The following is a 72,089-nucleotide window of genomic DNA, read 5'->3' as shown; positions in this document are numbered from 1 at the left end:
TTTTTTCCCGTCAGCGGGGGCCACGGGCAGGAGGAAGGTCTCCTCATCCCCCCAGTCGGATGTTGCTGGCGCACATCGGCCTGAGCTCCACCTGCTGCTGCAGCCCGCGCTCGCATCCCGCATTCGTCCCACGTGTGACACCGGAAAAATGAGGTATGAAACAGCGTCGTCACGCCGAACAGAATTTTAATTACTGAGCCCCCCCCAAAAGGGAGAGTGAACAGAGAGGAGGCCTGGGGGGGGACCAATATCAGTGTGACACCATCACAGTGGCGAGCAACACAAACACACGCCGAGCATTTTTGGGGGGGGGGGGGCTTGTTTCATACCTTTGACAGCCGAAGCGCCGACGGCAGCTTGAGGCCTGTCGGTCCGTTCGAGGAATCCCGGCCCTCCGCCGCCGTTGCTGACATGCGGAGCGAAGTGAAAGAGCGATGTTGAGTTAAATAAACTCGCCTTATTAACCCTCCTCTTCCTCCTCCTCCTCTTCCTCCTCCTCCTCCCTGACTCCTCCTCCTCCCTGACTCCTCTCCCTCTGATCCCTCCACGCCGCGGTGGCGGCGAGCTCTGACAGCTCGGGGAGCCTCGCTAACTCATCTCAGCCCCCGGAGCGCCGACGCCCTGCTTGTTTTATCTCTCATCCTCTAAATTAAGTCGTAAAGACCTGTGAAAATAACGACAGCATCGGACCGAGCGCTGTTCTTCCTCTTCTCTCCACTCTCCTCCCATCCTTTGCTCATCCCAGGAGTCCCAGGTGCCCCCCCCCCCCCCTTTTTTCCCAACCATTTAGACGCCGTGACGCGTCAGCAGCAGCGGGAATGGCGGCGGATCCATTCGCCTTGGTGTGGAGCTGCTGACACGCGTGGAGGGCGGGATTACATGTTATCCCGCAGGGCCACAGAAGGATACAGGAAGCCGACCCCCGGACCTCCGGACCCCCAGACCTGCGCACCTCCGAACCTCCAAACCTCCGGACCCGCGGACCCCCAGACCTCCGGACCCCCAGACCTGCGCACCTCTGAACCTCCGAACCTCCGGACCTCCAGACCCCGGACCTCCAAACCTCCGGACCCCCAGACCTGCGCACCTCCGGACCCCGGACCTCCAAACCTCCGGACCCCCAGACCTGCGCACCTCCGGACCCCGGACCTCCAAACCTCTGGACCCCCAGACCTGCGCACCTCTGAACCTCCAAACCTCCGGACCTCCAGACCCCGGACCTCCAAACCTCCGGACCCCCAGACCTGCGCACCTCCGGACCCCGGACCTCCAAACCTCCGGACCCCCAGACCTGGGCCTCCATGGGAGCAGAGATCAGGGGGTTCACCTGAGAACACGCTGCAGCACCAATCCGTCATCTTCTCATCCTCCTGTTTACTCATTAACCCCCCCAGCATTGATCGGTGCTCTTGTGACTGTTAACCTGCACTGAACAAAGGCAGTAAAATGGGGGGGGGGGGGGGGGGTAAATCCAGGCAGCGCAGATACAATTCATTAGGTGCAATTTGGTGAGTGCCGACCTCGTAAATCACCTGCCGCTGCGCCGTCGTCCACAGGCGAGACCGTCTGTGGAGTCCCGACGCTGTTCAGGATACAGGGGGGCCACGGAGGAGGACTTAGTTCTGCAATGTTGCCATAAATAATGTGTGCATTAAGGAAACGGAGGGGGCGTTTCCCACCCCCTCGGCGAAGATTCTCCCTCTCTAAAAGGAACTTATGGGTTCCGGAAGGCGCCCCCCGAGGCGGCCCCTCTGCCGGCTGATGGCTTTCTCTTGTCGGGGCTCCAGCCTCTCTCTTGGGATTCCGCCATCACTTGTGCGTGCACACGCGTGAACCCACCGCCGCGCTGCTGGGGGGGTGGGGGGGACTCTATAACCTTCAGGACTCATCCAAGTGTGAGGGAGGGACGCGCTCAGCCTGGTGAGAGCTTCACGTGCCAGCCCGGTTCTGCCGTCACTCATCTGCACCGAGCAAAATGGACAAGTGACAAGTTGTTTTCTGGGGAGGGCTGAGGTGACCTCCCCCAGCAGCCACCCCACACCCCCTACCCCCATACACCCCCATCCCACCCCCCAGCCATGTTCCTGACAACAAACTCGCCTTTTTAGTACTTTGGTTCCAAGCGGACGTGAAAATCCAGATGGAGTTTTTAAACCAGTCCGCCGTTGCCCAGGTCTGGATTCATTCACGTGGTTCACACACACACACACACACACACACACACACACACACACACACACACACTGAGCATGTGCGCACGCGGGACCAACTGTACCCACCTCTGTCAGCCGTGCTGTTCCGGGTTAACGGACTTTAGTGAGCCTCGAGTCCAAGAGCCGCCTCAGAATCTGTTAAATCTGGGGCGATTTAGGCCAACCCGGGTTTCTGAGGGCCTGTCTGATAACCTGGAAACTCATTTCCTCGTGTCAGATTTGCTTGCTAGCTTGGCCACACAGGTTCTCTACACCCCAGACGAGGGATCGTTCCCAGAACCAAGAGGAATTTCCATCCGTTATCGCTGATAGCTGGACGATAGCTAGCCGCTGAAGCATCGTGTCGGCGGGAAGAACAAATGGTTTATAATCGATGCTGTCGCGATGAAATTTGAGTGTAATAAACGGCTGTTCCGATGAGTTCCGGCCCCCTCTTGCTGCCAACAAACAAACAAATGAACGGGCGAGCAAAGTTTTTCCTGGGAAGACCGTAAAATCCAGTCTGAAAAAGAAGTGTGAAATGCTGTTCACTTGTGGAATTGTTGCCAGTCTTGCACCCGATTTGCGTCACACACGTGCGTATCCGGTGTCAGAGGCCCATACCGCTGATTTCCTCCCCTCGTTTGCCCTTGGGGTCGTCGGCTCAGTAGCAAAATCAAAAGCCGGTGTTTATTTAAGCCAAGCTGCTTCCAGCTACGCGTTAAAGTGCACTGAGGTGGTGATTGTGATCAAAGGGAGCGGCTAAAGACACGGCGGCCTACAGTGACCTGCGGCGCATTTGAAGACGGGCCGCCGCACCGCCGTAACATCAGCCGGCTCCAGGATGGGTTCCTTTCCCTCCCGGGTCTCAGGGCAGACACACTCCAACCGGCCTTGAGTGAGTCTGAAGCTTCAAAATAAGAAGAGGAAGAGGAAACCTCACAGTCCAATCAGGTGTTAGCTAATGGCGGCGTTTTGCTCCGCCTCTTTGGACGAGCACAACGCGGAGGCGCGGAGACGGTCTGCGGCAGAACGTCGAGTATCGTCCGGCAGTCAAGGAACGCGATCAAAAAGAACACGTAACATTTGCGGCGCTTCAAAAATCTTTGATTTAATCTACGAGAAGTTCTTTTTACCCTGTGTTGCCATGGTAACGGGCGAAGTTGGGCTGGGGGGGCTGATAAGGGGAGGAAGTGAGTGTGGTGGAGGCAGAGGACTGATGAAGGAGGAGCGGTTTCATTTAGAAATGGAAGAGACAGATGAAGGGATGAGGATTAGCTGTCACAATGAAGAAAAGGTGTCCGTCCCTAAGCTTGCTCTCTCTCTAACCCCCCCCTTCACTTCCACGTCCTTGACAAGCCTGCTCACAAAGGTATTTATCAGCCTCCGTTCCATTAATTACCATCCAATTAGCAAGTCCCGCAGAACCGCTGCGCCGCTGCTGCAGCACAGTGTCAAGTCAGTCCACTTAGCTCACGCTGACACCTTCAAGTTAGCCCGTTTCTTCAAACTCACTCTAATGGAGTTTCCAAAAAAAGGAAAACCAGTCCGGACAAAGGATCCCACAGCGTGCTAATGCCTTCCTTAGAACTGCATTCATCTCTTTACTCCTGCATTGACATGGTTTAATTTGGAGGGTTGTAAGTTTTGGCACTAAATAGCTATTTTAGCTAATTGGCAAGGCAGCTTAGCTGTGTGTATTTGATGTGTCTTACAAGATGTCTTTCATGTCAGCGATGCAGGCTTAATAATGTGTAGCTCCTCACAGACCTTCATTCAAAAGCCTTGAAGGGGCGAGAGAGAGAAAAAAAACTTTAGCGGGCAGTGGTTGTCAGACGCCTAGCGAGCCGGGCTAATTGGTTTGCTCTGAGACTGGCCCGCTGGGCGGTGGGCAAGGACAAGCATGTGGCATTACTGACTTTTAGCATGGAATTAGCCTCAGAGCGTGAATACAGCAACCGCCTCTAGCCGCTAGCCGCGAGTGCATTACACTTGAAGAGAGCTCTCCTCTTTGACAAGTACAAAGTAAACAGCCGTGCACTCGCACAAATGCTGATGCACCCGGGTGCGTCTCGCACAAATTATTCAGTGTGCACATGCAAACTCATTAAGCCTATAGCAAGAGACTAAATACCAGGAGAGCCTTTTTTTCTGTGTGCTTTGCATTCATTACCAATCAAATTTTCGCTTCTCATAACAAGCTCGCGGAACACAACCCCCCCCCCCCCCCTTTTCAGAAACACCCGTCCTCGTGGGGAATGGGCGCATTTGCTGGATGAAAGCAGACAGTAAGTTAATGTGTGTACAGTCTGGCTTTTTTGTGTGTACCATGAGCCGAAAAGTCTGCAGCGCATCATCCCACACACCGAGCGCAGCGCCTGGGGTTGTTGATGAGTTCTTGAGCCTTGTTGTGTGGACCCCCCCCACCGTCCCAACACACACACACACACACACACACACACACAGATTGAGAGGATGCTGACAGAGCAACTGCAAAGATTCTCTCTCTCTCCCACATGCACACATCTGTTTTACTCTTTGATCAGACAGGAAATGGTACGCTAGTTCAGGAAAGATAAGATATTAATGTTTAAGGTGATTATGACTTGGTTTATTGTGTGTGTGTGTGTGTGTGCAGGCTGTCTGCTTTCTTTGAAGAACTAGGTCACTGCAACTGAGTGTGTCAGTTATATTGTACCTCTAATCAGTGTATTAGACTGATTAGATCCAGCCCTGTAGCAGAAAAACAGTTGTTAGCTGTTGGGAAACAGCTAATTTAATTAGTCATCAGTTACAGGAGCTGGTTCTCACCCAATGTTGTTTAATCATACGTGATGTTTGGACATGTATGTGACGGGAATAACAGCTTCCCTTGGTGAGACAATCCTGGTTCATGAGGCTAACCTAACGCTAACCTAACGCTAACCTAATGCTAACCTAACCCGAGCAATAACCCTTCATGAAGGGGACACAGTCCCAGCGAAGTGGTCAGAAATCATCTGAAAAAAGATGTTGTGCGTCACAACCTGGTAAAGAAGAGCCTTGACCCAAGCGCTTATTAGCCACTGACCTTTTTGGAGCTAACGTACAGGGAATTGAACCCTTTACCCCAAAAACTACCTTTCTTTGGTATAAAGAGGTCATCTCCTTCCCATTGCACCTGGAGGCAATGCCATTTGCTAATGCCATAAAAATGGAGGGTTTGATACCCAACAAAACCGAAGCTATGAGACTCAAGGTCAGGATGTAGATATGGTGGCATTCTTTACATTCTTGCCCCTCCTGCTGAAGGGAGGGGGGGGGGGGGGGGGGTCAAATACATTTTTGCACTCCCACAATTGCACTTTAAATCAGATGATTCACCATCATGACGCCTTTGTAGCAAAGTGCTGCTCTGTTGCATTTTTGGTTTTTTGTTGTGACTGAGCATTTGGATGAGTGTGTTGTCAGATGCCATCGTTCTTTTGATAATCTTCAGCATTGCTGAGAAGTCCAGAACTCTCGTTTTCACTTACCTCCTGCTCAGAAGGGGCTTCAGTGCTTCAGGAACCCACCAGAGCTAAAAAGTTAGCTGGGAATTGTGTGAAAAGTCTGTTTTTCTTACGAAAAACTCCTCATTTCGGCCCGACTCACCGGTCCTTTTCCAGCCGTCTCATCGCAACAAGTTGCTGACGTCGTGACGTTGATAGCTCTGTCATTTTATCAGAGCAGAACAGTATAAATGCTACAGTTAACCTTGAACTTCCATTAAAATAAAGCGAATAACACGGAGCATGGGAGCTAATGGGGGACCGGATGAAAAGGGCGCCTGGCTGTTATGCACTGACTCTATCTAACGTCCCATCACTTAAATTTAATTTGGATAAGCTGCAGCCGACTCGAGTCATTTCAACTTTAACACCAGTGTCTGCATCTAAATCTAGCTTCCTATAATTCCGCAGGCTTTGATTTCCGCTCTTCGGAATTTTATCCTCTCGAATTTTCAGAGCGGCAAAGGACGGTCAGCGAACAGCCAAAGCTGGAAAGTCAAGAGGCAGAGGGAACTAAGGTGGATGCTCTCAAATGACTGATTACAGCCGTGACCTTTTATCTGATGGCTCTCTAATTGAATCATGTAGTAAACAGATGATGATGACGGCGGCAGCGGCGGCGATGACGCTGATAATGAGGAAAATCACGTTTTTAACGGAGCAGCATAGAGATGATAATGGTAGTAATTACTGTAAGGGGTAAAAGCACCAAGCTGGCATGAATAATGCAAGAAGTAGCAACAGGAAACTGCACAACTATTACAAAAGAGAGTGAAAATGGTGATTCTGAGGAGCAGATTAAGTCATTTAGAAAGCGACCGGAGCCAAAGGTGTCAGGGCTGCAGGGGGAGGGAACAGCCAGCGGCTCCGGTTGCTGTTCCTCGGTGCCACATGGAGCCGAGAGTGATGTGATTGACACAATCAGAATCCTAATAATTGCCATGGAAATAACGCTGCCAATCAGGCAATCACGCTAGCGTGCAGCCTATGCTAATTAGCATCCACACTGACTGACAGTATCAGTGTGAGCTGTCCGCACCAGCGCCGGCGACGCGGTGTTGATTCACGCGAGGAAGAGAGAGAGGCAGCTGTCTATTATGGGATAGAGGGAAGGTAGCGGCTATTATGTGGTTTCTCAGTAGAAGTATGGGCCAAAGCTAAAGAGAGCTAGCTTAGCATTGTCCCAACACTCACCAAAGCCAATTCAGCCAAGGTGCTGTGGACAAATGCTGGACATGTTGGTTGATGAAACATATCTAAATGTATTGATATTATACATTGTTCATGTTATCATTGTATTAATATCATGTTATTATTATATATGTTTTGCACTGTGCAAAAATGAAAATAATGTTAGCAAAGTTGCATCTTGTGCTTGTGACACTAGTTTGTCCCCAGCAATTTACTGGATTGGATTTAAAACACACACACACACACACACACACACACACACCTGTATTTCTGTTGTTGTGAGGACTTTAACACATTACGAACTGTCTTACTGTACTGTAAATCTAACCATCAGAGAACCCCCCCACGCACACACACACACAGACACACACACAAACACATACACTTTTATTCTCACCTTAGCTTGAACATAATTCTAACTTGACCCTTAAAAACAAAGTCTAAACCATGAAGCAGATGTGAAGACCAGCCAAAATGTCCTCACTGTCCAAAAATGTCCTCACTTTGCTAATGAAATCATATTCTGCTTCTGAAACACATGATGCACCAAATTTTGGGGCAAATCTGACTTTTAATAGCTGCTAATTTCAGGCTGTTGAGTCTGTGTCATCAGACTGGAAGTCATCCTTTTGCTTAAAAGGCTTTATACATATAAAAACACTAAATTAGCATTTCATGAATGGATTGTTTGATACGAGTGCAAAGAACAACATTACTCTGTCTTCTAAATCAATTATGGATTCTGTTTCCTTAATGAAATCACATGAAATATCTCCCCGCCGTCATGTTGCGTTTCCTGCCCTGCAACCCAAAAGCCCCCCCACTGAAAATTGCATCTTTACGACAGCCGATTGTGGCCTCAGGTTGACTCAACCTTAAGTTCACCCCTCTTACACACCCCAATTTCCTCGCCTGGCTAATCTCCTGGGCGCATTTTGCTGCACACAGCTCGCTGTTTGTCTCATGCTTCAACTTGCAACCCCGGGGCAGGTAGCGGTAATGGGCTATACAGGAAGCAACAGCGAAGCCGGGTCCTGTAGCATAGATCCTAATGAGAACAGGAACAAACACACGCTCGCACCCACCCAGGCCACTGGAGAATCCGATTATTAAATAGGGTTCTTCAGTGACAGACCGCTCGCCGGATCCTTGAAGTTACGATGAAAAGTGGAGCCGTCAGTCCACCTGGAAGGGCGTCTAAATATAAATTTGAGAAGGTTCTTCTGCAACGTTAAAGACGTCAACAACCACAAAACACCAACCACAAACCTGATTACTGTAGTGTTGAAGGGATGCTGCGTTCAGGTGAGTCAGGATTGTGGGATTGGATCAAATTCTGGGGATTATGATTCCCATTTGTCTCCTCCTCACCTGTTTCTCTCACTGAGAGGCGGCGCTCCGTGTTAGGAGAACGGCGAGAACGACCTGACAGGAGTCGGAATCTGAGGAGACCAAGACAGAACAAAACAGCTGCAGACACGTTCAAAACGGGCCCTGTGTTCCACACAGGTAGCTACAACATTTAAGTGGCTCCATCTGCTGTGACAGACTTCACTGAGGGTGTGTGTGTGTGTGTGTTGGGGGGGGTGATGGAGTTTGTTCACTAGACTCTGTCATCACATGGTTTCATGGATTTCTGATGTCTGAAGGAACCCTCATTTTACAGCTCTCTCTCTCTCTCTCTCGTGCACACACACACACACACACACACACACACACACACACATGCAGGAGAATTGAAAAGAGAGCAGAATGTTCAGTTCACATTTTCATGTGTTCTTCCGTAAATTTTTGACTCATCAGGAATCGAAAGTATTTAATGTTCACTTCATCAATATTGAAACTCAAAGTGTTCGACGAGTGAACGCAGCAAAAGCGCTAAATGAGAAGCGCCAAATGAGGACGCCATTTACACTTGTGAAGGCTAATCTTGCGTCCCGCTGACGCAGCGTTAATGTGGGTTATCGTGGGTCCCTTCCCCTTCAGGGTAAACGTGGGGGGGGGACAAAAACGCTCCAGGTTCATACTGACCAGCCGAAAAGGAGACAAAAAGGAGGAGAATCAGCGGAAAAGAGCAATTCCTCATCAAAGAAGCACATCTGGAGAGTGCGAGTCCACGATGGTGGAGGGAGGAGCCGACGGAGGAACAAGTGACGGAGGAGAGCCTGATTCTCCGGGACAGGTGACAGAAGAGCCACAGGCAAGAGAAGAGGGAATCGGGAAGGAGGGAAAAAGAGAAGTCCGAGAGATGAAAACGACCAAGCGAAAGGCTGACGGGAAAATGACAGAAGAGAGAAGATCAAAAAAAAGATAAAAGAGGATTAAAAGAAACAAAAGACAAGCTAAAGAGGGACAGACAAGAAGGAATACCATCTTTCCATTATCCAACCATCGATCATCCTTCCTCCCATCATCCCTAAATCCATCATCCCTCCATCCAGCCGGTCCCAGCTGAGGAAGAATGGGTGATTTAAAAATCCTTTAAAGATCAAAGCACTGAAAATGAAGATGTTCCCTTTTAAAGGAACATCAAGTTGAACCTGCAGCTGACAGGCTGAGAGAATGAAGGACACAGAGAGGATGGAGAACTTTGCCTAAAGAGAAAGTCGTGAAAGTCCTTTTCACATTTCTCTGCTCCCCGGTTGCCATGGCGATCAGTCAACCGGCGCAGCTTCGTGCAGCTTCTTCTGTTTCGGCGGGCCGTAAACAGGACGGTGGCATGCGTTTGCGTTGCGTGGACTCCGTCTCTGCTCTCGCCGGTCCCGTCTTCTTCGGGGTGATTCACGTCCGCCGTGGTTGAGGCGACGTCCATTACGGCTCCGCGTCCCGGGATTAAGCAAAACCACAACATCATTTGGTGTTTAATCTGTCACACTTAACGTTGTTTACACTTCTGGGGCAGCGATGTCGCTCCGTCCTATAAACTGTGCAAAGATTCATTAGCTAGAAGAGTTTTTTCATTCCCAACGCTAACGGAATATTAACGACGACTCTGTTTAGGGGTTAATATTTCTGAACAGATCATTTAGAAGGAGTAAAAACGACCGACTTTCTCGGTGATCAGTGGCTTAAATTAAATTCATGGGAATAATTAGAGATAATCAGCTTTAATTATACGCTAATATGAATAATAACAGAATTTAATGACGGCAGCCTTGACAAATAACAGTTGACCAAATTTGCCTGGTTTATTTACTCAGGGAAATCTGCTTTTGTGTTATAACAGTAGAGTTGAGCCTTGGGAAAAAGGGGCTGGTGTGTTTCAGGTGGGCAATAACACACTTTGGTGTTAGTATCATAAATATTGATGGTGTAATATAAGCTGGACCAAAGGCTGATACCTTTCAGGGTCTACAAAGGTCAGGGCGCTGATCAAATTCACCGTGAAAACGATCATCGCGCTCCACATCCAACACAATATAATGTGTAAAATCACCCAGATACCACAGGCCGGTGACATTTCCATCCCCAGTGCTTTGTTTCACCAGTGGTCACATTGCAATGAACCCTGATTGGCTGGAATATAGAATGTGACCTTTATTGCTAAAGAGGGCCGATACTGTTAGCTAAAGGTCAAACCAGACGACGCGTTTGGCATTAGCCACAGGTCTGCCGACAGTGACATGTAAACCACACAGGACCACGACCCTCAAAGGGGATCGCTGGTGCGGTTCAATTCCACGGGAGGGACTGACAATGATGGACGGTGCCCTCGCTAAAGGCCTCCCGATGCTTGAGCACAGCCTGTGGGCAACGTGCTCAACGTATTTCCTATGCAGACGGGGTTCATTTAGAATTTGGCTGGTTCACAACTTCTGGAATTAAGATCTGAATGAGTGATTTGGATTTGGTTAGAAAGTATTTGGTTAGCAAACATCACAAGCCTCGAGGCATCGCTTGTCTAAGGAATAGTGAGAAAATTAGCTAGCAATAGGAAAACCAGATCAGATATTCCGGACAAATCACCTGGGCCACAGTAATAAAAGTTCCGATAAAATATGCAGTTGGGATAGAGACAAGCATAAATGATCTAGTTTGGCGAACCAATCATGGCTCCGAGGCACCAGAACCGCACGAACAAAGGACCGCATTCCTGACAAACTCCCACCGTCTCTTCAATACATTTTGGAACGTTGCTCAGCAATAGTGGCCAAGTAGGAAAACCGGCTCGTTGGGGATGCGGACGTGTCAGATTGTGGATGGTCGGGTCGTCTTAGTCCTGATGTCTCTGGGGCGGCCTTCTCACCGTGTAACGATTGTTCCCTCGGGAACAACTGGAGCAAACAAGGAGTTATTGTGCTACCACGTTTCTGCAATGGGGGGCAGGTTCAGTGGTGCCAATGTTGCTTCTGCAGTTTTCTCCTGTTGATAAAAAGTGTGTTACCGCAGCCTAAATCATCATCAAGTATATTGCCGTAATTTGCCGGTTGGCACAGCCCCCAGCGTGCACCTCAGACACAAGACGCACGGCTGCTTTCAACGGGAGTTCCGGAGGCCATAACTTTCCCAGTCTTTGGCTGTAGCTTTGGATCCTTCACTCACTTTGTGCTCTCCCCTGATGATGCAGAAACTGGTTTGTGTGGAGGATTTATTTTAACCCAAACTGTGAAACAACTTCTTTAACTTCAAGTAGAAAAGACCTCATCGAATACCTCAAACACGCTTTACGCCTGGTGGGAGAGAGTCCAATACGCACTGAGCAAAGCAAAGTGCACGTTGAACACAGATCACGAACGAGACCTGAAATAGACTTGGCATCAAAATATCCCCACCAGACAGAAAATGAGTCTCAGGACTGGGGACGCTGGGAGAGAAAAAGGGGTGTCGGTGCAAAATGAACTGCGACTCTTCCAACTTTTCTTTGAATCCAGTTGATTTCAGCTTAAGTTTCAATCATGTTTGTTGGTAAGGTTTATGAAATCCACATTTTCACTGTTTATAAGACTCATTCCAGCCACACTGGGTCCAGGACAGATGACAAGCGGCTCCTCTGCAGCCTCTACAGTGATCCTCTCTGTCTGTGTGGTATTTGACCTGAAGGCCCCGTTAACACCCGCGGCATCGGCATGCCCAGACTGGTGGGGATAATAGAGCGAAGGCCCGACCTTTATGATGAATTAATAATTGATAGAGTAATTGGGTTGGCCTCTTACTGGGCCGAAGGAGTCCGAGGTTCTGCCTCAGCAGCTCAAAGAAAGCCATTATTTTGCAGTGTGTGGCCAACAAAGGGCAAACAGCAGATCAAATATTCACCACGGAGAACACACATGCAATTATCTCCGACTTAATGGGGCAGACTTCCCCCATAAAGAAGAGGGAATAAAAGGGGAATTGGGGCTGACCACTGGCGGTCACCTTGGAGGTACTGGTCAACATTGTTGCTGGTAGAACTATAGCGCAGGCGAAATGACGTCCAGCCTGCAATCGGACTGGAGCTCTTTTTGTGGAGGAGCTTGAAGGGGAGAAGATCTTATAGGGGGGCGGGGCTGTTTACATCCCAGCATGTCACTCCTCCATCTGTCCCCTCTCGCAGTTTCCCTTTGACGGGGAGATAAATGAGCCTCTGCCGTCCGCCCACTAAATGCTGCCGTCGCTTGCATATCAATTTTTTGACAATGGGGCTTCATCGTCCATTAGGGCGCAATTACGTTAAGGATCCTCCATCCTGGCTGAAAACGCGAGTGAGGTCAAGCTCTAATCGAAAGTCTGGCGTACGGCGACTGAATTGTTGAATGTCGGTTTTTGTAATTGGCCGTTTTCAGCACCGATGACACGTCCTAGCTGATGAGCTCTTCTTTTTAAGATCTTTTAACCGCTGTTGAGGCCAGCGATACCGTATATATTGTTGTTTCATGGTGAGAATAGTTAGTTGAAATTAGTTCTGTGCTTGTGTAGATGTGGGGGGGGGGGGGGGGGGGGGGGGTGGTTCTCTGAGGCGCCAAAGGTGAGTTGCTCTGCCAGATTTAGGGAAAACACTCCATATTAACCAACTTGCACTCTTTTGCTTGCTAACACATACTCCAGGAATAGAGGAAGTTTAATGAATAATTCCTAGTTGTGTTGGCTCCCCCTGCTCCCCCTCTGCTGGCCCCTCATGCATTATTTGTTGTATTGTTTTCGCATCCAGACAGAAATGAATTTTGGCTGCGTCTTGACTTTACTCGTTGCCGTATTTATTTTTACATCTTGTGTCACTGTTCTGGTAAAATAAGTCCCCCTTCCGACAAACAAAACCTGGAGAAATGGCTAAAAATGGATTTGCTTTGAACAAAAGTGTGACCAAAGAGCCTCGCAGCTCTTTGAAGTCTTCTTCCTGCCGCTCAAAGCTGCGGAGCTGCTCAGCCGCTCACCTTGTGCATATTTTTGTTGACAACGTGACAATAGAGGAGCAGAGATGAGTGCAGACAAGTCCAACGCAAATAGAAGAAAGCAATGGGAAAAAAAAGCATTTTGTCATCCCAGTCCTCCCCCAAACGCCACCAGCGCCCTCCTCCCTGAGCGGGATATCGTCTGAAAAGCATGCAGTGTGCTGCTCACAGCAGGTGTCTGCAGACGCCAATAAAACTTGTAAAACAACCCAAAATGCTCCTCTCTCTCTTCTGTCTGCTGACAAAGGATCAAAAGTAAGAAAGCTGACAGGTTAAAAAAGAGGGAAAAAAAATCGGACTCTGGATGGTAGGATCAAGTGGAATTTTTACTGTACTGGTTTGGCGGGTCCCATGTTGGATGTGCTGCCTAATTACTAATTCCAAACCATCGTTGAGATGGCGCTCGGGGCAGGTGGGCGGTAAGGAGCCGTCTGGACCCCTGCTGTGATGAAAGGACTCTGCTGGTCCCAAAAATATGATTGGATGCTGTTTAATTGCTGGGCTCCGGTTGGCTGGGTGGATGGTTACGTGTGACCAATAGCTGCCTGCAAACACCAGCAAAGACAACATTTGCACGAGGTATTGTGTTTTATTTGAAAGCAGCAATTTTAATATTTAATATTTACAAGACAGACCTGAAGCTACCATTATGCAAATCAACCCGAGGGCGGGAGCAGGATTTCATGATTTTGAGAGTTTTGTTGCACGTGGGAAACAGCTTTAACCGAGTTGACAGAATCATACAAAGGGTTCCAGCCTAATCTGGTGCAAACCTGGGATCTGGTTCTTATTGACTTACTGTCAGTGTAATCCATATCATAACCATCTGCTCCATGGCTGAGAAGCAGCAAGGGCACGTTAGCTGCATGCCTTCTGTGAGGGTTTCAGCTGACAGTAGCCTGAAGGGTTCCATAGAGTGGTATGGAGGAGTACCTGTAAGCACGCTTCATGAATCTTAATCCTTCTATTGTGTCTCTCCGCTGAGAGCTCGCTGTTTGTCTTCCTGTGGCTAACACAGGTCTCTCTACAGTTGACACAGCAGGGGGGGGAAAGGGACCGCCTGCAGATTGACATGGAGCAAAGACTTGGGGGAGTGATGTTCCTCTTTGTAAGACACAAATTATCATCCGGTTGGAGTTTGCGCTGGAAATTTGGCAACATTCATGACGTGTTTTCAATTGCAGCTGATCGGGGTGGTTTTCTGTCATTCACCTCCAATAACCCCTCTAACCATCCTTTCCCAGAATCCATCAGCTTCTCCGCTGAATGACTAAATGTGCAGTCGACCTGCCAATCCTGGGGTTTTAATGAAACCTGCTGAGTTCCCCATTCCACTACGACACAAGCTGACATCATGTCTGTTGTGCCGCGTTTGCAGGCCTGTTCTACCTGCCTCCTCCTTTTTCTGGTTGGGACTTTCGACTTGAAACCCGCAGTGATTCAATGTTCACCCAATGGGTGTCGCTTTTATCATCCGGAAGACAGAGTTCTGCTGTGCGACTGCACGAGGGGGAGGCAGCGGCAAAAGGTAGGCAACCTTAATCTTGTCTTTGTCACTAAATATCAAGTCGACTCCCCAGATAACAGAGTCTGACAATGCAGGATAAAGCGCTCCTGAGGGGTGTTCATTCCATGTCTGTTGCTGTTGCTCTGCCTCTCTCCCTCCCCTACTGTTCCTCTTGTTCCTTCCTCCCTTTTGGAAAAGTTATGCTATCCAGTATCTGATATCCTGTTCTCAGTTTTAATATCTTCTCTGTGGCAGGTGAGGCTCAGAAAATGAAACACAACAAGCAGACCAAGGATGCTGGAGCCTAAAGTATCCAACTGATGAGTCAATACGCCGAGTGGTCCATGGCTTTTAGCAGAAAACCAATATGGTGCCTTATCGACTCCTCTAAAGATAAAACAATGCTGTAGTTTGGTGGCTTAAGCATCTGAAAAGCTGTGAAAAGGGTCATGACCGGGGAGAGGGCGGAAGGAAGAAGAGAATTAGGGTGTAAAGGGAGGAGGTGGGTGCATTTGTTGGCACATTTGGGCCAAGGATTTCCGATGATTTACAGACTTGCACAAGGCCTGAATTGAGTGTGGCGGCACCGTAAGGATGTCGCATACGCTCCCGCTAATGATTGGGCTCATCCTATTTGTTTGTTTACTACACCAGGTAGCTAATCTTTCGCAAAGCCCAATATTAGAACTCAGCAGGCAGGAGAACTGTCAACCGTCCCTTAATCAAATGTAGATTCCCCACCTTTAAGTTGACATAGAGCCGTTGCTCATTTACAGGCGTACATGTACCCAGTGTTTCAGGGCTTAGACCACAGTGGGGAATTCACTTATTTTGTTTGTTAGCGCAGCCAAGAGAGAATCGCGGGGTTAAAGAGAGATGATCGCCAAGCTGTCCAAAAGCAGATGGAGAAAGACCGTGGGGGACACCAGGGATGGTGATGAAGCCGTTTCTGCATGAAGTAGACACATGAACAACACCTCTGGTGAGTGCTGCCAAGTTAAGAGGGCTCCTCGTTGTGCGTCGTTTTAGTCTGGCTCCCTAAACAATCAACGTCAGCCTGGAACCCAACCCCCGCCATCAGCCTCCCTACCTCCCCATAAATGCCAGGAGCTGATAATTAATGATAGATCGGTGCTTAATGAAAGATTTATGCTGCAAAAGGGGTGCTCGGCACTCGGTTGGCACGTTGAAGGCTTTAGGGCTTTGACAGTCTCGGCGCATCAATTGTGCCCGGGAGAAATGAGTGTGCTCAACGGCCTCGCCGTCACGGCAACGACAGCTGTAGGTGAGGCTGACGACTAAAATAAAAACAGAAACAGCACGTCGACAGCGTTTTTGACACGCAGCAGAAGGCGGCGGTCAGCTGAGAGCATCTCCGTGACGACCTGGACAGCCGTTTAACCTCTGGCCCCCATCAGGCACATAAGGGAGTGGAGAGGACAGCGCACACCCAAACACCCCTGCAAAATATTTAATTCCGACTTAAAAGGTTGTTTCACAATAACAGGCACCCCCCCCCCCCCCTCGCTCTTTTTTCCCCCCTCCACTTCCCCCTCACAGCATTCAATTTATTGCCTTCAGATGCATGCTTCACCGAGTGCCGGAGTTGACTCCCTCTCTCACTACAACTGCTGGCTTATTAAGTCTCCATGGCAACTTGCCGCATCCACTTGCATTTTATTCCAGTCTGCTGGGACCCCACAGGGTAAGGCTTTAAGCCAGAACACCAGGAAGTGATGGGTTTAGATGGGGAAGAACAACCTGCAGCTCTGAGAAGAGGAATTGTTGGAGAATTGCTCATCGGTCTTTGCTCCATTTAACCCACTATGACGCAGTGGAGCTGAAGAGAGTTCTGTAATGTCACAGTCTTGCCGCGAATCAGACCGAGCTGGAAAATACGGCGACAGAATCTCTGCCAGTGGGAGGCAGGATTGCTTGGTTTTTAGAATACAGTGTTTGCCAAAATCATTGCTATCTCGCGTACAATCTGGAATATTAAACCTCTGCCGTCCCGCCATAATCGTCAAGTTTTTTTTTTTTTTAGAGTCTTCTTTTTCCTCGCCAAATGCTACAGAAATAGGAACATCGCACACGTTTCGCCTGCTTAGCATCGTGTTAGCATACAGGTGTATGAATGCGAAAACCGGCGGAGTTCAAACCAGCTTTGTGATGAGCTCAATAGAGCTCATCACAAAGGGACTTCATGCCAATAAATTACCATTGTGTCTCATTTCTACAGGGCTTTTTCCAGAGGTTCGAGCCCCCTCCTCATTGCCACCTCTAACCTTAGAATGCCTGCTGCCGAGCTAATACGCAATGCCATTGATTGAATCATAAATTTTCATTTCATTACTTAATTATCAATTCAGCTCTCCGGGACCCTCTGAAAGGGACGAGATGTAATCTACCGCACTAAAGCTAATAATGCTAATTTGATTTTACAATTCCAAATTTCATATGCATACTAAGTAGCCTTGTTAAGATATTTCCACCAAAAAGATAATTAATTATTTCATGTAGCAAATGGGAAACTGTCTTATCTGTAAATTGCTTTTTAAGGTACTACACTAGATCTAGAGTTTCAGCGCTAATTTGAGGCAGTCCTTTTCAAGACATTTTTGGCCACATTATAGTCTTTTCAGTGGAAGACACGGACGCAGGCTTTACACAATCAAGGCCCCTTTGAAAATTAGTCCTCTTATAATGTATGCCCAAGGCACAGGGAGGGGATCTCTTCAAACACGGCACACGTTTTGAGTCATTTCACTGACAAATTACCATCAAATGTACTTTGACCGCGCTGGAGCACAATCAGCAGCTTGTCAGTGGTCTCAGTCAGGTCAGGTTCAATGGAAAAAGGCTGTAAAAGCTGATTAGATGAGACACTGGTGACATAATATTGATAAATCCTACCATTGTTTGAAAGGAAAATAGTTAAAGCTCCATGTGGGCTTTTCCCCTGTTACACCACGGTGACATGAATAAGCAGTCGCGGAATGTTTCAATATGATAGAAGCTTTTATTAGGACCAGGCAGCTCAGTTTAAAGACATGAGAATTCTAAACATGCAACACTAGAGCAGTGCAAGACCGGCCAAGGTTAGAGCTCAACGGTGAGCTCTAAACGCAGGGGAGGACAACCGATCCACGTTTTACGGCCATGCCGCGGAGCTCAGGAAGTCACGATCAAACAAAATAAGTATTTTCTACAAAAAGTTAGTTTGTTTTGAAGGGTTTGATCGGTCACATTGTTGGGAACTGTGGACAGATGTGACGCAAGAATAGACAGATGTGGGTTTAACCTGTGAAAGCATTTAAACCTTGATTTAATGTGTCTGGTGAGGATCATTTGAGACTGTAAATATGCCTTCTCCGGATTGTTTATTCCTGGGCCAGCATGAGAGCATAAACACAGACAAATCAGGGCCATCATTTTCATTTCTTTATGACAGGGACATTAAATATGACCTCATCGCTTTGAGAAAGTTCCTTGCCAGAATCGGCGTGTCCGAATCGAGTGGGCGGGGAAAGCAGACGGAAATGCTTTTACAAGAGTATTTTTCCCCTCTTTCCTCACATCCAGAAATGGATTGGAGTGTAACAACACAAGCATGCAGGGAGCTGAGCTCTGCAAGCTGCTCTGATTTAGGAGTGAAGGCCATTGGGGCGAGATAGTAGATCATGAATGGTTCCTCTGTGTCTCAACCTCCAGCTAGAGAGCTGAACTTCATGCTCTCTCACACACACACTGGCATGCACAGCACAGTCCATTGGTCCAATCTTTTCATTGCCACGGTGTCACTATGGAAACCCCCTCCTCCTCTCCTCCCAACATGCACCACCAGCACATCACTCCCACTACTGTCCTCTGCTCAGTGATCCTCTGGGCTATAGGGAAACGATATGGAAGCATGACTGAGAGGAATGGATTGATGGAAAACAGAATTGGTTAAGAGGAGCGGGACGAGTGAGTCGTTCTGGCAGTTATCCCTTCCTCTACCTGGACCGAGGTGTCCGTCCGTGTGGCGGGATATGCAGAATCATCAAGTGTGAGCAGAAACCAGGCAGCCACAGAGGCAGCTTGTTTTTGTTTCGGTACCTGCGCACACACCTCCGGCGAAATAGCTGTGATTAGCGGCGGCTGAAAATGTAAATACGCACGTATTGTGTTCCCCGGCCGCCAGCGTGCTCGGACACAAAGGGATCATTCTGTCAGCACTGTGATCTCATCGCTGAGCCATCTCTGGCTCTCTGTACGGCCTTGGTAGTATATCAACCTCTAAAAACAGAAGACAGTCCCCCCTCTTTATGTGCTGGATCTACACTGTGAAATGTTCTTCTCAAAAGGTTTAGCCGACTTACTTGGATTTTACCTACAAAAAAAGGCTAATCAATTAATTTCTTGTTGGTTTTTTGGGTGTATTCACTCATGTGGATTTGTTCCTCACGTTGTATTTTTCATAGTTTTCATTTATGGAGTTTCCTCCTCAGGTTTTTATGGCTGTGGGACGGGGGGGTTCTGATGCTACAGATATGATAATGGAACATCGGGACGGGGGAGGGCGTAATGGAGGGTAAAAGAATTAAAGAGTGGAAGCGGAAGTCAAGGATGTTAGCCAGAGATCACGGGTGGGGGGGAAAACAATGAAAAGGGAGGGAAGGACGAAGCGGGGCAGAGGAAGGTGGGTGGTGGAGAAGGAGGGGTGAAAGATAAAGAGGGGAGGTAACAAGTCCCTGTACCAATCTGGTGTTTTTGAGCAGGAGTAGTAGCAGAGCACACATTCCATTAGGCAGTAAATATTGACTCAGCAGTGAACAACTGGTTTCTATTGCATAGCAAACAAAGCTATTGTGTGTCTGGCAGCCCTGAAAGGCCTCTGTTTGCACATCACGCTCACGGCCGATAAGTAGGCAGCCGCCTTGACTTCGGGGGTCTTATCCATTTCCGTTTTTTCTCTCTCATTCTGCTCTTTCCTCCAAATTTCTGTATGGGTCTCCCAGTCTTGGCCCAAGGCCTCCGGGACACCAACCTCGACTGTGATCCCCCATCCGTGCGTCTGATTGGCTGAATGTCTGACCGAATTAATTGAGGGTGTAGCCTTTGCAAACAAAAAATCCAGACATGACGTGGGGCATATACTGATGGCGCAACAGTCGTAGAGCAGCCAGCCAACTTTCAGGAAAATTCAGAGGAAGTCGGACAGACTACGAGCCGTCTATCATGTTTATCGCTGTGACTGTACCAAGGGCTCGGCTGTTTGACTCAAGATTACGAGATTACGCCTGTACATGTTGACCTGTGAACCCAGGCAGCCCTGTGACAAATTTGGACCTGGGTTAATCATTTACCTGGAACTGTAAACTTGCATCCACACCCTCTTCCAGTTTGCGGAGTGATGCATTGCCTGTCCTCCGGTGTTGCTCCATGTGGGCTGACTCAGATTACCAGGGCCCTGGGTTGGGTCACACCAGCCAAGCAGCTTATTTTGTTTTTTTAAACACACAGAGCCTCAATTGCATGTTTTCCTTCCCATCTTCCATGTTCCATTCATGCACAGCTTCAGGAGCCATTTGGAGGTTCGGTGTCTTGCTCAAGGACACGCTGTCAGCTAGAACGCAACATTGAACCAAACGACCTTCGTGCCAACCTCTTGTTTTCCTCAGCGCTTTCAGCGTTTTACAGAAGGTAATCATCTACTTAATGATTTAAGAACACCAAAGCTTCAACTACCCTCGAAGTGGGTAAAGCACTGATTACCCATAATCCAACAGGTACAGACATGAGTTGAGGTCAGATTTCATCAACAGCCTCTAAGTCTTAGACCCTGATGTTGAGGTAACAAATCGCATGCTTGAGTAAAGGCTGAGCAGGTTCTTACAGCTCCAGAGGAAAGAGGAGCAACTCGAATGCATCATGTTATTTTCACACACACACACACACACACACACACACACACACACACACACACACACACACTCACACACACTAAAAAATCCTCCATTCCTTGACTCCTTATCTTGGAGATCCTTATCTTCTAAAGTCCCACGTCGATGTTTGAGACACAATGAAAGGCAGAGATTATTCATTTTAGTGTGACCGTGCTGATTTAAGATAGTAAAATAAACCCAGGATGGACAATCACACGTTTTTCCCCAAAGCCTCGCTCGCGTTGAGTTCTATTGTGTCACAACTTCCTGTGCGTGTGTGCCAACATGATTCAGCCATCCTGAATGTGGAGGACTGTGTTGTAAAACCAGAATTGCAGCCATTTTGGATTTTTAAGATGCTGTATACACAAACACCCACCCACCCACTCACACACACACACACACACACACACACACTCGACCAGTCCGATTGTTCCCCTGCCAAAGTGACACGCAATTTATAAGAGCCGGTGAGGTCCCGTGTGGTGTGTTGGTGTGTTGGTACGTTATAATTACATGGCTTTTGTCGCCGTGTGATGTTCCAACAGATGTTCAGAGAGGAAGTGCCCAGGAAGGCGCGCTGCTGTTTATCACATTCTGCCGTGAGTCCTGTAATATCAGCTAAAGATTGAAGACTTTAATACCGCTCCTCTACAGCAAAGAAAAACGGCCATAAAAATGAAAGCCAACCCATCAAAGCACAATATGTCCGGGTGACAGCTTCGCGGAACATTCCCCCCCAACCCCCCACCCACACACTCCCAGCCCCCTCTCCTTCCGTTCACCCGTGTCTCACTATCATGTCTCTTTTCTCCACATATTTCAGCCCTTCTTTCGTCGCTGTCGTTACACAGGATTTCTTTTTTATTCATCACCATAATGTTTTTAATAATATGAAGGTATGTTCAGGAAGTTGGCAACATGTGTGAGTTCAAAAGGGAAAAAAATGCTGATTTTAGGCTTTTATATTCATTAGAAGTGAATATTTGGGGGAATTTGGCCCACCTTCAGTAATCAGTAATATGTTTTCTGGACGTATAAGGCTGCAATAAAATGTGGAAAAAAGTGGAATTAAAGCAGCTTATATCTCATATTCAGTGGAGTTTTAAGGTTTGTCCTCCGGCACCGGCTCTGTGCACAGTTAACGGGAGACGAAACGCGGGGGGTGGGAACGGCGCATGTAAAAAGGATGTCGTCAGCATAAATTAGCACAAACTGAGTTCAGTGATTTCTGCTTCTGCTCCACAGTTACCAACGTTTCAACACCCAACAAAATCCAACGAAATCCTACGTTTTGTAGGACGGTTTGACATGTTGTATGTGGGACCGACCTCACGGAGCGACCCGAGTGCTTGATTTTAGGTCAGGAAGAGCGAGATGGGAAGTGTCTTTGGGGCCCAGGTGGACAATCACAACCGTTACAAGGCTGAAGCGGTTCACTTTGACCTTTCGGCTCCCTGAGTGGTAGACGTCCACCTCAACTAGCTGGTCAATAAACACAGGGACCCCTGCGTCGAGCATCGTTGGGAACATACAGAATAACGAGCGTCTCAGCGCTTCAACACCAGCTGGAAGGAGGAGAAACAAGCAGACCGGCGTCATCGGAACAATACTTCTGTCCTGCTCTTGCTACTTTTCCCAGTACTACTTCGCTCTCCCCTCAGTTTATCCTCAAGCGCTCTTTGGAAGAATCTGCTGTGATGTGCTGCAACACACATGCTTTACACGCACCATCCGCACTTGGCGCACCACGCGCATGCATACGAGATGACTGCGGCGCCTGGCGGATAGAGGCACAGCAGAAATTTGACTGTGTTGGATTTCAAAGTGAACATTGATTGAATTCCCCACTGTTTCCTCCTGTGATACAGTGTGTCCTAATGTAGCGCGTTGGAAATGAAAAGGGGATGGTCATGCATGGGAAACATTATTTCAAAGGCCACTGCTGCTGTTTTGGCTGAATATCAATGTTTCTCTCAGATTGGGAGTCCTACTGTATGGGTTTGATATCAGAACAAAGGTTATAGCCTCGGGCTAGATTTGATACTCTGGTGCAGGCGGGGGGACGACTACAAGATGTTTCTGTGAGGTTTTTTTTTTTAAATTTAATTTAATTTAATTATTTGGTTCTACATAGAAAAAATATACCATGCATATTAACCAAAGGAACGTTGGTGGTTATACTGCTTTTCTAAAGCCATGTATTTTATTTAAAAAGATTTGAACTGACAGCTTTATAGTGGTGCAAGATGCTTAAGAAATCATCTCCACCATCAGGAAACACGAAAAGATGTGCACATTTACACCGTCAAATCATGGAGACATTTGAAAGGAAAGAGCTCGTACATGAATTAGAATATGGGGGAGGAGAGGAGGGGAGGGAAGGAGGGGATAGGTGAGGAGAGAAAAGGAAAGGGAAGGAAAGGAAAGGAAAGGAAAGGAAAGGAAAGGAAAGGAAAGGAAAGGAGGGGAGAGGAGAAGGGGAGGGAAGGAGGAGAGAGGAGAGATTAGGAGAGGAGGGGGGGAAGGAGAGGAGAGGAGGAGGGGAGGGAAGGGAAGGGAAGGAGAAGAGAGGAGGGGAGGGAAGGGAAGGAGGGGATAGGTGAGGTGAGGAGAGGAGAGGAGAGGAGAGGAGAGGAGGGGAGGGAAGGGAAGGAGGGGAAGGGATAGGTGAGGAGAGGAGAGGAGAGGAGAGGAGAGGAGGAGGGGAGGGGGAGACAGTTTGAAAGTGAATTATGGGGAATGTTAAAGAAAACCTTTTGTGAGGAGGGAGGTTTGGCCCGTGTGTTTAGCATGTTTCTGTTCATCCTCTGTCACCACACACTCACCTTCACTCTGTCAGCACGTGAACAAAATCTACTAATGCAACATTGTTTCCTCGTGTTTCAACATGTATTTGTTTTTAGGGGGGAGTACAGCCCGGAGAAGTCACACCACACGTCACAGGACCCACATAGCCGTCACCCACGCAGGCATTCAACGCCACGGAGAAAGAAAGACCGAAGAAAATGTAAGAAATGGGGAGGGGGGGGGGGTCGCAAAACCTGACCGGCCCCAACCCCCCCAACCCCCATTCTCTATCGGTAGCAGCATTTGCTTTGGGATCTGTGCCCAGCAAAAATGCTAACGAGGTTATTGAATGGATGGATGGATGGATGGATGGATGGATGGATGGATGGATGGATGGATGGATGGATGGATAGATGGATGGATGGATGGATGGATGGATGGATGGATGGATGGATGGATGGATGGATGGATGGATGGATGGATGAAGAAGCTCAGCAATAACATGAACACAGCTTACAGACATGTGTCGCTGGCTTGGAAAAAACAGAAAAAGTAGCATTTCAATACAAAATGTAACCGCTCCGGGATCTTTTCCTCATGTTTCTTTACTCCCAGTTGTTTTTCTATGAATATTCCCAATACGTCATCGCACACATGATGTCAGGATACGTGCGCAGATGGTGTACGTTTATTGTTCTTCTGTTTGACTGGTGTGGATGTTAAAGCACCTTCTGTATCATATCAGGTGAAGAGAGGGAAGCTGGGGGGGGGGTATGTGTCAGCCAGAAAACCAAAGGCTGAGAACATTATGGGGATAACGCCTGGTTAGAGGGAAAGGTCATAAAAGTTTCCAGGTGTGGAGTGAAATGATCCGAGGAGACACGAGAGGATTTAAGTGTCAGTTAGAGGAAAATACCAGCAGCGGATGTTTCTTTCTTACCTCATCCCCTTCAACACACTCCCGGAGTTTTATTTTCCCATTCCACGGCTGAGCGATGGGACGAGGCACCGTTAAAGCCATGATTGCTCGTCGTTAGTCACATTATTCCAGATTACTTTAAAGCATAAATGGATTTCACTGATCACAATTTAGCAGACTTTCAAATTTGGAGAAAATGTTTTCGGAACGTTGTCGGCGTCCGGATATAATCCGACTTCCCAGTGAGAATCAAAAGGGACATTTGTGCCCGAGAAATATGTAGCTACAAGAAAATAAGGCTGAGAACAGGTGTGAGGTCAAAGGGCATTCAGGGTTCAGGCTCACGGGTGTTTCCTCTCATAACGATGAGCAGCTTCTACCCAAATCCTGCTAAATCAGCTTCCTCTTCTGAGGACGTAACTGAGCCTCCGACGGGTTTAGAACAGAAGGTTAGACTTTAATTAGCAGGAAAAAGCCGCATGTAGCTGCACGTAGCATCCGACTGTTCAGATTGGAAGATGACGCCTCTGGTCAATGTTTCATCCTCTGGAAAAGGTGAAATCAACTCGTTGTGTTAACCGGCGGCGTGCAAAGGAGGCTAAAGTGATTACTATTCAAAGCCTTTAAATGAATTTAAAAGCAGTTACTTCAGTGCATTTGCAATTCAATCGCCGTGTCTCGGATTAATGCAGAAAATGCCATTTGCATTCCTACTCGGAGCGGCGCTGCGTGCACTAATGCACACCAGGATCAGAGTGGCGGCTAATTTATGCAACATTCTGCTGCATTATTATCATTCATGATCACCTGTACAGCTCATTATTGCCTGATGTTTGAATCCAAACCTGCAGTGCAACATATGTACGCGCTCGCACAGCAGTGGGAGGAAGGCTCAGTCCCCCCCCCCATCCCCGCGCCCTCCGCCGCCGTTCCAACACTTCCCTGCTAGGCTTTAGCGTGTTTTCATGATGCAACGTGCTTGGCAGCTAGCCGAGTGGCAACTCCGAGCGACTCCAAGTGAAAGATGCAGCCTAAACCCCGATGCTTTGTGACTAGAATGTTGAACTCTTCCTTTCACACTTGTTTTCTCACTTCTCGCTGCCCATCATTCCTGTGTGTGTGTGTGTGTGCCAGTTTCTCATCCTCCTGAGCTGCGCTTGCTGCAGGACTTCTTTGATATGGATTCTTTCTAAATCACCCATCCCCCCGCCCGTTCGGTTGGTTTTCCTTGAAAGGTCATACTCTCATTAAAACCAATCAATGTTGGAAGTTTTTAAAACCACTTTTGCCCTTTTGAAGGGGATGATTTCTGCTGGAATCCCTTCAAATAAAAATCTACACAACTTAAGCTTATTTTATTCATTAAAGTAGTCCAGGGGTCACCAATAAGGCAAAGTAGGAAGACTTTTGGGAAGGTTTACATCCTCTGACCTGGAAGGCACCAACGGTGCACATGTGCACATAGTTAATGCACGTTTTAGTGCGGTATGATACGAGCGTGAGCGTTTGGTTGCTCGGAGTGCACGAGAGTTTAAACCGCATCTCTACTAGAGCTGTCAAACAATTACATTTTAAAATCAGATTAATTACAGGGCTGCTGCGGATTAATTTCAATTAATCACGATTAAATATCATTCAGTTTTAATCCACATTAATCACGTTTCATTTTGCATGAGCAAACAGACTCAAGAGAAGAGGGAGGGCCGTGTGTCGCGAGCTGGCGACACGTTAGCCAAAGTGCTAGCAGAGTCCCTGACGAACATATGCTTCAGCTGGAAGGTGAGAGGAAATTCCTTCCTGTAGGGGGCGCCTATTGCATATTTCTGCATGTTTAACGTTAACTCTACCTGGACAAACTGTCTGAAATGTGTTACAACAGACGTTCAGAAACATTCTAAATCATTCTAAATATTCAGGTTAATCATGATGACGGATTAATCCACCTTAACATGCTCATTGTGAGAGCCCTTTTTTGCTGAATGCGCCTACCGTGAACCTGAAATTGACGCTGTTTTGCTTCAACAATGTAGATTTCTCAAAAAGTGTTAATGAAAACTAAAACTCCAAAATGTTTTGATAAATGTTTCGTGTTGGCCAGATATCGCTGCAGCGTGATTATTGAGATATATAACGATATTTACAGAAAACCCCACTAACTTAATAATATGGTTGCACTGTATCAGGCTGCTGTTACATGTTTACAGTATCAGTGCTGATGGGATGTTTAATGAGTAACAAACCTCCGTCAATCATTAAAGATCAATTTTCTTTATCTATTAAGTATCTGCACCATAATTGATTGTGTTCAGTAATAATCCAATAAAACCAAGACACCATGGTTGAATAATTAATCGTTTTAAGACACAGAGACTGTCAACAACTGCATCAATAAATAAAAGTGTCACAGCTTCACCACCCACAATCAAGCTTTAAAGTCGGAGGTTTTTTTGGTACAGCTCAAAAAATGCCTGATTTCTTCTATAAAACAGGACTGTGCTGTTTTTTTTTTCTTCTTGTTGTGTTATTAAACTCCATTAAAGAATTAGAGTGCTGACAATATGCATGCATTTGGCATCATAAATAAGGCAGTGGTGCACGGGAGAGGTTATTAGGTGTTATCTAATCAGAAAAGACATTAATGTGTCGAAATGCTGTGCTGAAGTCAGACGGCTAATCTGTCCTGCCTCTTTTCGCCGATATCAGCGCTGCTGTTGCATGCGTACGAGACAAATACTCCCACGAGCAGCTGAGCTGATCTCTGAGCTGATCTCGGAGCTGAGCTCGGCGTGACGGCCAAACCGTCTGAGGCTCGTCCCTGACGTCAACAACAAGCAGGGTTCAAGTCCTGGACAGTGAAAAGCAAAAGCGGGATTTTCCAATTCCCTTGAGCAAGGTTCCAAAGAGGTTCCCTGAACGCTCGCGCCGTCTGTCGAGGGCAGCTGGCTCACGCTGACTCCTCTGCCTTAACGATGATATGCGCGTGTGTTCATTGTATGTTCACATATGTTGTGTGTAACAGCCGTATAGTGATTACTGAGAGTTTGATGAAGAGTGTTCTGCATGGAAAATGATGGAGAAAGAAGCTCTTCCTGGAGGAGAGGTGCGGGAGGAAGCAGAGGGAGATTGGGTTAAGAATGTCGGTGCTCTTCACACTTGCTGCTTAACCTCACAAATGACTGTGGAAGAAGGAAACATGATCCCATATTCCATCTCAAAAAGAGCCTAAAATGTGTTTCTTTGTTGACGTTTGTCCAGCGGACTAAGATGACTCCATGGAAAATAGGGTGTGCGAGGAATTCGGGCCATTCGGGCCGCCGTCCAGGACGCCGCTCTGACACGTTAAAACATTGTTGTGTTGGAATCTGCCGCAGAGCCGGGGATTGGCTCGAACAGCAAACACAATAGCGGGGAACTGAACGGCTATCGCAGCCGGGAATGGGAGGGAACATTTCCATGCTGCAGGCTGGGCTGGCCTGACAGTGGGGTTATACTGGGTGAGCTGGTGTCCTCGGGGAGGTGAGGTGGGATCCAGCAAAAAGGCTTCACAAGCTCAGAGAGCCAGCAATGCTGCAGCGTCAAAATAAGAATAAAGGTAAACCATAAAATGTGGAATTGATTCATACCTTTAATGATGTCATATTTGACAGGAGGGCTCACTGCTTTTTGTTATTATACACCATTTTCTTCTTTGGTTTTCAATGTAAAGGCTGCGCTAATGTTAAATATTTTTAAATAATCGAGCAAAACCTTTATATTGCAAATACAGGTAAGATTACATCATTTGACTAGATTTAGTTCAATGTTCTCATGTGACTGTGGGTAGCCAAAATCCAATAAAAAGCAGTTGTTCACTGCAGCAGTTAAGGCGTTATAAAGTGTTACATTTTTGTTTCATGAGAATAAAGACTTTCCTGCAAACACCGCCAGTCCTACATTTACATTTCTCCATCCGCGAGTCTCCCAACGTGCAGGAGCTTCCCGCATGCTAATGCATTTTGCATGGCAACATCAGAGGGTTTACTCGCTTGGCAACGTGAAGGTGTAAATGCACGGAAGAACATGTGCACTCTTTATAAAAAGATCTATCTTCCCCTCCTCCTCTTCCCAGTGCTCCCTCCAGAGATAAGCCTGTCCTTTATGTGCTGCCTCTTAGCGAAGCATCCACATGACATGGCCATGGAGAATTCTCCGCTCCTTCCACCGCGTCTCTCGGCCATAAACTAGGAGGACGGAGAGCGGAGGAACAGTCCTCCTTTGTGCTCCTTTGTAATCTTGTGCGAGCTGTGTATCATTACGATCCCAAAGTCCCTCCGCTGGCGTCGATGTCCTCTCTGCTGCAGCAGATGCACCATGGAGATGAAGTGTTGCCTCTCCTCCTTTTTTTGGGTCCCCTTCACCCTCCCCTCCATCACGCACCACATTCTTGCCATGATTGGACCCAGGATTTGGTTTAAAAACATTCTTTGTGTTGAAAAAGATCTGAGAAAGGGTCCATCTTTAACCTAGAGAGGCTGGTTTATGTGAGTTTGTGTCTGGGCCTGTTCCTGGTGACCCTGTGCAGACCTAATTCAATCCTCACCTGAACTGGCGCCTCTGCTGGATCTTGGTTCCACTCTGTAAACCTGAGCAGCTTCCTCCTGCCGACGCCTGTGCTTCTGCTCCTTCTGCTTTAGTTTGGCAGAGGACTGACCTAAGTCCTGACCAAGGCTGGTGCCCATCGCCCTGATTGTGTCTCAGCCTCACAAGCTAAATCTGCTAAAGGAAACATGTCTGCAACTGATGTTTGGAGGATGTACAAAGTCCTAGTTTATGCCATATATTTTTCCATTTTCTACCACTCATTTACATTGCCTTTCTTACCTACAAGCGCAGAAGAACTAGTAATTATTGCTGGATAAATTAATTACATGTATGATATTGTGATGTGATGTTAGTTAATGTATATAACAGTGGTCCTACTTTCCACTTATGGTCCAGATGGACACCAGAGGACCAGATGTCCTCTGTCCCCCTGGTTTCTGTCTGCTCTCTGGGATCAGAGCAGGTTCACAGTCTTCAGTCTGTGATCGGCCCATGTGAATTTGTACACATGTAATGTGGTCGCAGTTATTAACAGTTATTGAGATCCATTATATCATGTCCTTTATGTCCCTATGCACCCAGAAATGTGCACACTCACTATTGGAATCGCTACTTTTGATCTGGGGAAAGGGTGGGTGGTGACACCATTTTACATTATACAGGAAACAGGGAAAATACCACTTGTGGCAACTTCTGAAGCGCCATGCTGGGTGTGTAGGTGTTTGGGGGGATGAACGCAGGATCAACAAGCATCCACACCAGCTCACCTGTCCCTCAAATATCTGGACTGTGGGAGGAAGGACACACTCTTACGGGGAACATAGAAACACCACACAGAAAAGCCCCCAGGACCCCTGGGGATTCGAACCTAGAACCCTCTTGTGAGGCAACTGAGGTTTTATTGTTACACTGCAAACAATAATGTATAGATGATAGTGACGATCAGGACTTGTGCTAATCTTTCTTCAATCATCAAAGCACAACATCAAAGCATGACTAAACCAGCGTGTGATGCTTCATGCAATACAATAGAAATGCTTGTTTAAGGGATATTAATAATTCATCGCTATTTTTATCCCATTATTAATTATCAGTTTTGTGGAAGTGACTTAAGCATTTAAAGTGGCAGTAAAGAGAGATTTGTTTAGTCAGTGTTTGCTAGTAGTGTACTGAGCTAATACATCAGCGGTTTTTCAAATCTTCACGTTTTATTTTTTTTCAAGTTGAGCTTTTTCCATCTCCTTCTCAAGTGCGGTCAGATTTTTTGCTGAAACTCTTGTTGCAACCGTGCCAACTTCTGTCCCAGATGACTCAACTGGACCAAGACAAACTCCTGCGTGTCAGGAGAGACTTGGGGCTCTGAGTCTCTAGCCAGCGAGATGTGGTCCAGTCTGCTGAGGAGTAACGTTATCATTACTTTGATCTCACTCAGGCTTCTAAGATGCTGATTCCGTCGTTCTCTGATGGCCTTGTGCTTCTCCAGCGCGGCGCTCACCTTATCTACACACGTTAGTATTTCTTGATCGCCCTTGTTTTTCATACTGATTTTTTGGTGTTCGGCCTTGGAGAGGTCCTTCTTCCGCTCCTTCAGCAAAGATTTGTTGTTTTCGTGCTCCATTAGAAGCTTTTGCTTCGTCTTGATCAGAGCGACGAAAGGCTCCAGCATGTCCTCCACGTCCGCTTCTGCGACGAGCTGCTGAATGCTGGTGCGGATCATCTCGATTTCAGGGAGCTCCTCCTCTTCCTCTTCCTCATCCTCCTGACTGCTCTCCCCGTTGTCGTCTATGAGCGGCAGCTTCTCCTTGTAGTTGATGATGATCTCGGGTCGCTCCTTCAGCATTTTGTGGAGCAGCTGCTCCACCTTCTCCAACTCGTCTAAATCCTTTGTGCCAGTTATGCGTTCTAGGTTTTTCAGTTCACACTTCAACGTTAGATTGTTTTTTTCAACTTTGTTTTTGACTCTCTGATATTGCCGCACGGCGTTCCGAGCATCCTTACATTTGAATTTGACGGTCTCCAGGCTGTTTCCCACTTTTTTAATCTTCATTTTGTTCTTCTTCTGCTCCCGTTCATGGTAGTCCGTCTGTCTTTGTAATCGCTTGTACTCCTGTTTTACCTTTTGGACTTTGTACCGTTTTAACTGGTTGATGCATTTTTGATCGTTCACTTTCTTCACCCTGGGCAGCACTTTGAAATTCATTTGCAACGCCGCTTTCTTCACTAAAATCTGGGTGGGTAGACATGTCAGCCCATCCTCTAAGCCCTTGTCTGCAGAAAATGGTTTGAGTTTTGACGTTTGGCTCTGCAGACTCCTGTTCTCCTTCTTCAGCTGCCGGATGAATGCCTTATTTTTCTTGTAGGCCTTATGCAAGTTCTCATTCTCTTCTTTTTTGATAGTCTTAAGTAACTCAATTTTACACTTAATATCCATCTTGTAAGGTGGTATTGTATTTTATGAAATCTATTTGTTCTTCCAAAATTAGTTTTTGTATTTTATTTAATGATGCAACCATACATTTTATAAATATTGAAACATTAAGAGCTTTGATCTTTAAAATATACTGCTTTATAGTCTTTGGTCTTGTAACTGTCTTTACCAGTTGCCAATTATGTCCACTCCCATTTCAACCTGCATTAAGCTGTCGAACAATTTTGTTTTTTTTCTTTTTCTTCACCTCGCGCGCATGTCTATCACGTGCACACACATGCGCACACTCATCTTCATTAAATGTAGCATCTATTGTCATAGCCCAACTTCATCCCAGTATGCCCAGTTCACCCCATACCACGGTGTGTGCAGCTGGGAATTCACCACTGGTAACTCCTTTATATTTATATGTTTCCTTTTGGCAGTGAATTTAGAAACATGGACTTCACTTCCTCTTCCTAGCTCCAACTTTCTTTCATTGCTTCCACAGCTGTTTACACAGAATGGAAACCTGGTTGTCTCATATTTATAGTTGTAAACTCGTCCAACTGACCTTTGCTTTCATATTAACAGCTCATAACTCCCCAAATCGAACCTCTCAAAATGTTAAAACTCATAATATATAAGCCTTCAACTGACAAGATGTAGTTTTATTTTTTTTTTAATTGATTGTTAATGTTTAATGGATTGTTAAACACTATGACACCAAATTAAAGTCATCTAACCCTAAGTACTTCCTCCTCATAAAAAAATCATTTTGTGATACAAATCTTTGTTAACTTGCTAATTAAATGTGCTACACTGCGTCAATGTGAAAAGACAAAGGGTCTGGCTTGAATACAATCAAATCAGAACTGAATTGCTACCAGTCCAAAAATCCAAATCTAAACAATATGAAAGCAACAAAGCTAAAAGCACAATCCTCTTTGTAAAGTTTCTCCTGGCAACATTATCCTGCTTCAAAGATGCACTTGGCAAACCAGGAAGAAGCTTTCTGCTTCCAGTTGAGCCAAAACCAGTACGACTCAGAAAACACAGGAGATCAAACTCTGAAACAGGCTACTTGCTAACCAAGCAACACGGTAGCCTTGTGGGTGCGCAAGGAATGGAATGAAGAAGCACACCCGCGCATACTAACACAGACTGAGAAGGAAAACTGTGATCCTCAGAGATTTGATGGAGGTAAAAGCAGGTTCAGGATCAATCGAGGGAAGATGTGAGTGCATTAATGCTTTCAAATCCACATTACTCTGAACGCTGTTACAAATGTTCTCTATGGCAGATGTTTGCCTGGTACTTTACCACGTGCATTCATGCAAGATTTGCATGTGGCAACAACCTGCCAGCACTTCTCTAGTGGAAAAGGAGCTCCTGATTCTTGCCTTCTGCTAGTCCTTTGATAAGTGCCTCCAGCAGAAAATGTCCTGTTGGTACCTGTTACCTGAGGGAAAGAGGGCCCTCAAACATACATAAACATGCACACATATAAAGCAGCTGAACTTGTGAATAAGAGAACAAACAGCATGTGTGTATGTGTGTGTGTGTGTGTGTGTGTGTGTGTGTGTGTGTGTGTGTGTGCACATGCTCGTGGGCATCATTTCTAAATGTGTGGCCTGGCTTCTGAAGCACACAACACGCGCACGCGCGCACACACACACACACACGCTCACATACTTAAATCAGCCATGGTCCCAAGCTGATAGACAGAGACCTGATAAAATTGAAAGAACAGCCTGGGGGTGTTCTGGTCTGCAGACCACGGGGAACTTACCCCCAAGTTAAATAAAAAAAAAATAATAATTAAAATCTGGAAATGTCCCACTCAAACCCGTCACTGCAATCCAGGTCTTACTGCTCAACGGACTCCTGCCCGTCATACAGCCTATCAGCAACCTAATCCCCCAGACTCCCAACCTTTTCATTTATTTAGCTGCCCCCCCCACCCCACACACACACACACTTTTTTTTGCAAGCTAACTTCCTTGTTCCCTTCTGTTCATCAGCGCCATCAATCTTGGATGGTGAAAAGCGGTGCATCAGCAGCCTAATTTTGTAATCAGCACAGTGAGGAATACAAATCAGATTGGCAAGCGAAGCTGTAATGCGTGTAATCCATCAGAATGAAAGTGTTACAGACATCTGATAAACATGCATTTTCTCTGGTGATTAATTGACTGAATAATAGATTTATATCTCCGCGCACTCCTTTCTTTCTTCCATCGAGTATGCTATTGGATTAGGCACAAACGCTCTAAAATCATATTTACCATCATCTCTGTAAAATCGGCTTGAATCTGTATAGACAGTCTGGGGAGTTAAGATTACCAATTTGCTACACTTCTTGTTTCCCCGTAACGTCCCCAGGTTATTCGGACATTTCATTTTTTTACAGCCTATAGGTGTTTTACCATTGCAGAACTTATCTCCTTTTGAGCTACACTTTGCTGGCTTGGTTGTGACAGGAACAATAAAGCCGTACTTAGAGACGACAGAAGGAGCCAATTAGAGAAACACTGGGTAAATCGGTTCTATATCACTGCGCTAAATACGGCAACAACAACTTTGGCATTTACCTCTGTTTGCCTTTGTTGGCGTGAAAGAGGGAGAAGCTTATTAGTCTTCATAGCTGAAAATGTCTCGCAAAGCTGCTTCCTTCACTGCTGAGAAGCTGAAAATGTCAGCGGGTGGGTGGAAGTGTCCTACCGGGAGGGGGTGGGGGCTTGCACCTGGAGTCATTGATTCATCTGTATTGATCAGCAACCCCATCGGCTCCATAGCTGGCTTCCATTATGAGTATTCTTACTGCTGAAAAACTGCCACGTAGCGACTGGAGCTGCCCCCACTCCAGGTAGCGGACCCGTCAGGCCAGGCCCAGCTGCAGCCATCTCAGTGTAAGATTGATGGGGCTCTTCAGGTAGCTACGAAGCTAACCGTCTGCTTTATTAATGTGCTGTGATTGGATCCATTAGCAGCCGTGTGTAAACTAATCGCTGTCTAATGTGGGTTGTTATTTCAGTCTAACTGCTTATAATGTATTCCTCCCCCGTCTTTGCAAATATTGTTATTTTCTAATAGACTCATAGAAATGCTGTTGTGTCAGGAGCGCGGACTCATTCGGAGCGCTGAACCATCGGCGCGTTTCACGTTCGGAGTGATTGTTGAATGTGCTAGGTGCTGTTTCCTGAGCCAGTATTACAGAGATCCGGGAGGGAGCAGATTTACTTTTTCTCTACAGTTGCATCTGATGAGATGCAGGAGCAAGCGTTAGCTGGCAAAGAATCTGTGTGTGAAAACAAATTGGGGCAAATCTCAGCTGCCTCCTGAGATATTTACTGCAGACTGTCTTCCACTTCTGCGTGGCGCGACATCCAAAAACACATCAGCACAGTGTCAACACTGGGGAAGGAGATTACGGAGCGGTAAAAAGCCGCTCTAATGGCATCGCTTTTCGCGCAAGGATAAAAAGACCTCCTCGTGGAGCCAGCGCGGTATCATAACTGTCTGACATCCATCTTCAGGGATCAATTTCTTCAAAGCGCAACGCGTCTCTTTTATTCTCCATCTGAGATGCAGAGTTGGTGATCTCAAGGTGCGCCGCAAGACTTTGAAGTGCAAAAGAGTCAGAAGATCGGCAGCCCATGTTCTCGCCGCCGAGGCGCTCTGACCTCAAGTGAACAGAGTAAAAGCTGAGCAAATTGAAAATAAGTTTAGTGGAGCACGCTGAGGATTGATGCGCCACTGGGAAATACACCTTGTAAAACGACCTCCTACAATACGTGTCAATTAGAAACTGAGGATATCCGAGTTTTTTCTTTTTTTTCCCTCAAGTGGGCCCAGTTATAAACTGGCACGTCTACTCTTACAGTATAATAACTCATTCATAACGACACTTTGAACCACAATAAGATAAAAGGAATAGCGGCCCATGCATGTTTTTTGTTTGTTTACAGCATCTTACCTTCGTCGTATCATGTCTGACATGGCAGGTGGAGCTGCCATGTCGCATATTCGCTGCTTCATTACGCAGTCGGAAGCCTCTTCTATAAATAAACCTGTGGTCCGTTGTGTTTGCGGCAGGTTCTCGTTAAAACAGCAGCCAGTCACTGGGGAACTCCACTTCACAAAGAAGAGGGCCGCAAATATTAAACATGCAGAGAAAGAGGGAACAGAAGAAAGAAACTGCACAGTCCCTTTTGTAAGGGAGGCGCGACCCCCGCGTTCGCGCTGCTAAGATGTTTTCTGACCTGATGCCGACATGGCGTCCGGCGAGTGAGGGCCATAACATAGGGGTGGAAATATTGATTCTAGGCAACACGGGATTGCAAATGTGAAGGTGAAAGCATCTCGGTAGTTGGTTGTCGGGAAGAACAAGCTCTGCCTCTTCCATTTTATGGAGTTTGGTGTCAACAAGCTAGCCCAGCAATTTACATGTGAAGCATCAACTTTTGTCCTGTCCAAACACAGAGTGCAAAAAAGGGACATTTGCATTTTCACTTTGTTGGATGGACCTTCTCGTTTTAGTGTGAGAGCACCGCCGCCGGATAATAAATGGTTAGCCAACGCAACCAATGAGAGCAGAAATGAATCACAGTGAAGAACAAACCTTAACTGGCTCCGCGGGCCCCAGAAGGACAACAGTCCGCTTCCCCACTTCCATCCCTTTGCTAAATGTATTGTTGCACTTATACACACACCTGCAATTCTTTCCTTCCTGTTCCATGATTCCCACCAAACCAATCGGATGAGCTGAAAGGGTGACTCATAATGATGTAATTACTTCTGCAGGTTCCCAGGAGACGCTGAAAAGAGAAGAGAATGGGGGGAGGGATGTACAGCACCATGGCTAAACGGCTAAGCCCGTTTTGGTCCTCTTTAAAGGGACTTGGTTGTAAAACGATTCCGGATTACTGTGATACATGATTTAATGGCGCATTCTCCATTGGTTCAGCCCACCGGAGGGCTCAGAGCAAAGCATCATGGGGGTTTGTCTTATGTGTCGGTAACAAAGCTGTTGTTGTGTGAGGGGACGTGACGGCTGGAAGTTATTTAAGAATCAGAAATTTTAAAAAAGTCCTAATTGTGACAGTCATAAAACCACAATTATATTCTTTAATTATAAACAGTGAGCTATTTAGTTAATCATCCCAAATATGTAAATTAGCAAAAGTCTTTTCAATAAAAAAAAAAAATATATAGCTGGTTAAATTAAAGAGCAGTAATTAGCTGTTAGCGCTCTGAAGGGAAACACAGCTAAACAGAAACACAGGCATGAGGTCAGAAAAGCAAAAGCTGAAATTTTTAAATGCAAATTTTATGTATAAATCAGTTGGCTGGTGGGACACATTCACACATCCTCACATTTTCACTTTAATGGGAACTTTCATAGAAATAATACATTACCCAGCTCCTCACCCCAACCCGAACAACAAACCTAACCCCTAACCTAAACAATAACCATAACTCCTTACCCCTAACCCTAGCCCCTACCTTTACTCTAGCCCTTGCCCTAAACCCAAAACTAACACCTAACTTAACCCTAACCTCATTGTAATCTCAAACAGTGAAGCTGTGGGACCAGCAAAATGCCCCCTCCCCTCTTTTTTTGGTGCACATTTACCAAACATAAGAGCTAATGAAACATTGATGTTCAGGTGTTTCAGACTACAGAATCATTTAATTCAGAATTTCAATATTTCAAACAATATGAAATTATCTTCACAAGCGCATGGTCAGGGGTCAGGTTTGTGGCCCCTTACCCAATCGCAGGACAAAAAACATCTTCACGTAAAAGGGCGTCCATCCTTCTATGTGCATTTTTCACATTTAAAGACAAAAGCTGTCTCAGGAGGATGGTGATGAGAACAACACTCTTTTATTGCTTTCGAACGTGATGCGGCTCTCAGGGGTGACCTTTAGAGATGGTTTCCACCCAGGCTGGAGCGTCTGGGGATTTGTTTTCAAGCAGAACCAACAAGGATGTGTGTGAGAAATGTTTTGTAATGTGCTGATTTCAGAAGATGATGAATAGTCGATGCGCCATTTAGTCGTAATCGTTGCTGCTGTTTTATTTTTCTAGATATTTATGAGGCCCACCTGTTCTCCGTGCTTCACTGGAGGGGCGTTGGGAGGTAATTAAAACGCTAGAGGATGTCCTCAAAATAATTGCAGTGTTTTTAAGCGTTTTGTTGTAATAAAATTGTGTGAAAACATGAAAAAAAAGCAATTTCCTGTAATCCATTAAGAGAGAAGAGGTCCTCATGAGCTCTTCACGCGTGCTCAGATTTGTTTGGCTACTTTCACGTCAATTTCCCTCACGCTTTCTTCAGCTGTGTTTCTTTTTTTAATACATCATGGAGGAATTCACATCGTGTAACCACTGAAAGCACATAAGCAGTCATTTCTTTTGTTCATTAGCGCTGTAGTGGAAGTTGGCTCCACGGGGTTTTGATAGTTATCAGGCTGGTTGAGGTGGTGGTGGGTGTTGCCTCTATTTTCAAAGCATGCTTTTTGATTATTTGCCACATTCTCTGCAGCTGTAAAGAACAGAACTTCCCCCCCAGCCCTGATCAGTAGCTCATTTCACATGCTCTGATGTGGCAACTGCCTCAGCTTCTACTCAACACGGCATCACTTTAAGCACTTTATAATCACATTTTTATTTTCTCTTGATCATATAGACGACAGAAGCCATTGAAAGGGAAGTCTGGGGTAATTTGGATTGTTGACTGATAGGTATTCCTTGATACGAATGGATAAAAGGTAATTTGAGCTGGGCTTTCCGGCTGGAAGTGGCCACCATGTTGGCTAATGGGTGCTGCTTCTCTGGTGACAGCAAGCAGACTGTCTTCTTCTTCCTCTTAGGATAAAAACTCAGGACTTTTCTGATCACTTCTGCCTGCTTTCGCGTGAGAGCTGCTGTCAGACCCCAACAGCGCCGCCTCTTTTATCCCTCCCCTGTGAAGTCCAAGCTTAATTTGATGAAGGCGGTAAAATGATTAGCTGTTTTTCCCGCTTCTCCTTTTGTTTTCCTCTCCTGCTCCTGGCGCTGCTGCGCGTTCATTCCGTTCCCTCGATGGCTCGCTCGCTTACTCTCCGTTTGACGTTCATTTGTAACAGCTTCAATAGGCACTGGCGCAGAGTTTACAGACAGATGTTGGCGATTAAATATTCATCCGGTGAATTGTAACCTGGATTCCTCAGTTTCCTTGTGAGCTTTGCAAACACGTCTATTATTAATGATGAACAGCTTTACAGTTTTTGTAAGCTGGTTGTTGATTTGTAAAATAGCTGCATGTGTGTGTTTTTTCCCCCTGCATCTTATCTCTGTGTAAGCATGTAGCGGAGGCTGCGAGATGAATGATGAGGGCCAGAAACAGCAAGCTCAGGTCTGTTTCTCCCCATCTGAAATCCATCTTTGCTTTTCGCTACTGATGACTGGCCATTTAAAGACGCTCGGGCCATCGTTTGAGACCGAGCCAGGAGCGCTTTAGCCTGAGCCGAGCCCCGGGGTTCCTCCCACCGCTCTGACATATAAATAAGAGGGAATAATAATGTTTCGTGGGCGCCTGAGCGGCATGCTAATGCGGCTGACGATGCCCTTTAACCAGCGCACCATATCAAAAGGTGGAAAATATGACACTGAGAGGCATCAGACACTGTCGAAAGCTGTAATCCGACACAACTGGGAGTTTTAGCATCAGACGCTAAAGTCCAGACCTCAAGCATGTAGCTATAAAATGTCCAAAAATACATCCTATATTGTTCCATGACTATCGGTGGAAAGAATCCGCTGAACTTTCCCCATTAAGATGTGGAAAAGAATAAAACGGAATTTCACAGGGTGAGATTAATTGGCATGCAGGAGGGGTAACAGTCCACAGTCTGCCGATCACAGGGCCAGCCAAGCATGACAAGCAGAGCCTATCTTCTACTTTTCATTAGGCCACGGACGAGGCCAGCCACGAGCTTTATGCTAAACAGAGTTGATACGGCTGTCTCGGTCTCCCAAAGACTTTTACACCCCCGAAACAAACCAACAGGATACGGAAAGACAAAAAAAAAATCAAACAAACAATGTCAGGAAAGTAAAAGGATGCTTCACACACAGAGTCTGTCATGCAAATAAAAGAAATGAATCGCTGGCGGGGAAACGGCAGGAAGTGCGCTATCAGGAGTCGGGGAATCAATGAATAACTGTCTGTGTGTGATTAACTAGTCCTTCATTCTGGAAGCATGCCTGCTCAATTTTCAAAATGTATATTTCATTTATCTGGATCCATTAACTGCGGAGTGTTGGCAGACGTATGATTTGCAATATGCAACAGCAGTAAAGCAATTAAAGCCAAACACAGGCAGAGTTCTGTTTGCCGCACGCCGCAACACCGGTCGGCAAACAAACAACAAACAGGTTCAGCTTCGGTGGAGTCTGTGCAAACATCTGGCATTCCAAAAGACGTCTCTTTCATTTTTAGAAAGATTCTGATTAGCAATCAGGTCCTCGGCTTCTACGGAGCAGCAGCACTCTCTGCTGCTGCTCATGGCTGCACAGTAGCCAACAAATTATCTACAAGACGAGACGGAGTCCAGTAAAAAATGGCCAATTTCAACCATCGTGAACAATATTCAGAGTTAATCAGCCGCGAACAGAATTGTTTAGGAAATACTGAAATGGAACTGCTGACACAAATCTGGCACAATCTCAGATTTAAGAAGCTACAGAGGAACTCTGAAGAAACGTGCCATGACCATCATCAAATTATATACTATTAGTATATAATTATACTAACTGAAGCTCAACTTTACTGAGGATAACTTTAAGTTCAAGTGTCATCACTGGACACCTGCAGGGACCCCCCCCACTTTGATTTATAAGTGTGCTCCATTGGATCTCCTCAGTCGGAGAAGCAGCTCAGCATTAGCATCCATGATCACCATCAGCTCTCCTGGGTGCTGATAGTTATGGGTGGCATGTGGATAACCGGATAAACTGACAGGATTTGGGCCCCACAGCCCGACAGAAAGGTGGCCCCGGGGCTATGCTAGGTCGGTGTTGACATCAGTAGGATGCGGGTGTGCAGGCACCCGTGAGGGAGGGTGGGAACGCATTATTTTAACAGTGACCCCCCCTCTTTCTTTTGTTCCGATGACAAAACGCCCAATTTCTGCTGGAGTGCAGGCCTCAGCCAAGCATGGTGAGCTGCATTCACAGCCAGCGAGTGTTAATAATGTACCAAACAATTATGTCACAGTGTTTGGACTCCCGCATGAGAAGGTTACCCCTCCCTTCCCCGACGCGCTACAGTATGTAAATGGACGCTCAGGTCTGAGAACTAGATCCGGCGGCGATGCGGTAGGCGGCTCCACAGCCACATAAATGACATCTTTAAGCATTTGCAGCGGAAAGGTTGTGAACGAGTGCTCAACGGGAAACAGTTCTGCGAGGAGTTTTAGAAAATGGGATGAAACTCAGAAACAGCGTTGTCACTGAGGCCTGGTACCTTTGAGAAGACCTCAAACATCAGTCCTGTGCTGAGATTAAAGAAAAGGAGTTAATGAAATTACCTCAGCATCCGTCATTCCTTTTTCCCCCTCTCTTAAATGCTGGCGTTATTTATGTAGCACCAGCAAAGGCTTGTGGGAGACTGTAAAATCATGGCGGGGTCAAAGCGTCCTCTGTGCTCCATAAATTATGCGTCCAGGCCTGTTTAATCACATGAAGCGCAGTGCTGGCCAACAAACTCTGGCCTGACCTTCTCATAATTAAAATGCAAAGTAACCTGTTGCCGGTCTGCTGCTCTGATTGGACGTGATGTGGCGGTCATCCAGTCCCGCCGTCTCCTGGTTAAACACCTATATTTACTGCCGGGACACATGAAGCAGGGATACGCTGTGTCAGTGAGGTTAGAGCTTGTGTTACTAACAGGTGGGATATAAAATCAGCCTTAACGTGCACACAAACACTTGAGTATTAACCCAAATCAGCTTGGAATCCAAATAAAACACTGATTATATATGGCTGTAAGGTCTTAATTAGAGCAAACAACATAACTCAAGCTGCCTTCACTGCTACTCTTGTTATTTATGTAATAACAATACAAATGAGATTAAAAAGTGAGCGAATCTTTGTATTTTCAGTAGAAATAAAGAATTCTTGGGGAATTAAATGTTGGGAAATATTGTGTTGAGTAAATCACTCATTTGGACTATTATTGTGATCAGGACTTTAAAATCTGTACAAAGTGCACTGGCGTGATCAAAAACATGGGGAGGAAGCCACTTCTGAAAAGGATCAGGAGAATCCACACAACGCTCCAATACAATTGAAATGAGATGCAAAAAAGACATTCCTGTTCATAAATGAAGGCAAATAAAGCAATGCCTGAAATAAATCCGCACCAGTTTGGCTCTGACCGTTTCAGCCTGAAGAAAGGTCTCAAAAACCAGCTGAAAGTGGAGATCCCACATAAACCAGTGTCATCTTCGACACTTCTCTGTTTTTCCCATGTTGCCTGAAGCGATAAAAGGCCCCTGGCTTCCCACAGAACGGATGCCATTATGGAACCTTTTAGGGTTCCTACGCGCTGCCCCTGAAACGTTGTGCATCAGCACGGCGCTCATTGATGTTGCTGCCTTTGATCCAATGAATAAGGCGGCGAAACAAAGCATTCCCCTTCGTTATTCGCGGACAGTTGGGCAATTACTCTTAAAGATGTGCATTAAGATGTCGTCCAAATATAGAAAAGATTTGCCCTTCCTCTGTTTATCCTTCTGTGCTTTTATGATCGGATAAGGGATTTGGTTGAAAATGCAGCGTCGACCTTTTGAAAATTCTGGGATCAACACGGACGAGTCAAAGTCCGTCAGAATGCGCCGCCAATCACCACATTTACTTTCCGCTGTTCGCTCCCGCGCTACGTTTCCCACATCCCATATTTCCAATCTTTTCACTTAACAGGCAATAATTGATTAGTGTGACCAAAAATTAATTAGGGTCTGGTCCGAAGAATACGCACGTCTAAGGCGAAATGAATTCCTGTGATTGAGGTAGAGAGAGAGGGATTCAAATTCATTTAGCCCGCGGTTTTGATGAGCAGCTGAAATGTAAGGATATGTAAAACCCGATGATTGCTCAATTACACGTATGACCCAAATATACAGAATCTACGCTGCACAGGTGTTCTATTGGGCATGGCCGCCATTTTAATGTTACGCCCTCCAGGTTCCGACCTGACCGCCAAGTGGCTGATATCGGCGGAGGTGTCGGACTGTTTCCCGTCTGCGATATGAGGTTTTTAGCGCTTCCTGAAGCCAACGTTCTCCTCGATAACTCATTCAAATATCAACTCCTGGCTTGTTTTTCCTGTTTTCCAAATCCAAGCCAGGTGAATTTGAGTGAAGCGACACCGTTCTTTGGCCTGTTGTCACTTGCTCGGTATTTTATTGCCCTTGTTGAGAGGAGTCAAAGCTGAGTTGAACTCTGCAGGAAGTGAGCGGCGTCCGACAGCTTAATGCAGGTAACCTTAATGAAGTCAGCTTTTATTTTATTTTTGGTCGTTAAATTTGATGTTTTAGGTACATTTGGTAGTGATTGCTGCCATTTCAAAAACAGACCTGCTAAAACCTCCCTTTCCTGCATATAAACCATCATTGAAGCAGAATCCGAGGTCCTGGAAGCAAGTGTAATAGAACATGATGACCTCGTCGTTTCCTTTCAATAACCGCGGCTGGAGTGGATTGCCGACGAAGTTTTACAATGAAAACGCTGCCAGAAACACGGATCCACAGCCTCGCTTTCTTCTCTTCTTCTCGCCAGATATGAGCCACACCGTCAGGAGGCAGTTGTCATGGTGATACATGCAAATGAAGGAGCCTAACCTGAAGAGGAGAGACAAAGACATTGCGAAGCATCTCGGAACTCAACTTCACCTGACAAGTGTCTCGTCGAACACGTGGCACAAGAACCTGGGAGGAAGGTTTAGGACATCAGTTTGTACTCTGGCTGTTGCGAAGGAAATCCTCCAGCTCCTTGATGAGCATGGGGACTCTCTCTGCACTTGGTCCAGCAGTGTAACCAGGTTTGAAGGGACAGTGCAGCTATTTGGTCACAGCCGGGGGCTCAGGCTCAAAGCACCATGCCAACACATGTAACGACAGAGCCGATGACCTAACGATAACAGAACAAGGCGAAGCGGATCATTAGTGCGCATAAACTGGCAAATTATTGCTTCTATACTGGACCTACCATGGATTCTATAATGAGAGTGGGAAAGAGAAGGGACAGAAGCAGCAGGGACTAGCGACCGTCCTCCCCTCGTCTTGACTGCGTGACCCCAGGCCTCACAGGCTAACAGTGTATTTTGGTCCATTCCGCTAAGTGTGTCTGCTGGACTGACACAAGCCAGACACTCGGAGAGTGAATCTAATTACCGAGACAATTACGATTATGACCTGGTTCGACCCGGATTTGTATTCAGATGGACTCATTTACCTTGAGCTTTAGAGCGACGTCTTCTGAGGACGGACGGTGAACCCAGGGTCCTCTGTCACTCCGTCTCTTTATTGCAGTACCGATGAGAGTGTTGCATTCAAGTGCACACGCCCGCTCGGCATATGTCTATTTGTCAGCTGAACGCATCATGGATTTCCTTTTTCATTAGGTAATTTAAACAAATTTATTTAATTCTGTCCACAAGGTCTCCATCAGAGCCAGGCGCTAATTCAATATTATATCTTATCAGCTGACAGCACAAACATACCGCGATGGGGTGAGCGCATTACCGCATGCTATCATGCGACATTTCTGATGTACACTTTACATCTTCACACATTTACAAATGATCAGCCCAGGCTGCAGCTTGATTTGCACGTGTGCAGGCTCGTCTGCGCGTCGGCTGACAGAGCAGGTGGTTTTTTTGAAAGGTGGAGTTCATCCCGGGGCATCTGGGGGTCGTGGCCCTGGCTCCTGGTTCCTAGGTTGAAACAGTTTGTGGCTCCTGATGAAGCAAACTTCTTATGATCGCAGAATAACAGCTACTGGAAGCTACTGGAATCAGTTCTACTTGGTTTCCACTGGCCGATGACTAAATACTTTATTTGAGCTAACATTGGTATAATGATCAATTATTTGGTGAAGCCAATTAAGCAGAAAAACCAAAATACCAATCCAAACCAGCGGGAACCTGCCCCAAGGCATATTTCTTTTTCCTGCCATTTCCAAGGAGAAATTCCTCCAGAGAAGAAAACCTTTGAATCCTTTTACATTTCTCAAATCATTTCTTGTGGGGAATGGGAGGCTTCGATATCCCAAATCCAGATAATAACCCAATCCACCAGAGATTACTGAGATAAACATGTGCTAAACCAAATTACTGGGAACCTGGGAAGTCCAAGTATGGTGACCTGCTAATCCTGGCCCAGGGCAAGGTTAGCTAAAAACAATGAAGTAGCCTTGATTAATGGATAATAGCCATTTGTGATGCTGCCTAATTAGACTCCACCCAGTTTGGCTCAGACTGGTTCCAGTAAAAGACCTTTTGATGTGTCACAGCTTTCACCCTGCGACCAGGAACTCAGAGTCACCCTTGTTACCTTACCCACCACTCAGCTGACCTCTGCAGGATGTCCTGCCCCGTGACATCATCTGGTGGAAATTTCCTGCTCCTCCCCTCGGTATCTGCTGCGTCACCTATGAATCCCCCTCCTTGTGTGAGGCCAGACTGGGCCAGACTGGTTCAGAGGGAGCGACGCGGTTTTCAGAGTTTGAGGAAGGAATCAAGACCAAATGAGCTGATTTCTGGAGCTCAAACACAAACAAATCTGGTGTGGGGGCAGACAATCTGGCTCACTTTGTTCTTAGCTGCGCGACTATTGCTTCTGCTAATTGCAGTATGGCAATTAGCCCTAAAATCTCACTTACTGCAGGGCTTTGTTTAGGGAATGACATGTTATTTAAGGGAGAATTTAAGGTGGAATTAGAGCCACAGAGTAACCCGATGACATGCTCCGACGGTTCGGAAGAAAACTGTGACACTGAGGTCTCAAATGGGCAGACAGAAAGCAGGAACGATGAGGAGGAGGAGGGGGATGATGATGATGATGATGATGATGATGGTGGTGGTGGCTACGGTGATGGTGATAATGATTATAGCACGGTGGTGGCAACTGTGGTTGCGGTGCCGGTGTGGGCCGGGACCGTAAAGGAGGGTCAGAGACCTTTGATTTCAGTACCATTTCCCCTACATGCCAAATCCCTAATAGACTCCATTAACAGACAGAGAAGGAGGGGGTGGGGGGTGGGGGTGAAGGGGTGGGGTGTGTGTATGTGTGTGTGTGTGTGGGGGGGGGGGGGGGGGGGGTGAAAGCCCTGATGCTGGAGCTTTCAGAGGGGAGTCTGCATATGTGATGACTTCCAGTCTGACTGGCTGAATGAACCAGGCCCAGAACTTGATAACCTCCTCTTTCCTTATTATTTCCCCTCATTTAACTCACTGTGCGCCTCCATCATAGTCTATTTTCCTGTGTGTGTGCGTGTGCGTGTGTGTGTGTGTGTGTGAGAGAGAGAGTGACAGAGAGAGACAAGGCAATATCTCCCACCCACACCCTGTCTGTTATTTCACAGCCATTTTGGATGATAATATATTTTACCGTCCACAATTGGAATGTCATTTGCTTGAAAGGGAAGGATAAAATAGTCAGTTATCCAGAGAAGCACTGTTGTTGACATGGTGATGTGGACACAGGACAGCGTCGCGTGTTGGCAGCACGCGTGTCCTTCCGTGTGTTGGAACAATCACATAAAAGGGAAAACATTTTCTCACTCTAACCTGTTTGGGGTCTCCTACAGGCCTCCATTACTGCGGATGATATTAGATCCTCTTTTGTCCTCACATATTTGCATTTAATCAAATCACCGGACTTTGAACCCTCCAGATATGGGGAAGCCCAACTGGGACAGAAGGTAATCCAGTTCTCAGCAGTGGAGCCGGAGCTCAGAGCTTTTAGTGAAGCACCAGTGCTGCACCAGTGCTCCAGGGTGTAAAGAGCACAAGGAACAGAACTACTCAAGGAAAATGTCGCTAAAAACCTGTTGGATCCCAATTTGTAGAGGTTCTCTGCCCCAGTCTATTTACCCTCTCTGTCCCACTGTAACCAGTCTATTTACCCTCTCTGTCCCACTATAACCAGTCCATTTACCCTCTCTGTCCCACTATAACTAGTCTATTTACCCTCTCTGTCCCACTATAACCAGTCCATTTACCCTCTCTGTCCCACTATAACCAGTCTATTTACCCTCTCTGTCCCACTATAACCAGTCTTTTTACCCTCTCTGTCCCACGATAACCAGTCCATTTTCCCTCTCTGTCCCACTATAACCAGTCTATTTACCCTCTCTGTCCCACGATAACCAGTCCATTTCCCCTCTCTGTCCCACTATAACCAGTCCATTTATCCTCTCTGTCCCACTATAACCAGTCCATTTACCCTCTCTGTCCCACTGTAACCAGTCTATTTACCCTCTCTGTCCCACTGTAACCAGTCCATTTACCCTCTCTGTCCCAGTATAACCAGTCCATTTACCCTCTCTGTCCCAGTATAACCAGTCTATTTACCCTCTCTGTCCAACTATAACCAGTCCATTTATCATCTCTGTCCCATTATAACTAGTCTATTTACCCTCTCTGTCCCACAATAACCAGTCCATTTACCCTCTCTGTCCCACTATAACCAGTCAATTTACCCTGTCTGTCCCACTATAACCAGTCCATTTATCTTCTCTGTCCCACTATAACCAGTCCATCTGACGTGCCCTACATTTGTTTCAGTTATTTTGCGGGACTCAGAATCATTAAAACAGCGACAAGATTGATTTTGGATAAATAAATCCAAAGTTTTAATCCCCAAATCTGTTTCCTCTGAGGATTTTAAAGAGTTTATCTCAAATATGGATAATTGATCTGGAGAGAAACTGTTGGACTCCCTGCAGATCACTCTCGCCGTTTTAAATCTTCAAAAATGGCATGTGGCTAATAAATAAGACAGCAGCCTGGGAAATGGTCCCAGTTCTTTTGTAAACATCGTTGCAGTCGTGTCGTGGGACATTCTGCCCATCTTTGAGACCTTCAGATACATTGTGTGGCATTTCTAATTGATTCATCGTTTCCCCTAATCCTTTTAGGTCTTAGGTTGCACTACAGGCGGAATGTGGGAACGCATCTGGAGGCCGCGCGGCCCCGACACATCAAAGCCGACGTGCGATCTCACGTTTACGAGAAACTTCATGCATGATGGTCCACTTCACGAGGGGACATTCCACACGGACGTCGCCAAGATGCAAGTCAGCTGCGGGCTGAAGTCATCCATGTGCTCTCCAAGGTCATAAAAAACGAGGAAACCAAAGCTGTGGGATGAGCACGGCCCTGCTTTCTGAACCGTAGGTGGATCTGAAGGGGGGTGGGGGAGGGGAGATTAGCGAGATCAAGGAGCTGCTGCATCTCAGGCCAAAACAACACAGTTTGCCACTGGAAAAGCTGGGAGGTTCTCCAAAGCGAGCTTAATTACCAACTGCAGGCGCAGCTTCATTTATAAACCACAGAGCTTTTACGGGAAATCAGAGGAGCTAATAAGCCTCCTGCCCATTCTGGGTCATCAGCGCGAGCAGGAGAGCGCACAGGAAGCCTGTTGTTTTGCCTTTTTTCCTGTCTGATTCCCGTGTTTGTGACTTAAAGTGAGCTCTTTGGTTTATCCACTGCTGCTTTGTATCATTATCTGTGTCAAGTAGAGTAATTATCTAACAAATGTATGAAAGCGGCTCTCTAATTAAATGCCATGGGCTGTAAGAGATGGAGATAAATTATTTATACTGCTTTGATGAGAGCTAGCTTGCTCCAAGGAGAGGACTCCCTCGTAGACCAGAAAACCACTGCAGAGGGATTTTGCAGAACCTTTTCTACAGGCTGTTTGTCAAAAAAGTGGAAAGCAACTAAAGGCCTTTAGTCAAGTTGTGTATTTGAGTACAGATCTGGCTCGCTTTGTCATTATAAGGGCATCATTTTCAGCCAAGAAGCCTCAACTTTGAGATGAAAAAACATTTTTGTTGGGCTTCATCCCTTCTCCGTGTCTCCCGTTCCCCCCGGGAATTCACGTTCAACAATCGATAATACCAGATATTTACATTTACAAACACATATCCTGAAATTTACTGGAATCCGCATTCACAAAGCACATGATCAACATATCATTGCTTGAAAATAAAAATCTGTCTTCTGCAGTTAGCGACCAGTTTCGCCAAAGATATAATTTGTGCTTTGGAGGGTATTTTTATGATGGAATTTATGACAGGAAGAGGCCTCCAGAGCTTCCCTGGGTAGGAGGCAGGCTCACAATGTCCTAGGAAAGCCTTCAGAATGAGCCACGTGACTCTGTCAATATTATCGAGCACAGACGAGAAAGTAATTTTTCCTTAAATAAGCTGTGAAATCATTTCTTCAGTGGCAAGAAGGAGAAAAAAACGGGGAGCAAACAAACGAGACGCGCCGGAGTCAGATAAGAATTTCTTATTATTCCAATAAAAAATACATTCATACAGAAATATAACAATTTTGCAAAACAATTTCAAATAAAAATTTCATAAAGCATAAACATAACAATTTTACAAAAGTTTTGTTTTTTTCTTTTCATTTTCTACAAAGATCAAGAACAAAGAGCTGTGTTTTGTGTGACATAAAGTCGGCGAAGTGGGATGGAGGAGATGATGAAGCGTGGAAGAGATGCAAGCAAACGCGGGCCGGATCAAGGCTCAATCACCAGACGAATGCTTCTGGCCCCCCCCTCCACCCCCCCAACACAGTGTAACTCGTTATTCTGGAGCTGAACTTATCCTGAAACAGTGCCGGCTCATTGACAAAAAGAAGGAAAAAACTAACAGTCAGGGCTTCTTCCCCTCCCTGTCGTTATTTTGGGACTAATTTCCATGTGCACTGTCGTTGTTTGATCTCCGCCCACGAGCCGCTGCCCCCCCCCCCGCTCTTTACAGCACGGGGGCAGCTCGGCCGAGGCGGCGCTCCCCCAGACAGGTCAATAACCAAACCTACACAGTCAGCAGTCTGTGACAGAATCCATGCCAACAAAGCCTTTAACTATTCAGTACGGGGAGGCAGGACAAGGCAAGGACCGTCCGACTGAAGCCTGGTAATTACAATAAATCTTTAGCTTTTTAGCCCAACTTCCAGGGACGGAGGTGGACATGAGGGTCGCACATTAACTAGCCTGGGTGCTAGCACTAAACCCCCATCAGGTACTACACAGTAGCGTTTTCATCCACAAATATAAGTGCTCCAGATGTACATGTAGCGCGTTTAAGCTCCCGAAGACGTTTCCCTCGCAATTGAGCCTTGAGCGAGCCCGTCGGAAATCACCCATACGGACAAACGTGACCGCCGCTACCACAGGGCTGAGCCACTTGCATAAGGCACCATTAGGGTCAACAGTGCATTATTAGATAGAAAAGAAAGGTACAACGAAACAGTTTTTATCAAAGTTACTCCTCAAGGCATATGAGAAAAATCAACAAGCAGTTATGAAACTTCCAGCCAGATGAGAAACCCCGATGAGGGAAATGGGTGACAAAAAAAAAATGTCGAGGCTTTATGTACAATATTGTAACATTTAACCGTTCGCACTTTAGCTGCACTTTTATTGGAATTATTTGCAGTCCTGATTACAGTGGAAACGTGAAATGAACAAACCCTAAAACCATGCAACACCTGTCTATGATACTGAAGTTATAGTTGTGTTATACCTCTAAGCACACAGCTTATACAATTGGACTACAAATGAGCTTTGTAGCTTGTGTAAAATAAACCAGGCTACATAACACATTGCACATTATAGTAGCTGCACCAAAAAACACCAAAAAAAAAAGCTCCTGTCATACAGTGACCTCAAAAGCTTCCAGAGGATTAATCCTCCACTTCCCCTCAAAACGGCAGGAGCGTCCAATCCTGCAATACCCTCACCCCGCCACTAGGAGGAAAATAAGTGGGCACGTCTTTCCCCGGGAGAGCCCATTCAGTCAACAGCATGGTTGGTACCAGCTATCCCTCACGTCGTCTCCGTGGGAGCCGGTCAGCCAATCGCAGACATTCACAGTGCACACGCGCTCGCCTCCGACAGTTCCGTAAAGTACCAGTGTATCTGCTGCCTTGGAGATGTCCCCAAAAACATCATGCACCATACATACCAATCATTCACCCTTTGTCCTTTATCTTTTTTTTTGTTGTTGTTTTTTTTTCTGTGGATGTCCACTTTTGTAAAAAAAAAAAAGAAGAAAAAAAGAAGAAAGGAAAAAAGATTTCTCATCCGTGAATTTTGTTTTCTCGTTGCAACAGACAACCTTCAGAGCGCCTTTCTCCAAAGAGAGGTCCCGCAGGCACTGGGTTTCAGTATGGTGCAAAACGGCATGCTTTGGCTGGAACACACTCCCGCCACTCTGCTCTGGGACAGTTCCACCAAGAGACTGGTCGGGAGATGGCGTTTGTTTCATTTGTTTGTTTTTTTCCCTCTTCTTCTTCTGCATCTCCTCGCCGCGGCTGCGTTTCTCGGTGATCCCGCTCTAGATGTGCCTCTTCATGTGAAGAGCCAGATGGTCGGACCTGGAGAAACATCTGTGGAACGCCGGGAACATTTGGTGAGTCAGACGTGCTTACGGGGACGCCGGATTTGTGATTGGCAATAAAATATTAATGTTTGGAAAGATTTAAAAAAATAAATAAATAAAAAAACCTTTTTGTGGAGTTTAGCTGAGGTAGATCTATATTAAAGCAGATGACACATATTAAGACACCAAGGCGCCCCCCCCACCATGCTCACCTGTCACAGTGACTGCATTTGAATGGCTTTGCCCCAGTGTGCTTTCTGAAGTGTCTGGTCAGCTCGTCGCTCCGTGCAAAACGCCACTCGCAGCCCTCCCACGAACACCTGTATGGCTTCTCGCCTGCGGGGAGAGTGTGAACGTCAGTGGCGGAAGAGCACGTTTCGGGCGAGATCAATCACTCCCGCCGATGGTGGAGGCGGAGGTGGCGGTGGGGGGGCAGATTCTAGCGAACCTGTTGTGCCATGGCGCGAGTCGGCGCATGGGAACGTGCGCGGTTTGCGTAAAAAGGTTTCAAATAAAAAACAAACAAACAGAAGGGAAACCTCACATGACCACTCGGGGTCCCCCCTCCAACTCTCATTCACCCCTTTTCACAATGAAACTGAATCTGTTTGGGACTCCTTTTATCTCCCATGTGTAACCCCTCCCCCCGCCCCCTGGCTCAGTCAGTCACATTCCAGATAGATTAGGTCACAGTTTAGGTATCCAGTCATGCAGGGCTAATGCTCGCAGCGCTCCAGCTGAGGACATCGTGCACTCTGGACCTTTAATGACATTACACAACGGCCAGACAAAGACGCGGAGGTGGAGGAGTGAGCTGCTCGCACTTCTGACGTCCGCTCAATAAAAACAGACGCTTTTCACGCTCGCGCCATTAAGGAATGAAAGGGAACGGGGGAAGCCCCTCCCTGATTGCGTGTGTTCGGGGGGCTCACCTGTATGAGTGCGCTGGTGTGCTTTCAGGTGCGAGCTCTTCGTGTAAACCTTGCGGCACCCGTTGAACTGACACCGGTGTACTCGCCTCCTGCTGTCAGGGGACGCGTCCCCGCAGACCAGTCCCGTCTTTTCTGTGCTCTTCCCCACGCCGCCGCTTCTGATTTTGCCCGGCGAGTGCAGCTCGGTGTGCGCTGCAACCCAGCCGCCTGTCACGCCGACGGCCTCGGAATTGGCCTCCGGCGAGGACGGCGGAGTGCTGATGACGGAGGGGCTAAAAGGTCCAGAGCCAACCAAGACACCCAGAGGGTTGGAGGTAAAGCTGTGTGTGGGCGAGAGCTCCTCAGAACTATCTGAAGCTTCGCTGCTGGCGTCCGAATTCACGCTGTTGCTGTCCAAGAGTTGGCTGTCCTGATTGTCCTCCTCGGGGGCCGCCGCCAGCTTGGGGTCGGACTCGACCTTGGCCTTGTCCCCGCAAGCCAAAATCAACTTGCTCCAGAGATCCTCCTGGCTGTCGAACTTGAGGTCAGATGTGGAGACGTAAGGCTCGCTCTGCAGATAGCGCTCCAACTCCAGGCATGTCTGGCCGAACGGGGAGAAGAGGAAGAAGATGAGATGCAGGAACAGACAGAGGGAAGCTCAATGCTGCACACGCTCAAACACATCTTCTCGTTTCTAATGTGGCCCAAGTATAACATTAGATGTGCTAAGAATGGAGAACAGGTCCTGCCTGTAGCTGCATCACCTACAGAGATCTATTATGGGGGGGGGGGGGGGGGGTCTAATTTACCCCAAATCCTTCCTCCAGCACCATCTGCATCCCTCATGACCACGTCTCGGCGCACCTGAACACGCGTGCGCTGTCATTTCAGCCTCTATTGACTCACTCGACAGACGGAGTCCTTTAAAGGAAGCGCGCAGCAACACCCCCCCCCCCCCCCCCCCCCCCTCCATCTTTACAAACACGAGTCATTCATCTGCTTTTCCTCTGACATGCAATCGCATCCTTCCTCACCGACGCACGCTCACTCGCCGACTTTCAGAGGCCGTGAAAAGTTGCAAATAACCATTTGGGAAGTCGCGCAGAGGCCGAATGAAACACTTCCCCAAAGCCGCCTGCGGCTCCGCGAGACATTTTCCAGCTGTGCGCTTCTGTCTAGCCGTACACCCGAGCAGGAAACTGGCCACGACCGAAATCTGATCACTTCATGTTCGTGGAACCCAAATCCAACGAGGCAGTTTTCCCGGGGACGGAAAATGCGCGGCGACGTCGCTGAACGCGCAGCAAAGTCATTGAATTCTAAAGAAAAAAAAAAAAAAAGGCACCGTTTCTCCACATGACGCGTAAAAGTCGACTTCCTGCTGCAGCCTCGGAGCTCGGCCCGGTCTCGGTTCGTGCGTGTGCAGCGGCGGCTCCAGCTGTCAGATTGACACACTGATCCACTTCCACAAACTTCACTACGCATTCGGAGCGAAAAGGCGACGGGCGGCCGCCCCCGGCGCGCCGCGGCACCCGCGTCGGCGGCTACTTTATCTACCTTTCTGACTCGGAACCAGGACGAAATGCGACAAACACGCAGACATATTCACCTGCTGCCAGTACTCCTCCAGAGACGGTAAGGCTGAGAAGTAGCCCGTGTCGTGAACTATCTGAAGTTCTTGAAAGATGCTGCACATGGGTAGAACATCCATTTTCTCTCGAGCTCTGCCGATGGTTTACGTGGGAGATATTTTAGCTGCGATTGCTTGTTTTTTTTGTTGTTGTTTTGTTTGTTTTGTTTTTTAAGAGAGAATCAGCCAGTGAAAGCAGCACAGCGCGGTCCCCCGGCGAAGCGAACCAAGGTGCGCTTGTTTTCCTTAAACGAGTCCGTCCGTCCGTCCGTCAGTCAGCTCCCCCTCGCTTGTCTCTTCGCTCCTGGCGTTCAAGGTGTTTGCAAACACGGCACCGGACTGGATGGGGAACAACTGCGCTCCGCAAACTTCCCTATTCAAACCTCCAAGCCCGCCCACCTCCCACCGCTCCCCCCGCCTTCCTCGGGGCACCATTACCCCTGCAGGGTGCCAGCCAATGAGCGGCGACCGGCGTAAGGGACGGCCAATGATATCACAGCCGGCCAATCACAGCCGGCCGCAGACTTAATTTGGTTTCTTCTGCCTTTTAATTGGTGCGTTTAACTCGCAGCAGCTCTCCGCTGATTGGCTGGTTATTTTTGGGTATGTATATAAGCCGCCGGTCGCCTTCCCAGCGAGGTCTTCTCTGTCCGCCGCATGTTTGGCCGCAGACAGCGCCTGTGAGCTGAGGCTGTTGCACCGCCACAGTGGAAAGCCACAGTGGGTTTGTCCGTGTGCGCGTCCAGCGTTGTCAGTGACAACACTGAAGGGTTACCGTACCGAGCTGTGCTTCATTGCTCTCAAAAGGGTGCACACGCACCGGGACGCGGTGACTAAGGCGCGTATGGATGCTGTTGCGTTATCATCAGCGCACCATATGAGTTTAGAGGAAGCGCCAGTTCTCACTTCTGCTCTTAATAGACTACTGCTTTATCACTGAAAGCCCGGAGAGTAAGTTTAACACAAGTAGTTATAAAAAAAGACCGCATTTTTTTTATTCCTCTAATTTGCACTTGAAAGAGCTCGTAACAGAATTAATATTCTGAGGCAGCTCCCCAAAGTTAAAGCATTTGTTTTACCCCAGTTTAGTTATTATGATACATGGGGAAAAGCCCTGTATATATTAACACACGATTACATTTTAAAAACATTTTAGAGCAGCAAAATGTAGAATTACGGTCCACAACTAACCCACTTTCGTATATGTATCTGCTCCCAAATGGATGTGAGATACGTCAGCCATTTTCAAATGCAGTATGAATGGAACTGATGTATATAAAAAGTGATTTATGGGATTTTTCTGCCGGTGCTTTTGTGCTCTCCTGACTTCAGAACCTGCTTAATATGTGGAGATGTAGCCGACAGTTACGACCTGGTGCGTTTTATTCTAAAAGTTTAAGTTCTCGTTTGATCACAAGGAAATCAAACCAAAACAAAAGTCGAAAGTCTTGAGGTCGGATGTTAAAGAAAGATCTCAACGTCCATAACCCCGTCACATCTCATTCATTCCAGCACATATTTGGCAGTGACAAGATGTCATCCCAGCTCATTCTTATCGTTTCCTCTCTGCAGAATCACTCGCGTGCCACACAGGCATCTCTTCCTGCTGCTCTTGCTCAAGTTCACAGCATTAACTCGCGCCACAACCTGGCACGGCATCGCCGGCTGGAGAGATAAACAGCATTTGTACACAGGGAGAGCATTGTCTTCCAAATGGCAGTATTTTCTACTGCTGGCCAGAGTAGACGACTGAGCATCCTTTGTGCTGCTCCACTGCGAGGCCATATTTGTCACCCATAGCATCTGATTTAGTCATATGGCCACAGGATGCCCGGAGCTTTCCTCAGTAGCCCTGCAAAGGAATTCTTCCCTTCTTTTATGATACTAATGAGGGTCTCCATTATGTCACTCAAGCACTTGTTGACACCTAACTTGGATTAGCAAACTAGCTGGGGTCCATTTGCAACAGCAGCTGAAAGTCCTCCTGTCACCGTCTGAAATGGAACTGAAGGGACAGTTTATTGTTACAGCATGGCCGCTTATTATTCGAGCATTTTCCAAGCTGCCAAGACTCACACTGTATGTTTGATGAATACCAAAACACTCTTGTCGGGTCCCACAAGAGCATTAGCGGGCAGCTCCGCAGTAATCGCCTCCTTCAGAAGGCCTGTTAGATGAAGCTTTTAGAGAATATGCGGCGTCCTGCGTGGCAGCTTTTATCTGGGAAGGCCAGGTCCGCAGCTTTATCATCGTTACGTTATCCCGGCCCAGCCACTAGCCACAGGAAAGAGCAATTACAGCCTGACCCATTTTAATGCATCACTGTCAACCCAATTAGTGAGTTGTTCTGGAGGTTTTTTGTTTTTTTTCGGGCAACCTGGTTGCACTCAACACATCCCATAATGCATAGAGGAAAGCAGATGATGGACGACGCTGTTCTTAAAACAGTGAGTAAATGCTGATTGACAGAGTCCGACCCGGCAGAAAGTGGTGAACGTTGCGATTGTTGGTCCACAATTCCGGTGGGTTTATTGCTCCGCGATAATGAGTGTGTTAAACAGGTCGGTTTGCGTATCACACGCTACATTACTGGAGTGTTCGGGGGCCATTTGAGGACAGAAGATATTAAGGATGGAGGTTTTCACTGGTAATTACAGTCGATTCACAAAACGAACTCAGTGTGATTTTACTGTGCAGATGGCAGCAAGGCCTTGCTGCACCCCCGGTTTGTAAATACGGAGACGCGGTATTAAAGTGTAACTGGTGAGTGGAGTCAAGAGGACGGTTTTTATCGCCATGGTAATGAAACGGTGGCACAACTTCCTCCACTTGCAAAAATATTTGATCATGAATGGACAGCGGAATGATCGAAGTGGAGAAGCGTTGAGGAAAAACGCTCCTGACGGCGAGGAACGCCGGAGCTGATGTTTTCATGCGTGCAAATGAGCCGGAGACAAATTTACGGTCCGGTTGCGCTGTCCGAGACGCGCGGGAGTCGGAATTAAGCGTCAGCTTATCCCGCTGCTCGCCATCAGAAGGCTGCTTAGCAACCAGGCACAGCGTCGTTGATAGAGATGCGCGGCCGTCTGCGGGGGCCACTGAAAACCTGTCCAAGCTTAAATAAAACGAGGATAAAAATAATTGATTGGGAATCAATGCACATACATCATTCACTCTTTTGTTAAAAGGAGGGGTGGAAGGGATGAGAGGAGGCGTGTGTGCGGAGGGGTGTAGCTCCTGGAAAATCGATATTCATTTGAATCATAAATCAGAATTGAGTCAGGGCTTGTGGGGAGGGGAGATAATCATTGGCCTGGTTTTGGATTACACACTCCGCAGGGCTGAGGCTCGTGCAGCCTGCAAATGTGCGTAGCTTTGTTACAATCCCCCCCACCCCCCGATCATGTGTGCGCGTCCCCCCCGTCCGCCGCACACCCACCCATGGATGTGCACGGCGAGATCCCCTCATTTAGATGCATTGGCGGTTCGGCCCTGTGCGCCGCTGTCAGGCCACGTCCTGGGACAGATCAACACGTGTGTACCGCGGGTTACGCCGTGTCAGCTCCATCACGCCGTCCATGAAGAGCCTCCCAGAGCCTCTTGACCTTGAGGATGAAGAGTGGAGTTGGAATGCGCGCGCGTGCGCTCCAGAGAGGTACCCGGCAACAGCAATCAGTCAGAACGCTCCTGCGATGTTTGGCGACGGCGGAGGGAGAATTGGTTTGTGCGCCCGCATTCCGAACGAACCAATGTATCAGCCCGCCGATAGGTTGGGGGGTAGAAATCAATATTGTCCTCCTTCAGCATGATGGAGGTTCTTCTGTGGTCACCAACTGTGGCCCAGCCCACGATGATAACACCGTGTTTTTATTTGGTTTTGGGTGGATGCGGAGCTGTGGCCCCTGGAGGATTTCTGACTGTGTATTCTTGGTTAATTAAGACATTTTTATTCGTCATACGGTTGAATACGTCCTTTATTTACTTGGGAAGGGGGGTCCCGACATCATTAGAAATATGTGGGACGTTCTGGGAGGGGACGTTGTTTAGGTGTTCCGATCGGCGTCACCGATGTGGGAGTTTTCTGGTTTTTATAGAAGTATTCCTGAATTTACTGCGCCATCGCGTTCCGTATGTGCCTTTACTGGCCTCCGCATTCTTGTGCCAGTCACCTTACTGGGAGCTGAGGGATCTTTGTGCAGGAATAATTTGACTCCCGGCAGCATAGTCTCTCCATCCGCTTTTGAGAAATTCAGCTTGAAAGCCTATCAATCCGTTCTTAACAGGCTTCCTCAGTAATAGTCTGCACGGCCTCACTGACGTAAATCATCAGAGAAAAGGAAAAAATGTTCCCTAATTGGTCATAATGGTCATAAAATGGTGATCTAAATCATTTTCAGCTGTTTACATTCTTGACGTCTCATCTGTCTCTCTGACATGATCGACACTTTTTGGCTCTGGTCTCACATCAGAACATTGAGTACGTTCCCAAACGGATCACATTTCAGCCACGCTAGCCGTCGCTTATGTTTTGTCTCTAGGCTGCCCCCTTCTGGTGGGAGGTGTGACCTGCTGTGATTTGAGCCAAGGTCCCCCTCTCTCAGAGCCCCAGCATTGAGATGAAACCCTCGGCACCGAGTTCACCCGATCATAGGGACCCTGAATGTCTGGAAAATTTGGGCCGATGTGGCCGCCTACCAGGAGCTCCGGGGATGCGCTGTGGGCGCGCGCATGCTGCTAAGCTTGTGTTTTCACAACAGCAGATAGCAGCGGCCATGTGGGCTGTGTCACGAGGCCTTGAGGTTATCACTCAAGTGAATATGGCAACAGAGTCCGTTTCCCTTATCGCGATGATTTCATTGCCCCGAGGATTCTTGCTGTTTAAATGAAACAAATTGCCATTTCTGGATAAAGCAAACAACGAGCGGAGCACGTGGAACCCTCCCTCCCTCCTCCGACTCAGCAGGAGATCCTGAGCACGCGGAAATGTGTCGTTCCAAGAGATCTCGAGTACAGTTTTGTTTGAACACGGGGCGCTGAGATTTCAACGCGCGATGCTAAAAACACTGGAAAAAGCTTGTTCAATGGCCATTGTTCCGCGCGGGGAGGTGAGGCTTGTTTTTCCCTTCAGTGATGCCAGCGCTGCACTAAATGCCCCCGCCATTACACGGGATGGAGGAATGTGAAGCATTTTATTCTCTTGTGCCATCCCCTGTGGGAACCAGGACCTTCTGGCTGTTTCGGGGGTGGTGTTTATGCAGGTTTAAATACAGAGCCACCCCGTCGACCGTCAACTGGGATGTACCCACGATACACTTTCAGGGTGTCGGAGGGAGAGGAGGCTCGGGGGCGTGAGGTCACGATCAGGTTACCCTGACCACGAGCGCCGTGTTGTCAGATCCAAATTCTTCTGTGGTGTTCCGAACACTGACTCACAGTTTCACCGTCATATCAGAAGGAACCTGTTTGTCATTCCAGTTCATTTTCAGTTTCTGGTCTTTAAACGCCCCCCTTCCCCCAGGGTTTAGGGATCCATTCCTTATTATATTCGCACAGGAATTCCGTGGATTGATTTCTGCCAGAAGCAGGTAACCTGGAAGAAACTGTGGAGTTTAATCAGTCTGCTTGTAGATCCAGTTCATTGTTTTATTGTACAGAGATTGAGGTCTTGTACCAGTCGGGGAGATAAAGTCACTCATTAACTCGCCTCGCATTGTTAGAAAGAACTTTAATCCTGATGGACCTTGTTCCAGACCAAAGAAGAAGGACATATTTTTACAGACCCGTTGACTCTACGTTTCGCCAGGTCAGAGCAGCCCCCTCGCCGGCTGGCTGCGCTCTCTGAGTTCAGCTCCGTGTCCCGGAGACGGCGACTGGCGGGGCAGCAGCCCTGCCTGGGGGTCCTTGTCCTCTCGCAAGTGTGAGCGATGTGACTGGCTGCTTTTCCAGCCTGTCACTTTCCGTCACAGATCTGGGTCAGAGATCAGTTTCGAATGAAGTTAATATGCAGCTCGTGTTGATGACGGCGACGGCGGGAGAAGCCTGTTTTTCCCTCCCCACCCAAACAGACCTCATAAAGTTCTTTAAGAACCACAAATGTTTCCAAATAGACCGACTTGATGTATGGGGGTAGCGCACGCAAACGTGGACATGCACACTAGATTTGTGCAATGAATAACTCCGTAAATTTGCATTCCTTTACATTACATACATGTTTGTTTATGATAAATTTAAGGAGACGGTCGATGTAAAAAGTCAAGCTGACACGTACATTTCTATACATGCAAATGTATGCCCTGATCTGGGTCATCAGTTGTGCCTCCAGTACAGGATCGGATTCATCACAGCAGAGTTTATGTCACTGTGAAGAATGAATGTTGAAAAATCTTTACCCTGAGCTCCGGTTCATTATTATAATGGTGCGACTGTCAAGAGGACCCGTCCGCGCTGGCTAATGCAGTGTGAATTTTAACTGTATAGGAAACACATCAGCTCCTCTGCACCCTTCGCTAAGGTCGTGACTTTTAAAGGTTGAGTCTAAACAGCGGCCGTGTTGACTCAGCGCCTGTCTGTGCATTAGCGCACAGATAGCGGGCAGGCTAACGGCGCGCTGTTGCCAGTATAACAAATCCTGCCCACTATGACCTCACTTGCTTCTGCTTTCTGTTGAACTTCGAACCGTTATGTCATTTATTTGAGCTGTGTGTCATCAGCATTTCCTTCCCTCAGTTCCTCCCCTCCCTCCATCCCTACGCTGCTTTCTTTCCCCATCAAAAGGAAATCCTATCCCGAAACCCCTTGTTTCCCTTCGTAACCTATTATGCCATTGCTTTTGTTGTGTTCCATTGTGAGTTTTCTTTAGCGTAATCGTTACCACGTTGGCCCCTTTTCATTTAAATCTTGTAAGTCCGTTTTCCCAAGCTTGTATAATGGATTTACTCCGAGAGCGAACACTTGAGTGAACACTTTGATCCGAGGTCAGCACACACTGTAGCATTCAGCTCTCATTTGAGCTAACAGCAGCTTTAATGTGAGCTCAATAAGTGATCGCAGAGGGTGCCGCTCTACAATGTGCATCTCTGTTTGCAGATCGTCATCCGGCTGCTGCAGCGATCAGATGATAATCATCAGTGTTCGACTTTCTCTCTGTCAGCCGTGCTCTTCAGCAGATACCTCTGCCCGGCAGAGAATGACTCATTCATGTCTCATGACTGCTCCCCAATGAAACTTCTTGTTCTCCTCAGCAGTTTCTGGGAATACTGGCTGAGCAGAGAATTATAGCATCGCGCCACCTCGGGCTGCAGGGAATACACTGAGAATAAACAAATGCACTCAGTGTCAACTGTTCATACTAATGACCTTAATAGCTTGTCAGATAGGCGCTGATGCATGGTGATGCCTGGAGTTTGAAGTCTGCTTTATAGATTGTCATTGTGATGAGTTAGCGTATTAGATGCTAGCGTGAGATTGATAATCTAGATTCTTACGTTGCTGCCGCTTCTCTTTCTCTCATGACTAATGCCACACCCTCCCTCGACCAATATTTTGACATCCCAAGATTACTCTTATCCGCTATCTAACCATGAGTCGTTTTGAATATTGACACCGTTCTCGTCTGAGCCGGTAAAAATGAGCTATTTTAGCCTAGCAGAAGAGAAAAGAGAACAAGATGATTTACAGGCAACCAGACATTCTGCCTACGAGCGGTTCTACAAGCTCAAACGTCAACATGTCTTCTCTCGTTTGTTTTAAAATCCCTCCTGGAGCCACTGCAGATGAACGGAGGTTCGCTGGAATTTAATGAAAGCAACCAGGAAAGCGAGTTGAAATTTTTATACTGGACTGGCTAGAGCAAGAACTGGTTGCTAGCTTGTCTGAAATACAGGTAGAAAGACTCCATTCATCCATCCCTGCATCCAATATTACTTAATGCAAATGTAGCAGCAACATTAGATTACTTTGTTTTGTTTTTTTTATTGCTGAAGTATTAAACTTGGCAAAGCTAATTCTAGATACGTATTTTGAGTTGTGTAAAGAAGCTCCAACTTTCCATTTGTTGCAAACAAAATAACAATGCTGTCTCCTGCGGGTCACAAGTCCTTAAAACAAAAGTAAGCTCATTTTATAGGGCACCAATCTGGAGCCTCCCCGGCACAGACGAAGCATCAACAGGACCGTAGCTCAGGATGTTGACGCTAATAATGAAGCATCTGTGAAGTCATCTGCCAAAAGCCCCAAACCTGTGTCATTTTTGAGGGCTTGCAGCAGGACAGACGTAACGAGGCCTTAAAGCGCCGCCACGGTGGCAAGGTGACACACAGAGACGGACGGACAAGCCGGCAGACGAAAGCAGACAGGTAAACAGACAGACAAACCGGGTTGGGGCAATGCCCCAGAGAGCAATGACACAAGCCAGCGCCTCGCCTGCGCAACACAAACCCAGCCCGAGACAGACAGGCAGGCCTGCTCACCTCACACACAGCCTGTAATGAATGGAGACGTGGCTGTCTTCCCCAGGGGATGAGAAAAAAAAAACAGCACTAGGGGGGTTCAGCACCACCTCTTCCCCAAGAAACCCTAATGGACGGGGCTCAATAAACAGCTGCAGTGGCGACAACAACCCAAATAAGCCATGACAGCGCGTGGGCTACCTGAGTGAGCTCCTAATTGATCATTCTCGGTTGGAGACTTCCCACTCCTCGCCTCCTCTGTGAGACATGCACACCTTTCATATGTGCCACACTCGCAGCTGTGCACCGCAACTATTCTTAGCTGCCGTCTTGATGAAATTCTTAGCTTTGCAGCTTTGGCTACAAACATATTTATTCATACTCGGCTCTTAATGTAGTCGGCCCCTCCAGGAATTCCGTATGTTCCGATTGTCACAGTTAAGTCAACACAACCGGGTTTATTTATTTATTTTAGCCGCAGAGATCAGGCATTTATCTGGTGCCACAATGCAGAGAAATCCTTTAAAAGCATGAAGGTGTCTCCGCCGAGCTTTACTTCCAGAAAACAGCTCCGGACTCCTGCTTCCAAAGCACGCTCCACTTTATCTTGCAGCCAGCTGAGCCAGTGTGAAAATTAATTAACAGCCCTGGCAGATTTTAGCACAGTTATTTGGGACTTTCTGTACATAGGTGCGATATGTGGGTCAAGTGGGGGGTGACGCGGCCGGGCGTCATGTCACGCTATCAGCCAGTGACAGACGGGCAGAGAAGCCTCAATAAGCGGCGTGATCCCGGCCGAGCCTGCTGACCAGCACAGTTAACGCTCCGTCCCTTTACAGCTGCCTAATCCAGGAATTTAACAATACGCCTGGCCTTCCAACAAGGGATCAAATTCTCCCGGTTGACTCCGCATTAGCCCGGCCAGCTCATGCGGCGGTAGCCCAGTGCCCACCCACCAAGCAGAACTTCACACATTCACACCCTCACTTCATTCTGCTGCCGCGGCCACACGCAACAGTAACTGGGGGACGTCAATGAGGCGCCGTGTGGTCCTCCGTCCTCCAGCTCGCTTTCTCTGTTTCCATTTCACCTTCGGTATGAATCAAACCCAAGCGCTCTGGCTGGTGGGGTCTTTAACTTGCGCCGAGCTTAGTGACATTGACAAAGTGGCGGAGAGTGTTAGCGGTGTTTGCACTCAGGCGATGGGATCACATCCAGGGCCAGAACTATTTCTTTATGATCCCACACCGGAGGGATGTGAGCGCTGGACAAATCCTGACATACAATTAAGGTACGCGGCACTTTGGGAGCATCATAATTAGTGGAAGTTTCACTTTTTTTTTCTTTTTTGTATCTCAGTCTGGGCTATCACAAGGTCAGATAGAAGAGATACCCTATGTTAGTGTGGAAAGCTCTCAGCTCTATGTGGTAATTACTGGTGTCCTTGATATTTGATGTGAAAAGGGGAGGGTAACCTTTCGTGTTTGCCTGCTAGCCCACCCCTCCTCTCACCGTTTGTGCCCTTGTTGTCCCGCTCTCCCATCACTCTCACCTCTAAGCTCCAGAGAGCGTGACAGGAGGCTCACTTTGGAGGGAAATGTGAAGTGTGTTTCAGAGCCAGCTGGTGTCCACAGACGTGGTCAAACATCTACTGACCAACTGGTGCCCTGTCGTCACAGTGAGGCAGGGGGACAGTGCTGACGGGACCTGCTGTCCAAGAGAAGACAAAGCAAAGGGCACATACACACATCCGTCTCAACCGAACGCTTATCCAGTACAAGGCTTTAAAAATATCCTCGTTTAAGGTTCACACATGGATTTTTTTTTTCCATAAATGAAATCTGCATCCTAGAAATGATGGCAATGGCAACAAACTTCAGGTTATCAGATGTGACATTGGGCTTACATTCGCTTATTAATTACGGCCCTTCAAAATGCGTCGTAAGGGCTCCTGATGACTGCAAACCCAAAGATCAGACTACACAAACATGCACCATTGCTGCCATGAAGAACATGCTGCACATCAGATAAGAAAGTTAAAGTTCCTCTTTCTGTAACCTTTTTCTGAGGCTTCTTTTTCGGGTTTTTTGTGGATTTTTCATTTTTCGTGGATTTGTTGGTGCACAGCTGTAACACCTGCCAGGCCCCGAGGAGGAAACATCCATATGAGGATAAACAGTTTAGAAGCAGTAAAAATGGAATAATGGCAAACAAAAACCAGGAGATCTGTGATGATTATTTTTATTCATCGTGAGATCCTTTTGGTTGGAGGCCAAGAGCCAAACTTTCATCAGTCGCGTTGAGCCAAACGAACACACGGAAATCAAATACTTTACAAGTGTTTGCTAACTGCAACCGGAAAAGGGTTTCCTCGCATCTCCACCCGTACTTCGTACCTTTCCTTTGGGTCTAAGCTTCATTCTGCTTTTCCCAGTTTTAACTCCCACTTTCTCATAAACACGATGCTGTCAGAAAGTTAAACTATGTTCCTTCAGCAGGTAGCATAGTTCCAAACGCAGCACGCAATTCATTCGCTCCAAAAAGCTTTTTTTAAAAGAATATTTGCATCCATGGTGAGCTTTTCAGAAAGACACAGCGGGTTCCAGAAAGGCACGGCCTGCCTGGTGGGACATTCTTCTGAAGATTTCCACAAACAAACCGGACTTGTGATTTCTTGTTCATATGAAAGCTTAATGCCAGAGTACTTAGACTCTAACATGGCCTGTGGGTAACAATTAGGCTAACAACAGCTCCATCAGTCTCTGATGAGCTACTTTAATTGGCAGAGCGACAGTCTCAACCAGCCTTGCAGCCGTCTCCCAGAGCTGCACCTGGATCGGCCGAACTCTCCTGTCTAAGCATTTATAAACACAACCAATGTAGGAATCACTTCTGACTGTGTTCTACCAACCCTGCATGCAACCGCATCTGGCGTCACTCCTCCGACTCAAACGAGTTAGCCTGTTGTGTAACATACTTGAAATGCCGTGCTATACAACCCCCCTTGCGTATATACTCAGGCGTAAATGTGGCGTGCTGTAACACGCCAGCTGTTTTGACAGTCAGCCGTTTGTTGTGCATCAATCTCAAGCACCTACATACGAGTGTGTTGTGCCAACCTGGAAACACTCCCCCAGCTGAGCTTATATAACACAGCTTCACACTCATCATTCTGGGTAGACCCGTGTTTAGGTTCACCCTTGAGTCTTTCTTGAAGCTCCTCCTCCACCTACGACCAGAAGTGGAAAGAGTGAGACGCTTGTGAGCAAACGTGTGCAAACACCTGCATATCTGAGATGCCTGGCAGTGGTTATCATCACGGTACACACACACACACACACACACACTGATCTCTGGGCATTTACTCAACAAAAGCTGAGGAACTTGGGCTCTGACATGTGCAAACAAAATATGGCAGCCAGGAAACACTACTCAGTCTGAATGGGATACAATCCACCGAGGGTCTCAGTTGGAACTTGTCAATGGGGAAAAAGGGAGAAAAGAAGCTCCCTTTCACGCTGGATTGTGTTGAAACACGTCCTTAACGAAAAACAGAAACGTGTTCACCCCGAATATATAAGAAATATATAAGCCTCATCAATTCAACCATCTTCAACCACACAGCTCTCATTGATGAGGTCTGTCATCACTTCTCCAGGATGTTGAAGGTCAGTCCTTGTGCACAACCCCTATAGATTCACGACGTAAACCTCTGGAAGTTGGACAGATAAAAGGAGGTTCTGAGGTCAGTGCCATTGTACCGTTGTGACCTCCATTGTTCCTCCAGTGCTGGGCTAAATGGGCACTTTTCCCCCATGATACACTTTTGACCTGGCATCTGCAGCTCACACTTACCCAAACGTGTGATTCAGCGAAGCTCTGAGATGGGAGGTTTTCGTTGCGACGGGAAAAGTTGGGCAAACTCCAAACTCTGAATTCAGAGCTTGTGCCTCTGGGTGAAGTTGGATTTAATGGCTTTATTTCGAGAAACCAGGCCAACCAGGATGTATACGAGAACTACCATCGGTTCCCAAAAATATAAACCGGTGATCATCGTTACCCCAAACGGAGCCGTGTCAGGGCATGCCGCTCAGCATTTGTCAGAAAGTGCTCAAGCAATCGTTGGTTATTATTTATGGTAGCTTGTTATGGAGTCTCATTGCCGATGCTCGCTCCGGGCATCCGCGTCTCATCTTCGGCACTCGGCTCCCAACCTTTCATCAGCGGCATCCAGTTGTGACCCATGTTCCTAAAATGTTTTATAGATGTTTTTTTCTTAAATATGCACACTTCAAGAACAACCTGAAGGAGGAAGGAGAGATGGAGCAGGTTTGGTGGAGGGTATGGGTGGGGGCTGACTGTCACCTGCCACCTTATTCAGCTGCATTTTAATCTGCAGCGTCTAGAGAAATCTCATTCGGCAAATGACTCTGGCGTGAAAGCGAAGGTGCGGGAGGAAGGGAGCTGAGATTTCATCTGCTGATACCTGCTAACAAATCACCTGGATATGAACCATTCGCCTCCTAATGGGAATCCATATTCATCTTCCTTTCCAAAAGCTCTCCTGTGGGGATGCGGATGGGAAGCTGCTTTTATATCTTCTTCTTATCCACTTCCCCATCCGTGTTCCCTAATCAAAACCCCCGCTTACTTGAAGGCCCTACACCATCCGCTCACTTGTATTGAATTTCTAGTGCCTCACCATTGAGTTTATGGGCCCTCTTTGCGATTATTAATGACACGGCACAGAGTTACACATATGAATATGGAGATCAGCCATAGGGTGCACATTCTCTCCTATATAACAGGATTGAACTGAATCGCTACTGTCTTCTTTGATTGATGGTGCCACCCTTCAGCTTGACGTGCTTTTCTTAATAATGTGCCCTCTTCACTTCCATTATATGTTTATTTAAAACCCCAAGCTCCCTAAAAGGCAGCTGTGGATGGCTATTCTCCTCACCAGAAACTCCTGCCGCTTCTTCAATTCAATCAGAGGCGCTGATAAAGAGGTCAACTTCATGCTACAGGGGATCGAATTGAAACCGTAACAAGTTTCGTTCCGGCGGGCCCTTTCAATGTACAGAATTTGCCTTTTGTTCAGGCATCTTGAAGGGCACCTTCACGCCCGGCTGCTGTTGCTATATCAGGAGCCTGCTGCACTATGCATGCGATGGCTGGACAAGATAAGCCGGATGAATTATTACAGTAAAGGGATTTTATTTATTAACTGGCTCGTGGAAGTTGGGAGCGTGCCAACTGTTGCTGTTCAACTCAGCGGCCTATCATCTGCATCACCAAGGACAGATAAACACTGTATGGCTGCATTCATGCTTACAGATAATATTCCTCCACATATACATCCTGAAGACAACCTAACCTAACGAATAAGTCTGAATAATGCTGGGGAGCAGGCAGCATATGACAAAGACAGATTTCCAGGTTCTGCAGAGAGTCTGCTTATATATTATCCTGTTAAACAGTAAAGAAGGCATCATACCACAGTTATGTAAGTTCTGTATAGTAAGTTATGTGTAGTTGTGCAACTGTTTAGTCTGAAAATGGCTGCTTGTTGCAATGTTTCCAATGAAACGGTCCTCCAGCGCCTCTTATTGAACATGGGGCATCAGGGTCATCGCGTATTCATCCTGTCTCATCTTTCCAGGTAGGTGGACAGAAACTGGGGACGAATTGTCCCCTGGTTGACATGCAACCTTTCAAATTAGGTTAGAAAGCGTAGGTCTCGTTCACGGTGAGATTTAAGCTAATTGAATTGGTGGGTGGGTGAAGTCAAAAGGGCTAAAATCTCAAAATAATGTTTTAGATTTTAAAGAACCTGGAGAATTCAGGGGGAACAACCGAAGCTCTGAAATGTATCTTTTGTTCTGGAAGGTTGAGGAGTTCCACAGTAATCTGCAGGCTCTCACTTTCCTTTGCCTGTTTGACCTCCTTTATCTTTTACATTTCATCAAACATTGCAAACATCGTGATGCTGTTTTGCTCCCCCTGTTGATATTAAAGTAGAAAAAATGGATTCGTTCATCTGGGCTGTTAAAGGGTCCACCATGTGACTGTGACTGTCTCTGCACCAGTTCTGGAGATTATTACCCTTTGATTTTAATTAGATTTTTCCATTGATTTTTCTTTTCTTATTTTAAGCACACATGGGAGTCTGTCAGACCGTGGTGCGTGTCTGCAGTATATCAACATCACCATGGCGACCGCTGTACGTTATAACTAGCAGTCATGACATCTTATTACATCGAAAGTGATGCAATCTTTCAACGGAGCGTTGCGTAACAAAGGCCCCGCGACATGCGGTGATATACTGTATTTGCAGGTGTTATCAGAGGAACGGCGGCGGCTTCGGTCCCGGCCCATTAAGTTTACTCTGAGTCCCTTTAAGCGCTTTGATTGTTCATGTTTTGGTCTCAGCTGAGCCAGAGGGATGTTGGAGCCGCTGCCTTCGTTTCTTTAATGAGTGTCATGCGCTTGTGCATGTGGAGATCGCTGCAATATCAGCTGATAGTCATGTTTTTGTTTTTTGAAGACTGTTGTCCTGCTTTAGGGAAGCAACTCTGTGTAAACAAGAAGAAGGCGACAGCCGAGCCTGAACCTCGCTGCAAATTACAGGCAATTGCTCTCAATCTCTGTTGATTTTACAGTGAAGCGAAGCTGCAGCGTGTACAGTAACTAACAATCTCAGGGCCGCAGAAGCTACGGTAGCTGGGGGGTAGGGGGGGAGTACGAGATAAATGTGCGCCATTCAGCATGCGAGCAAATTCTTTTCACTCAACGGCTCCGGCATGTTTTTATTTGCGAGCAGCAATTTCATCTCGCCGCCTTTGCAGCAGTCTCAGAAATCCAATATAGATGACTGACTACATTTTATCACTGCGGGATTTATCTTTCAGAAAGATTTACAAGTGCATCCTGATAATGGTGCAAAAGCAGAAATAAGAAGAGTGTTGAGTTTTGGGATGGGGGGGCGGGTTCTACCTGTGAGAAGCTGCTTTGAAATGCTCGATTACGCAGAATGAAAGAGGATTTTTCTGCTTTCTAGAGATGCTGCTGTTCAATTCATACTGGGGACAGAGGTGCCTTGGCCCCCGCGACTCAGGAAGAAGCCCGTTTCACCCTCGACCCGTGTCGTTATCCACCAACAACATCGCGGGGCGGACAATCAAGGGATCAAGGCCGGCCAGGAGAAATCCTGTCTCCAGACGTTAAAAAAAGGATGCGCGGCATGATCTCTCCCCCTCATTGCCAGGAATTCAATTTCACTCAGCTAACATCTGCCACAGATAAGTGAAACATAAACAATGTCACTCACACGTGGAGCGAGGCGAGAGGGAAGAGCTCAGGGCTTTTTCCTGGGGAGCTGCTGCACCGCCGAAATGGCCTTTAATTACAACCATGACATTTTTACCCAACACTTTTCTTCCTTTTAATGAATCTGAAATAAGACGGAAACATTCTGGGTGGGATCTCAGTCTGAAGGGTTGCCACAGTAACGGTGGGGGGGGGGGGGGGGGGGGACAAAAAAAAAACCCCTGAGATTTATTCAGATGTACATTTAAAAGCTGCAGATCCTGGTGGCAGGTCAAGGACAGACGCTTCTGCTGTCTTGCTTTCACGAGTGTCGGTGGGTTGAACAAAAGGGGGGGATCTGTATTGCAGAATAAAGATGTTTCATTTCCAATCACAAGCGAGTGTCAAGGCTGGAGAAGGTCAGAACCCGCCCCCCCAAGTTGTCTGCTCCAAAGCCGGGTACCTTTGGGGTCAATGTCGCTGTCGGGTTTTGTTCTGTGCAGCTGTAGCTTAACTCCAAGGCACCATTATGGGTGAGATGACGCAGACGTCCAGAGTCCTTGTGTAACCCCTCAGGACACGACTCGCTCCGTCTCCATAAACGTTCTTTGGAAGCCCTGTTGCACTGTGTGTCCTCCGCATAATAGCATTAATGCACAGCCGTTTACAGCGAGAAGCTGCGCATTTGTCCCTGCACTGACTGTGGAAATGGTCAGATAATTGCAAATCTACTACAATTTGTTCAAAATTAAGGGAAAACAAAAAGCAGCAAGCCAGATCTTGTGGTGATTTAAGGATTTTGGATCTGTTTATGTTACCCTGTGACTCTTTATGCTACCGATTTCGAGGTCTTGCAATTTGTCTTAATAGAACAGCTGGAATGAAGGGTGGTGATCACACTTTGATGGATTTACAGATTTTTTTGTTCAATAAATGGCTGCCGGACAGTAGATTTCTGCTAAGGCAAGGACATTAACCCCATGGAAGAGCCTAATCAAAACAAGACCTTAACTTCTCCTGTCTGCAAAGCAAAAAATGGCACCCTAGTATGATGTCAATGGATTGATTTGTCTGTGTCTAAGGCGCTCCAGAGGTGCCTTTTGTGACTTCCACCAGGTTCATTTCTAGCTCCTGGCTGTCCTTGGCCAGGGAGCACCAGAGCCATGTCTCTGGGTGTCCAGAGCACTGGCAACAAACGGGGACGGTGGCGGACTGCTCTGATTGGACAGACAGGGATAATGATCAGGCAGAAAAGTGCACAGTTTTAAATAAAGGAGAAGCAAACCAAGAAGAAAGGGGCTGTCATAAATGTGGGAATGACGAAAGGCTGAGGCACCTTCTCTGACCCGATGATTTCTGAACAGTTTGTGCTCATCTGCTCTCTAACAAGAGACGTGACTGTCGGACCAGCGCACGACTGCCATCAATAACGCCAGGACAGCCTCTACCTCGCTGCAGCTTCTATGGCCGCCTGTCTGTGATTTATTACTTATTGAAGTAGGTAAAGTACACATAACGCAATAACCTTATGCGGATAGAATAATATAATTTTCTCCCCGATGCCTCAAAGGAAAGCGAAGCCCACTATTATCGCTAAGTATTCTCTCGAGGAAATATATATAAAAAAAGGATCCCTAAAGGCGGTATTTGTGTTCTCAGTGTGCCAGCTGCATTTGGAAGCACGACATAGAATCAGTATTCATGCAGGCTTTAGTTATTTGGTGTGCAGACCTCATTATATTAGCATACCAGGAGGTAAATGACAAATAAATGCAGCACTCATCACCATCTCTATTTCTAGTTGACAATGCACGTTCTGCATGAATGAATATTGATGCGCAGCTTTCTCCGCCGCTTCGTTTTTGAGTTACCGTTCCCCCTTTTTGTGGGGAGACGGATGATTTTTTTTTTTAAGCAGCGGCAGCAGAAGCGGCAAGGAGACTTGTAAGTAGCACACATTGTTAGCATTAAAAACGCTTCCTGCTGCTAGTCAATAAACAGGATGCTTGCTGTGTCATCCCAGACGTTTGAAGACAGCTGCCGCATGGCACAGGGAAACAGCTTGGAGTCTGCTACTTTGAGCCTAAATCTATTTCGGGGATTTATCCTCAGTTCTTTATTTTTTTTCTAGGAGAGGTGAAATAGATGTGAGAAGCAAAGCACCCCCCCCCCCCCCCCCCCCCCCCCCCACGCACACTCACACATCCCCACCACCACCAGTCTCAGCTCCTTCTCTCCTTGCAGCCATAGCTTCACACACCTGCTTTTTGTTCAACACAAAGCTGATTACACTTTTGAGCACAGCTATTCTTAAAAGAAAAAAAAAAAAAGGGGGGGGGGGTTAGAATAGACAGAATTGTAAAGTGTCGGGTAACTATGCAAATGCCTGTCAGCCGCTGTGAGAGAGTTTTCAGGAGTCAGGTAAGCAGATCAGGCTTTTACATGAGCTAAAAGCAGCAGCTCGCACCCTTTACACAGTTCATTAACCAGCACCTCTAATAAGGCCCCGTTGTTTCATGATTTATGCTTGTGTGTCAGCTCTCTACACTCTGCTAGCATAACAAATGTGGCAAAATGCTACGTTCTTGTGTGGGGCGTGTCTACAGTTATTTGTGACACTTCTTACATAGACCCGTCCACAAGGGAAACTTCTCTTCCTTGTTAAAGGAAGGAGAGAATGCAGCAGTGTCCCGCGGAAGCGGA

The 72,089-nt window shown here is 47.0% G+C and overlaps 1 protein-coding gene and 1 long non-coding RNA gene across 3 annotated transcripts; both read right to left on the bottom strand.

The window, feature by feature from the left end:
• Window positions 1-28,130: 28,130 nt before the first annotated feature.
• On the bottom strand, window positions 28,131-29,766 carry LOC115251295 (uncharacterized). 2 transcript variants are annotated; one of them, XR_003889865.1, is made up of 3 exons: window positions 29,384-29,766; window positions 29,004-29,179; window positions 28,131-28,926 (listed from the first exon to the last, which is right to left on the bottom strand). It is a non-coding gene; the product is annotated as an uncharacterized lncRNA (long non-coding RNA). The 2 variants fall into 2 exon arrangements; XR_003889864.1 differs by having other exon boundaries at window positions 29,004-29,176.
• A 19,203-nt stretch (window positions 29,767-48,969) lies between these two features.
• Window positions 48,970-54,001, bottom strand: klf6a (Kruppel like factor 6a). The gene is made up of 4 exons (XM_003967837.3): window positions 53,608-54,001; window positions 52,020-52,599; window positions 51,300-51,423; window positions 48,970-51,094 (listed from the first exon to the last, which is right to left on the bottom strand). The coding sequence occupies exons 1-4, from the start codon at window positions 53,707-53,709 to the stop codon at window positions 51,043-51,045; spliced, it is 858 nt and encodes a 285-aa protein (XP_003967886.1). The 5' UTR covers window positions 53,710-54,001; the 3' UTR covers window positions 48,970-51,042.
• Between the last annotated feature and the right edge of the window lie 18,088 nt (window positions 54,002-72,089).

The sequence above is a fragment of the Takifugu rubripes genome, chromosome 10 (genome assembly GCF_901000725.2).
Source record: "Takifugu rubripes chromosome 10, fTakRub1.2, whole genome shotgun sequence".
NCBI lineage: Eukaryota > Metazoa > Chordata > Actinopteri > Tetraodontiformes > Tetraodontidae > Takifugu > Takifugu rubripes.
Note: the sequence above shows the minus strand (reverse complement) of the source record. Positions and strands in the feature narration are given on the sequence as shown.

Excerpts from the sequence above, each read along its gene's own strand:
- klf6a (XM_003967837.3), bottom strand. The coding sequence starts at position 53,709 with ATGGATGTTCTACCCATGTGCAGCATCTTTCAAGAACTTCAGATAGTT. Across the intron at positions 52,600-53,607 it reads TGGAGGAGTACTGGCAGCAG|ACATGCCTGGAGTTGGAGCG; the intron begins GTGAATATGTCT and ends CCGTTCGGCCAG. Across the intron at positions 51,424-52,019 it reads ACACCAGCGCACTCATACAG|GCGAGAAGCCATACAGGTGT; the intron begins GTGAGCCCCCCG and ends CTCTCCCCGCAG.